Source organism: Anopheles marshallii, chromosome 3, assembly GCF_943734725.1.
Source record: "Anopheles marshallii chromosome 3, idAnoMarsDA_429_01, whole genome shotgun sequence".
NCBI classification, from domain to species: domain Eukaryota; kingdom Metazoa; phylum Arthropoda; class Insecta; order Diptera; family Culicidae; genus Anopheles; species Anopheles marshallii.
In genome coordinates, this window is record NC_071327.1 from 51469967 (window position 1) to 51530914 (window position 60948).

Consider the following 60948-nt stretch of genomic DNA (forward strand, 5'->3'; position numbering starts at 1 on the left):
TTTGGATGGATTTGGAAAATTGGGGAGAATACAAAAACAGAAACGACCGAATGTTCCAGGAGGCGAAGAATCGGTTCCATTCCTCCGGCAGAACATCTTACGTGTTCCACAACTAGTTACACTTCACGTCCGCTTTCATCAGCTGTGTGTACATGCTGCCCTTCGCTAGCGAACCGACCGGACCCTTGCAAAGCTCCGCATTTGGACCGTGCGCTTTGTACGTGCGCTCCGTACGTATCGTGCGGTCGGGGCCAGTTGCCTTCTTTTGACTGCCTTTGGCAAGATCCGGATTGGCACCGTTCCAGGTGACGTAGTCGGTACTGAAATGAACGATTTAGAGCACATTACAACAGGCCAGGTGGGACACAACAGATTGATAAGGGTTTATCTTACAGCAGCAAATCATCGTTCGGGCCCTTGAATAGCTTCATGTTCGGTCCCTTGGTGGGTATGCGAGACGCTAGCTGGGACGATTTGCTATCCATTTTGCCATCGGAACCCTTGCTTGCCATCTCGCTGGATTCGTCTTCCGAGGAGGATGTTCTAAAAATAGAATACCTAAACATTACACCGCATGGGACGAACACCAGAAAATGTAATGCCAAGGACAGTGGGAGTAAAGAGAGAACAGAGAACGTGATAATGATAGCGAGCGAAAGAGCACGAAGAAAGAACGAGACAGAGAGAAAGAGAGAGATCGCGCACGATTGCGCAAAAAGGACAAAAACCAAGAGCAAGGATAATGTGTGTGTGTGATGAGATACGAAATGGAACGTGAATGCAATTTGTCCACAGCAGGACAATACTTTTAGGAGCGGGGTTAAAACATTCTTACACTCCCTGGTGCTAAGTTCTGCATGCGTCTAACGGTAGTAACTACTACTTAAGGTATGTACACGAGGAGGTTACTATATCCTCAAAATAAACCCGCCAGTACTATGTCCCACGATGTTTTGGACCCGGAGGCGAATCCGAACTGTGCAAAGTATCTTAAACAACAACCATAGTTAGTGAAAAGTGGCAGAAACGATTTACACAGCAATTAGGGTAGATTATCTATGCCGTACTACGAATACTCACATACCAGCGTTTGCGTTTTCTTGGTGACGGGCGAAGATAACGTGCATAATGATAAGGGAATTTTGGGAATGATTGAATGATAAAAAAAAAAAACTGTTATGATGTTAGTGTGGACGTATTGATAGCTTCACACTCTTGTTACAAATCGATGAGTTCTTCATTCAGACACCTCAAAGGGTCTTGGACGGGTAGTTTTGGGTCTCATTAACGTAACTACTGCTAGTAAAATGAAATATTCAAATGGATTATTATGGACCGAAAAACATTAGTGTAATTAGTGATTTGAAACTGATGCTAAGTTGAGTAGTCCTAACTTGACCCTTCCGCCATCAGAATATATAAGCTCCAAAGCTCAATAAATTGTACAAACGAAGAACTTTTACACTCTAACTTTATATATTGGGTACTCAAGACAATAAGGTTATATGAAGCCTTTCCCAAGACAAAATGTGCTTACATAAAAGAATTCAACATATGAAAAAAAGCGTTACTTAGTCTGTTGTATAATCTGATATTTTAAATTAGGTAAGAATTGTGATCATACAATTTTTCTTTTTAACAAAGGTATATTAAAGTAATATATATCAACTACAATATTTATATCAACTTTCAAAGTCAAAGAAAGCCAGAAATGACTGGCCTAGATAAGCCTAGAAAAGTCATTCTTATGAATCTTCAGCAAGGAGTCATTCATATCAGGAGTAAACTCTCAAAAGATTCATGACTGCTCAGAAATAGAATAAAGATTCATATTCATTCATTCAGTTCAAAGATTCTTTCAGATTCAATCATTTAATTTTCATGAATCAGCTTTACCCCTTAATCTAATCTACACAAATCACTAACTTAATCTAAATATTGTTAGATCACAATTATTAGTTGCCTATTTTTGATTATATACAGTATTGGTCCAAAAGGCCTTCCATCGCAAACCTTCATCCTTCACCTGTTATCTTCATGTTATATGCTAATTAAACTCAATCAATAGTGCAATTTGGAATCAAAATTAAAGTGAAATCGAAAGCATACGCAATAACGCACCACACTAACGAACTAGCATGAGAAATGTAAACATCTGAGTGAGATTTGATAGTTGGAATTCTGTTTTAGTACATTTAGTAAATAACCGTTCGCGCGCTTCAGCGTGACCACAAACCGGGGGACACGAAACAATCAACAACAAAGTAATTATAAACCATAGAGCATATCTAAAAGAACACACACATAGATACACGTAAAATACACACACGGAAGATAGGAAAATATTATAACGAAGGTGATGGGTGAAACACACTAGTCGGAAGTAAAAGATCATACTTTGCGTGATCGGTTTTGGCTTTCGGGCGGTTCTGCTTGCCAACACCAACCGCACCGCTGCGTGCACCGCTTTCTCGCACCTTCGCGGACGGATAGTCGGGGGATGAGTCATCGCCGGGGGTATTATCGCTGCTGGATGACTCCTCCGTCGTACCGGGTGGGCTCGTTTCCGGATCGGAACATTTGGCCGTGGCAGTTGACCCCATTACTTCTTGCTTGTCTGTTGGCTTAATACCATCCACCGTGGTTGACCCTGGATCCTGGGAACTTCCTGCTGCTGCTACGGCCGATGGCGATGAAGCAAGCACACCTCCATCGTGGGCACGTTTGGCCAGCGGTGTGCGGGGTTGTGACGAAGCGGTGCTATTGCTTCGACTGCAACATATTTGGTGCACGACGGTAAGCAACAACCACACAAACATAGAGAGAGAGATAAAGAGAGAAGGAGAGTCCACACACAAACACGCGGGCGGTAAAGAACATGAGCGTGGTGATGCGGTGGTGTAATATCACACGTGATGCGTGCCACCAGAAACACACACACATAAAAAAACAGATTTGAATTTGAACGATTGTTGAACGATTTGTTCAAGGGTTAGAGGCAAAACATTGTTGTTAAGGACAAAGGCGTGGATCATTTTTGGCAATATTGCGTCAAGATTGTTGTTGATAGTTTCCAGTATTGAAGCATTTTTTAAATTTTGATTGCACACAAATTTCAATAATTTCGCGTAATATGTGTTGGGGCCGGACATGATTTCAATGTTGGATGAAAAGAAAGAAAAAACGAGAACGAGAATGAAGATAGAAGAGAAGAAGAGAGAGAGATAGAAATAATGTACAGGATATGCGTATTTCGTAGATAGATTCGCATTTAAATGTCTGTTATGGCAACCTAAAGCAGCTATCAGTGATGTGGGGCACTCTGTTACCGGCGATGCTTCTATACACGATCGCGCGATCATCGCTTAGATCAAGCTTTCTAATTCATTACGTTATGCGCGAGGGATGCGATTGTGTTGGTGCATCGTTTGTGAAAACGAATCTCCGCAGCGGACTTATGGACAGCAGCGTCACTAAAAGCGCATGAGACGCATGCAGATGGAAGAAACTAGGACACGATACGTTCGGGAAGGGCAACAGCTTCGCAAAAAAGGAAACGATACGAAATACATAAACGAAAGAATACACAGCACGGTGGTGCTTGGTGAAGCGGCTTTTTTTGCAAGGAAAATACTCTACTGACACTAATAACACACGCACACACGCTAGTGAATTTCCGGTTGATGAGCTATAAAATCCCTCTTAAACTATCGAAATGCTAACACTAAAGCTTTCTTCCCATTCTAATGAAAATCTTTTGATTCATCCGGCTCTGTTAACAGATCAAATTAAGGACTAGAGAGAGAGAAACAGGGCTTCGCAGCACATAATGCATTTAGTGTGCAATTGTTGCAGCTTTGCTGTTCGTCAGCTCACTTTAAAGCTTGCGTTTGTATTCAACCCCGCTGTACCTACCTTGGCCCAGCACTTCCTGAACCGCGCGCATTTTCCTTGTCCTCTTCGGATTTGTGCGGTGCCTCAATCTTGACACTTTTCTTCTTATCCTTATCCTCCTGGATAACAATGTTGAGTATCTTTTTGGCGCGCTCCTCCGAATAGTCCACACTTTCCAGCGCCATTAGAATGATTTTCTCCGGCGTATCCTTATACTTTGTCTGCAGGCGTGATTTAACTAAAATTACACAAAATGGAAGTGTAAACCAAAAACATGCTCCCCCAAAGTAGATACCCTTTACCGGTTACTTACTTTTCTTCTTTTCCTCCGGTGACTTTAGCTTCGGTGTTGGCGTTTTCTGTTCCTCCTTTTTGTCATCTTCGGTAGCTTGCGATGTGCCGGTACCTTTGCGCGATGCGGAATTACGCTGCGGAATCGGTTGTTCGCGCTTATCGTAACCCATCGATAGCAACTGCTGGGAAGCGGTCTGTACGTTATTGTCCGCGTTAGCCAGTACGTCGAGGATGAGCGTTTCTTCCGCCTTCGGAAAGATGCTTTTCATGTATCTAACAGGGGCAAGGAAAAACGAAATTGGTATGTTAGTTATAAACATTAACGTTGAGAATACTAATTTTGCTAAAATAAAAAAAGGGTTGTTTTATCTAGCAAAACATGAACAAAACACAAGAGAAAACTGAAATCATCTTCTGCCATATAACATCCAACACATATAAGAACATGCAAGGGGAAGAGAAAAGAAAAACGTTGAGGCTTAAAACATACGAAACAAATGAAGCCAAAATAAAACAAAAAAATAAATATATAAAAGTGTAACTTAACGCTTCATAAACGCTTGACCTAAACACTAGCAAAGAGTGAGGGAAAGCATAAAACAACAGAACACAACGACTAAACCCAGTCACTAGCATCCACAAGCAGGCAGTAAAAGTAGAACGCGTTTAGTTTAGAAACCTCAGCTTCATCTTCGGCGACGAGTGTGGTTTCGGTGAGCTGCGATAACCGTCCCCCGGTCCGTTCCGTGGCGATCCGTATCCACCACCGTACCCGCCAGCATAGCTACCGCTGGCACCGCTGGCCGGCCGCGGTACGGGGCTTCCCGTCCGTGAGCTGGACATTTCGCTGCGTCCTCCCAGTACCGGTGTCATCTGGAACGCGGACACAACGCCCATGGCCGTGTTGTGGAACGGGCGATGACCGAGCGGTGGCGTCGAGTAGGGGCCCGGCGTCGTTAGCGGATGTTTCTCCACCTGCAGTGCGCTTATTACGACCGCCTCTCGGTTGTAGTACCTGCCAGTACGTCGAACGTAGTTTGTTGTGTATGTGGGTGTGTGGGTCAGGAAGGAAGGAAGCGCAAGTTTTGCGACACGGTAGTACACGCACAAGTATTGCAAACACGTGAGCCAAGCGGGAGTATTTGTTTTTTGTTTGTTATTGTTAGATTAACACGGTTAACGAGAGCGCATTGAAGGATAGAGAATGATTACGGAAGAGTTAGCGTGCGAGTTAGATTTAGAACATAAATTGAAACAAATACGTGTATGTGTGTGTAAAGTGTTAGTAAAACATGGCCGAACAAAGCATTAGACTGCGTGAAATATTTCAAAACTTTGCTTCAACTAGTTTTAAGGGAAGCAATAGTAGCAGCTGTGTGTAAGCACATTGCAACAACCACAATCCTTCCAGCAATGGCCGTGATAGAAGTGAGACAGCAGGTGATACAGCAACTAAAAATAGTAACAGATCATACAACAACTCTCTCTTGTAGTGCTTGCGGCAAAAACCAAAGATCAAAGATATCAAGCTGCAAGCGCGCTCGTCGCATAAGAATCCACTGCCACAGTGCCACGGAAAGAAACAGGAAAAGCAAAAGCTTAGCTAATTAAGGCGACAGTGGCGCCAGAGCTTGTGTAACTGAGCGGTGCAAGACAGAATGAAAGAGAGATGCAAACAAGGATGTGCTTTGATGTAGACGGAAGGGTGGGCATAAAGCATCACACAGCATTACAAACACCGAGAACGGACGGTAAACCACAACACACGTGCCCGTGTTTGTTGTAACAGACAACGGAAGGCTTCGGTGGGGTGTTTGTGTGTCCTTACTAATAGGCTGTTGCTATTTTTATACGAGGAAGTACACTCCGCTCTTCAGTAGTTTTTTTTTTCTCTTGATGAAAACATTTTTTGAAGTGTCTAGCATTTTGCAAACTTTCCCCGTAGTCCATGTGACACTCCGTTTGAAATTTACTGGACCGAAAAGTGAAACAGTGTCAGTGGGACTTAAAAACTTCAAATAAGATTATCTCGAATCATATTTTCAATACTGACGGACATTGAAACTAGAAACCAGTTCGTTCGATTAAAACGTTCGATTTTAAGCTGAATACAGCCCAATATCTTCTGTCATCGTACGTGGTCGATGCTTTCATCTTAAGTTCTTTTTTTATATTTTTTTTTGTTCAATGGTTATAAGTTCTGTTCGTAAATGGAGTTGACTAGGAGTCCATTCTATATGGAATTTTTAATATTTCCCAGTGTCTAAGCGTCCGTTCTGGAACATATATGTTTAGTCTCTTTCACAAATTTGGCACCTGAGCTACCTGTCGTCGGTGATATAGTGGCTGTAAACCTAGTAGTGGGCAGCGGTCTAGCTACGGTCTAGATATGACTAGTACGACAAAACCACGAAACATTACGAAGAGCTAGCCTAGTAAACCTGCGCTGAATCGACCCTAGTCTGTTAGTCCAACATGCAGAAGAAAGCTTCCTAGTTACATCCAAGTTAGCTAATATTGAACGAACTATCGAGGCACAAACTTAGGCCTTAGGCACATCCGGTCATTAAAGTCTTTTGCGTTCCTGATTATGAAGTCTAGCATTCGATTTGTCTTATCTATCAGAGTACGCTACAAAGTACAGAAGTACTAATTTACAGTCAAAAATGGTTCCAACGTCACGAATTTCAAAGTCCTCACCCTTAATTACGTTGCCCTTAAGACATGTAATTTTGACATAAACAAATTCTTTGGTCTGAATTGCCCAACGTCCAACTTTCTTGCCAGCAATATGGCAGGATAAACATATGTATTCTATTTTTGTCACACATTTATGTAAAGCTTTTAGAATAAAAAATCCCAAAAATCCAATTTTAAGATCAAAAGAGTGTACTGCCCCTCTAAATGCATTATCTACTTAACGAGATTCGAAGTCTTCTTTAAACTACTATATTTTTTGTGTTATATAGTATTACAATTAGTATTGCAGTCATTTCAATGACACCAACTACTACAAAACTGAATCAACAGCACAAAGCCAACAACATTCTTTGATCCATTCAATTCAAATAAAGAAGCTTTCCATTTGATACTGTTTTAAAGTAACTTGAGGATTGTTCAATTTTAAACTCTTTTACCAAGTCCCTAATTGTTTAGTTGCCTGCTATTAACTAGTGTTTAAAGACGAGAGTGTTTTGCATATATGTCAGCCTTTGTATGCCTGTTGTGTGTACGTGTGTGCGTGTGTACGAAAGTGATGCTGGACACTTTCGATTGAAGCTTTCCGTTCACTTAGAACGCTCTCATACTCACTTCTTCAACAGCATCCGGATGTGGGTTTCCGGTACGGTAGGGAACATGGAGTTAATTTTAGCCACCGTTAGATCGGTTTCCGCTGCCGTCACGTTCGTCGTGAACGTGGTCTCCACCATGCCCTGCCGTCCGAGTCCCATGCGCGGGCTGGTACGTACCATCGGAGACATTTCCTGCGCAAAGAAGAAAAATTAATGCAATTACTAAACGGGTAAAAGGTTTGGTTTTGTCACTAAAAAAAACCTGTCCTATGTATTAGCATAAATAGAGAACGAAATGAAAAACCAAACACAAACAACAGGTATGGATGGATGGAGACGCATGGTGGGTTGTAGTACTTACGATGTGCTGCTGCTGTTGCTGCTGAAGCTGTTGCTGTTGCAGTCTTTGGGCAAGGTTTGGGCTAGCATTAAGGCTAGGCACACCGGAGGGTGGATTCTGGAAGGCGGCCTGGGCTGGATAGAACGAGTTACTCGAAGGGTACACATGATAGGGAGAACCATGCACTGGCTACGTTTTGCCGAATCGTGTTGGTACGGTCCAATTTTACGGAGTGGGTGAACATTAGCATTAGCGGCAGTACAGTTTCGGGGTTTGGCGGACGACGTATGACAATGCGGTTACAGAGTACACAATGTACACGGATTGATGACACGGGACACAGTCAGATATAGCGGGCAATACGAATACATAGGCGCCATAGAAAGAAAGATCGAGAGAAAGGCATAGAAATGAATTGAAGAGGAGCTTTTACATAGAAACAGCACATATACACTAATCGAAACAGAGTACACTAGGTATAGAAAAGAGTTGGTTCCAAGTTGCAACATGATACATCTACAAACATGTTCGTACGACACCACCCTTCCCTTCCTTCCATCTTCTTTCTTCTCATTAACTCATCCCGTCCCCTTCCGGAAAGAGTGCCAACGGGGCACTTGATGCACTCGCGACGAGTGCAGAAGGGTCCTCGCGAGTACACCCCCAAGCATTGGTTGGGCTTCCCAGGCTCAAGGATCGTTTGTCGAAACGCACGGAGCATGGTGACACACATTCGCCACCTACCTGCATGGAAATGCTGTCGTTAGAGATGTGAAGTGGTGCTCCAGTTTGCAGCTGGCGGATCCTGGCCCGCGGGTCCTCCCATTGCGTCGTTTTGGTGAACAGGTTCACATAGTAGCTGCACGAAATGACACAGATAACAAGCATATGAGTTATGCAACAACACAACCGCCCGACACAAACACACACACACACACAGCCACACATCCAGATAAGTTCCGCTCCAGGGAACGTCCTTATCGCCATGTTGGATTTTTTCACCCAAACACATTTTTCAACACATTTCACGCCCTTTGTGTACATGTGTGCTTATGGTTTTATCTGATTCACATAAACATTTACACCAACTGTCTGCCATACTTACTAGCGACCTGTTCTGGAATCGTATTTACAGTCCCAACCGGGCGGTAACCCTATTTGGTCCATTTGCTCGGACATGCTTTTCACTGCACGCTTCTGCTCAGATTGATGAAATTGTTATGCTTCGATGTTGTGTTTCACGGGTGTTGGATTGTGTGCGACTGCGCAGAATTCAATGCTTGCGTGTGGCAAGGCAAAGCAAACGCGGGCAGGCAAGCCGAACTGGTTGACACAAATTTGCAACAAAATAAGGCAATTTCTATCAAAACCACATGTTTCCGATCGATGACAAAGGTTCAAAGGTTGAATTAATGTATTGCACTATTGTAGTGGATTTCAAATATGCTTTACGCGCGGGAAAACATAACTGCCGAACCCAGTAAAATCGAAACACCAACTTTGTTTATAAATAACGGTGACGTCATTGCCGACCGTCGTCAAATGTCAAAAAGTTTCGTGCAGTTCGGCTTTATCTGAAATTCTAAGCATTTTAATTTTTGTGATAAAATGCAAGTTGTTTGAAAAAGGTCTTACATTTATAATTTGTTGCATAAGAAAAAAAGCTTCCTTTTCAAGATCCATACCATTTTCCATATTTAAAGTATTTTTTTATTCCAAAAAAAATTGACATTTATTGTCACTTCCATGCCCGCTATAATCATGCATGACCGCACACAGTGTTCATCGACAATAAAAAACAACTCACGAATTCCTGGCAAGTGAGAACAAAATCATCAAAAATGTGCCATTAAATCGAACAAAACTGCCCAAAACCATCGACAAATGTTTCTTTAGCACGTAAAGTTGTGTTTCACATAGTTATCCAGCACTTCCAAGCGGCAGAGAGGGGAGAAAAACGTTTCTCTAAAGCCAACACACCAAACCACCCAATCATACGTGTGGGAGTTCCGGAAAACACCCGTATAAAAAAACATCTGTTTCGGAAAAGAGAACAGTGAAATAACATTAGAAAATGGAAGATATTTTCCATTGGTGTCGTGAAGGAAACTCGATCCAGGTGCGTCTGTGGCTGGACGACACGGAACATGATATGAATTTGGGGTAAGTTTTCCCTGTTGCCAGAACCAGCTGTCATATGGGGTGTTGCGGGCGATACCCATAAACGGAAGAAAATTGCAACAGGTGCAAAACGTACAAAAACGAAGCATTTTGTGTAACTTTCACTTCAAGTAAGATATAACAATTGATGTTAAAGCGATTTCGGTAAAAGATATGCGCTGAAGAGATTCGCCTTCCGTTGCAACATATGACGTCATGTTGTGTTGACGAAGATTTCGAACGCGCAATGGGATTGTTCATTGTGAGGTATCGGGAGGCGTGTATGAATGAAATGAACCCACACACTGCTCATAGTAAACGCGTTTGTTTATGTTCATCCGGGGAAGGCGTGATTTTGGGCGCGTCATGAACGATTCGAATATTTTTAGCAAATGTGACTAATGCGGTTCGTTCGTTTTTTCTTTTCCTTTGTTTTTAGTGATGATCATGGGTTTAGCCCATTGCACTGGTGCGCCAAGGAAGGACATACCAAGCTGGTGGAGATGTTGCTGCACCGTGGCGCACGGGTTAATGCAACAAACATGGGCGACGATATACCTCTTCACCTGGCATCTGCCCATGGCCATTATGATATTGTGCAGCTGGTGCGGGAACATTGAAGCATAAATATGATAGAAAATGTGGAATAAGTATTTTTCGTGTCTGCTTTCCAGCTTATACGCCATCGATCGGATGTGAATGCGGCGAATGAGCACGGAAACACGCCACTGCATTATGCATGCTTCTGGGGCTATCAAGCCATTGCGGAGGAGTTGGTTAATAATGGTGCATTGATTTCGTTAGCCAACAAGGACGGTGACACACCGTTGGATAAGGCGAAAACGTTACTAGCTACACGGTGAGTAATAACTATCTCAAACCGCACAGCTTGTTCGATGAATGTGCTAATTTTGAGGTATAATCACACATTTTACTTTGCAGTTTACACAATCTGGCGGTTGAAAGTGGACAGGAGCTGAAGAAAATTAGCTTCAAGGATCAGGGCTGGTCGGGCATGAAGACGCGCTCCCGCGATGCCACACTGTCTCGTTTCAAGGGCATCAACATCCAGGAGCTGACACTTCACAACAAGGTCGCGATAACGCCCGGCGGTGAAACATGGCGTGGCCGCTGGCAGAACAACGAAATCATTGCAAAGATTCTGGCGATACGCGAGTGTACCGCGCGTGTGGCGCGCGATTTCAACGAAGAGTTTCCGAAGCTACGAATTTTCTCCCATCCCAACATTTTGCCCGTCCTCGGTGCGTGCAATGCACCGTCGAATCTGATCGTTATCAGCCAGTACATGCCACGCGGTTCACTGTACGATTTGCTACACGGTACGGCCGGAATCGTGGTCGACACGGCACAAGCTGTCCGATTTGCGCTCGATATTGCACGCGGTATGGCGTACCTGCACTCGCTCGAACGCATCATCCCGGAGTATCATCTGAACAGCTTCCACGTTATGGTGCGTATAGCAATTGTGCTTGCACTCAATTACAAGTGAAGTATTGTATTTATTTGATTGCTTTGTTACAGATCGACGATGATCTTACCGCGCGTATCAACATGGCAGACGCAAAGTTCTCGTTCCAGGAGCGAGGCCGCGTTTATCAGCCCGCCTGGATGAGCCCGGAAATGTTGCAGAAAAAGCGCAGCGAACGCAACTGGGAGGCGGCCGATATGTGGAGCTTTGCAATCTGCATCTGGGAGCTGGCAACGCGTGAAATCCCGTTCGCCGATCTGACCCCGATGGAGGCGGGTATGAGGATCGCTACGGAGGGTTTGCGGGTAACGATCCCGCCCGGTACTTCGCCCCATCTGGCGAAGCTAATCAAAATCTGCATGAATGAGGACCCGGGCAAGCGCCCAACGTTCGATATGATCATACCAATACTCGACAAAATGAAGCGTTAATTTCGTATTGGTTTGGAACGAAGAATGTGTCGGTGGTGTGCCTTTTTCACCAGTGCCTTTGTGCCTCTTTGCAACAAGTGGTCTTTTTTGAACGGTGTGCAACGAGAACTAACCTGAAGGATTATTTATTTTCTTCCATAATGAATCAATTACTCTTTCTCCTTCCATATGCCAACTTTAAACGGAACAACAAAATCTTTTATCGGCTCCGGTTTCTCATCAATTAAAAAAAACGAGTTTGTCGTTGTATCGTCCTTTTTATGTCGTTATTAATAACAGTGCCTTAACTATAACAAAAAAAATGATCAATTAGCAAACGAGCAGTGGAAAAGTATTACACAAACAAAACAAGCACAAAACACGGGTTCGGAAAGCAACATTTCAACTCACGATTAGTTCTGTTCGTTGTTTTTTTGCTCTTAAAATGTATGTTGTAATCGTTTGTTGACGCGAAGTAACTATCCAAACAACTAAACACTCTTAACTGTGCGTTGTAGTTATTTAGAATTAATCGATGTATTTTTGATACAGATAATAAAACAAACATTAACCAACGTCCTGTTTGTTTCTGGTATGGTTATCAAGATGTTCTCTTATAGTTATAGATTATATTAATCAATCAATTTCTTCTCCCATTTTTAACTATTTTCCATGCGAAATGCATCTCTCTGATAAGTTCTCAACTCCGACACGTTAAGAATATAAGTTGCGGTGCTCCCGATTTTCGGTACATGCTCTCGCGCTCACGGGCAAGCGATGGTGGGCACAATGTAAGGCAGTGTGTCCATGACCTGCAGTAACATTTCGCGGTGCACTTCCTGCTTTGTGGCTTTTTATAGCAATTGAACAAAGTTTACGCAGGTGGTGCACTCTCGCTCTCGCTCTCTTTCTCTCGCCTGTGTTTTCTACCTAGCACGACGAAGTCCCTTTTCGCTGGAACCCTTTACGTACGCCGGAGAGAAAGGAAAAGAGAAAGAGATCCCGATGTCGAGAGGATACCCAATGTCATGTCATGGGAAAAGGAAGAACCGTGCCGCAAAGGACGAACTCCGGGGGAATGAGGAATGAGGGTGAGAACAGAAAATTAACTCCGTACACAGTAACGGAAAACCGGGCGTAATGCGGTAGCCATCTCCTCAGTAGGCTGTGAAACGTTCAAAGAAGTAAGGGAAACGATGGGGCTAGACTAAAGCACCTGCCCGAAAGTTGCAGGCTCCAAGTGGAGAGCAAATGGTGCATTTTTTTGCACCTGTGAAGAAATCGTCCCGAGCATATGTGGGCCTGTGCTCACTCGGCAAGTACACAACAAGCCTGCCAGGCTCTCCCGGATCGGCAGTGGGGCGACTTCTTCGGAGGGCGGCTTTGCTTTGGTTCGACAGTCACAATGTGTTGGTGAGCAGTACCAGAAGAACCCACTCGAAATAACGCGGAAAAGGATGTCAAGTGTTTTGGCTGCACGGCAAATCGTCGTCCTGGTTCGCACACGCTCCCGAGCACGCACACGGCGCTCGCACACTCGCTGGTGGTGACATGTTCCTTAGTGCGTCGTGTGATTGCGATTCAACTTCCTGCGGTGTGTTGTGGTGTTGTTGCGCGTACCGAAAACAGTGAAGTGCAGCATGTGATTAGATAATACGACACGGTTGCTATAATCTTGCCACCATGTGTATAATATCTTACCCGATCCCAAAGGCCCAGGACGTTCATCAGTGATTGTACCGGAAGTACCGCAATGTGAAGTGTGTGCGTAGGGTTCTTTTACAGACTGCGAATATAAATATTACCCGGAAACCCGGGACGCGTAGCAGATGGAACATTCGCTGTTCTCCAACAACTCGAACAGCTCGGAAAGGTACGGACCATTTGCTTGCAGGGACTGCATATTTGCAACATCACCGACCAAGCGGTTTGCAAGCCATTCTCACCGGTGCTGACCCCATTTTCCCGGTGCTAAAAGTCATTTCCCGTTTGCACTGGTTTTGATCAGCTGAATATAGGTCAACGATTTCTTTGTTTCTGTGTGGCGAGTTTGGGACGGTTCGGTAGCGAAAGCACAAGCACCGGCGGACCAAACAAAGGAAGCACGGTCATTCGGGAAGGGGTCAGTGCGGGGTGAGAGGAAAAGAACCAGGATCAAGCGAACGAAAGAAGATGGTGTGACATTTCATGCTTTTCACCCCATCCGAGGTTTGATCCACGGGCTTTTTTTTAACGTAGGATACATTTTTCATCGGACCTTTTTTTTACAACATTTTAACTGCCCATCCATTGGCGCAAATTTCAATCTTCTGCTTTTGTTTCCCCTTGATGTCTGGTTAATTCTTACCCTGCAGCTCGGCAATCGCGTCCTCCACTACCACCGTTCTGTATAACACGGCCAGCCCAGTAGGACACGCGGTTCAGCTCGGGGGAAATAGTAGCTGCGTCAATGTCGGTGAAGTATCCTCAACGTGCAGCGTCGGTTCGGCCGATGAGACGGCTTCGTCGCCGGGCTATATCAACACGGCAACCGAGTCGTCAATTTCGAGTTTGGATGATCTTAAAAATGAAGGTAAGTGGAAAGCGGATACATTAATGTGGAGCCAGTAAATTATTTGCCTGTTACGAGTAATTCTGGTGTGAAATTTTACCAGATAATAATTCGTAATGAGTACTGGGCAAAGTATTCGCTGGTATAATTAGAACCTTATTTTATAAACATAATATCCTTTTGAGTTTTAAAGATGTTGATTACGTAAAATAGTTCGTCCTGCAGTGCAACTTAAATTTCAGAAACTTATTTCTAAGACAAGGATTTTGTCCAAAACTGAGGATCTTCTTTTGGTCACTTGCAAGTGGAATAATGATCAAACGTATAAATTAGTGAAGGGAACTCCGGAGTGGATTCATGACTCCACTCCGACTCCAAGGATAAAAAAAAATCCGCAGTCGACTCCGGTTTATTTCGGAATCAACTCAGGATTACTCCACAGTTTACATATTTGACGTCGGATTACTCAGGAGTTATTTTCAGCTTTAATTCGGGAATACTCGGGAGTTATCAACGGAGTCGACTTCAGTTTTTTTTTTCGGGTTGAATCCGATTTTTCGTAGTCACTGAGTTGATACCGCAACAAACGCTAAAGTGAACACCGGATCACCGGATATTTTCCTTGGACAGTGTTCCTCGGGTCTTCAAACAACTTTTCACTCTAAAACTAATTTTAAAATTGTTCCATAGGCATTTCTGCGCTGTTCGTTAGTGTTTTCCTTAGTTTTCTATAAGTTTTTGACAATCTACCACCACTAATCAAGATAAAAATTTGTATAGAAATTTTGAATCGTACACCGGATTACACTCGGCAGACGGTGGAATGGTCATGTCATTAGAAGGACACCGGACAACCCAACCCGTAAAGTACTTTCTGGTCGTGCACATGGACAGAGGAGGCGTGGTAGACCCAAATTGAGATGGAATGACTGCGTTAGTGCGTCCGCCAGAAAGGCCTAAATTATGGATTAGCTGATCAAGGTGACAGCGGTCCACCGTGAGCAGCTTAGCAGGCCAAGACCGCGAAGCGGTTGTAGTCCCTGACAAGTAAGTAGGTAGGTCTAAGGACGATCCTACGATCGTAGTTCCACCAACCTACTCTAAGTATGTTGCGCAACTGGTAGCCAAGTAAACTCTAACGGGTTCTTCATATCATGAAAATGACACCAGATCGCCAAGCGCAGTGATTGTAATGCTCGATATGCATTCAAGTTACCATATTACCTTTAGGTTTAGCCACCTTCGCTTTATAATTACTAGCAAAATTTATATATTACAGATAAAATACTAATAATAATGTTATTTCAACTTAATTGGGGTACTTTTTGATTATCGACTTGTTGATTGTTCTTTTTAAATTGTTTACACCTACGATACAAAACGTTTGCTACCATTTTCAACAAAACAGTTGTTTCATCGACTGCTAATTTCAATTTAAAAAAAATCATAGCTTTACGTTGAAACGTAGAGCAATAACTTCAACTACTTCCTGGAAGTAATCACAAAATAAGTCCCATTATGTAGCAGTCAATTAGCTAAATGTAGCAAACGAAATGAGCCCCATCGTATAATTGCGACACACCGCTATGGTAAAACGCAGCGTTTTGCCAAGCATTGGCCAGTGCCGATTTTTCATCATTCTCTTTTGTGGTTCACCTCTTCGCTGACACTTTTGCCGTCGTGCGTTGAAATGTGATCTAAAGCATAACTTCGCAAACATTTCGACGCGATGCGTACGACGGCCGATGGACCGGCACTGTTATTGTAAAGCAGTTTTTCAGCCAACTATATCTCTACTTTCTTCCATTTCATGCTGTGTCCATCTTCCACCAGTCGGGTTGCTACATTTCACATCCCTTAAACCATTGTCGATCGCCAAAGATCGATTCGTAACGGCCCATTCTTCCCTTATCAAGATGTCAAACAGCGCGTTGCGCTCTTTTCGTTCTTTAAATTTTAATTGTCCATCGGGCAGAGGGCGCACGGAAGGATAGGGAACGCAGGAATAGTAAAGCTAAGCGAAACAACGAAATACCAAAAGATACGAGACACCAACAACCACCCCAAGCAGAACTTTAAAATCTTTGCTCTGGCGTGTGGAGAAAGGTGCAAAGAAACGATTAAACGGTGAAGAGCCCAATAAAAGGAGAACAGAAGAAAAAAAAGGTGACTCCGAATGCGAAAGACCCAGCAGCCGGGGGAATCGGTCCAAAAATAATGAAAAAAAAGGCAGAATACGGAAGAGAGAAGCAGAAAGAAAGCACCAAAAGGCAAAAGGGCGATGACGGGCGACAGCAACGACGGCGACGAAGACGATGCCGGCGCGATGGGCCCGCCAAGTTCATTCACCTTTCCTCGCGCGCGTTAAGCCTCATTACGCACGGGCACACGATCGCAAACGGCACGATGGCACACGGTGATCGTTACTGCCACCTTCAACAGACCGCGCGAATCGATTCTACCGCCGTTCATGCTTCTCTCAGCCCTCGCCAGCTAACCTTACGCGTTCGCATGTACTTACGCATGAGCGTATTCTGATGGGTTTGGAGCGCGTTCTGCCCGCGGGTCAACGGCCCTAGGTCGATTTTCCCACGAGTTTTGCACGAATTTGATATGCGCATTCTTATCATCTCACTCCGAAAGAGGTAGGTTGGTGTACGTGACCATCACACGGTGCACCACAGTAATTGGGGTTGATTATCCGGCCAGAGTGTGGAGGTTTTGTGATTTATTGGTTCGAAACCCATCCACTGTTTAGGTCGAGGCACGATTAATCCATCAGTCTTCTAAGACGTCTTTTCTCAAATCTTGATACAGAATACCAGCGTGTGCAGCAGGTATTCAGGTTAAAGAGCGTATTAAATGGATTACGAGGCGTTCACATTTGTTGAACCGAGAGTCTACCACGCGGAACGTCCGATGAACGATGGCCGAGTCTTTATCGTTACGGGGCTCTGCAAATGAAGCATGAATTATCTAATAATGTAATGGATTCTTTTCCTTTTTGGTGTCTCTACTCCATTCTATTTTAACGATAGGGATTTACTTTTTTCTCGCTACATCTCTTCAACCAATTCCACTTGAACGATGATGACAAGCGAAACTGTCGTTTCTGGGTGGGTTATGACGTCTGTTTTGTTGGAGCTTTAGCCTCCACAATGGCTTCAATGTGATATGCAAAATGGGGCCAGATGACACCGTCGAACAGGCCGTGGATGGATCTTCACAAGTGCGTTCGTAAAAAAGCTTCTAGGACCCAATATCAGCTGGTCGGATTATCTTGTGCAATAAAATGGGTGCTTTCGCTTTAGCTTCGGTAGAGCGTTGTGCATGTACGTTTATGGCCGTTTTAAATCGTACACGGTGATTTACATTTATCACTTTTATGATCATTTGATTCAGCTGATGTCGGTCCTCCAACAACAGGTGCTAGCTGCATTTGTTAAGCTTTCCTTTTTGAGATTTGCAATTTCTGCAACCGATGCAAATTTTATTACAAGGATAGGGTATCTCATGGTAGATATGCGATTAGTTCTAAGTTCGTCGTTCAAATGTCCGGCTGGGGCACGTCCAGGCTGTCTGCTTAGTGTACGCGACAACAGTAACAAATCGATTAACTTGGAGAATCATTTACATCTCGACTTGCTATCAATCCGTAAAGCGACACTAAATAGACAAGATCTTCTACATCTCCTTCTTCTCCGCAATCTTTATCGCTATGCGACTTCCAAACTTTATGACGTCCATCAAGAGTCGGTAGAATGGGACTTGTTCTGCACTATGCTTAATGTCAGTATCGTGCTGCTCCTGTTCCTCATGCCGAGAACGTCGGATCGTTTCTGGCAGTCCCTTGTCCGGGAAGTTCGAATCGTTGACCAACTTGCAGAGCTGATCGTTGTAATGTTCGACCATCACCGATTCAACTGCAACCGTACACGACAGGGCGGCCTTTTTCACGGAGTAGTGCCGTTCCGGCACCGAGTCGGACACGTTCCAAAATGGTAATAGTGCCGTTGGCCGAACGCGGTACTTGTTGATCAACTGATCGAACGTTTCCTAGTGGACTTTCTCCTACTTCCACATGTGTTCAATAGTTTTACCCACCTTGGTGTGGCCTAATAGATAGAATAACAATGTTTAGATGATTATTTGTTACTTTCCGTACAAAGTTCGAAATGAGTATCTTCATCGTATTAGTACACACTAAGCAACTAAAAGATCCTTACCAAGAACGATTATCTGTGCTCGGTAGATTTGGTACGCTCCCAGCTCACCAGCATGATCCACTCTGATTACACTATCAACCAACTTTGAACAGCATTCGGTCAGTTTTTCGCGTCCTGTGTGAACTCCTCTTGTAAGCTTTAGCATCATTGGGCATAACTCATAACCCAATTTATCAATTGGGTATATTAAAAATCTGTTAAAATCCTCTATTTGTAATTTTGCCTGCAGAAACACGAAAAATTTAACAAACAACTTCTACAATTCCTTTTCTACGGATCATTGCATTGAGTGTCGTTTTTCTTTGCGATGGTGATTTTTCACAACAAGCAACTGTCAACACACCTGTCAAATGACAGTTGCCAGTTTTACGCAGAATTTGCTCGCCGCAAAAATGCTGGGGTTACTAAAACGAAGTTTATAGGTGAACAGAACTAAAGTTTATAATCACGTTATGTGTAATATACAGATAGGATTGCTAATGGGCGGATAAGAGTGGTAAGTTCCAATGTTTACTTCTGTCTAGAAGTGCGAGTGCAAGAATAAGGAAAAATCGAATCGCAACCCACAAAACAACCCCTGTGGAGGTCATTGACCGATCTTCCCGGTGCGTTTTTATCTCTTTCCCTCCCACTGTTGGCTCTTTCGCTCCTTTCAATCTTGAAGAAAAAGCAAAACATTCAGTGTGTTCTTGCTTCAGCCTCACTGCCTCACCGGCGCGGAATGGAATACGTTATGTATTTTTTTACGTTTGTTTGTGTACCCATTTATAAGCATCGCCCGTTTATGCTGTTTGTTTCCTCGTGTCGTCCCATTCCTAGTTTCGGACCCATCATCGCCCAATGCCGTAACCGTGCGTTTGTCGGTTTTGTCACCGCTTCCATCGCGTCTTGCACCGTCCTGCAGCCCGCCATCATCATCGCTAGCGCAGCTTCCAGCACGCGCACACGCGCCCCGCTTTATCAGCACGGTGTGCGAGTGTGCGAAGATTCGATCGCACTGTGTTCACGCAAAAACGGATGAAAATCGGCTGCGGCTGAGGCTCGGCGATTCGTTTTATGCTCACCTGAAGCGATACACATTCGCGTTGCTTAACGCTGCAACGATCTCTCACCCAATGCAGAAGGAACTCCCTCGATGCATTCAATTCTGGGAAGCGATTCCTTCCTGCTTATCCTGCACGAACCGCTTGTGTGCGGCGTTCGATGACCGCGGTTCTGTGTCGCGGGTGGGGCGGTTTGCCGGGCACCGGTTGCATTAAGCCTCGGTCATTCGCGTGCACCGAACGTGAGTGCGTTGTGCATTGCGCGGATTGCCCACCACTGTCATGGCTGCATCGTTCTTTGGCGATTTATGTGTGCCCGCCCATCGTGGGGAGGCCTTGATAGTCGGGTGTTAACTTTAAGCTGCGCTCGGTGCAGCATTGAACTTGAACGTTGAAGAAGATTCACTCGCGAGCACGAGAGGTCAGATGCAGTTGCTTGTGCAGATTCGGGAAGGAATGATCGTCAGTAGGTTGGGCAGGTGATCGACAGTGGCGTAACTGATTTATTTAGTACCGGTGCTGTGGAGAAGCGGTTTTGTGACACTCAAACAATATGTTTGTTGATTCAAGCCAAAGCTAAACTATCGGAATAATCCAATCTACGAAATAACTCCTTCTTCCTGACTTTGAACCTTTTTACGCATAGCATTTGTTAGTTATTGTGCGACATGATGTTATGTGTTAAATATTGATTTTTAGTTGTACGTCAAATCGAGATGTGTTTATTGTTATATTAATATTAATATGTTTTTACACATATAATTTATTCGTTAAAGAACTTGGCTTTTTTTTTAATTTTTTGACACTGAAATGTCGTAATATCGATAATGCTATTTTGTTGAATATGACAAATTTGACATGTTTGGCCAATTTTCGTTCCATTAAATCAAATCGAATTGAAACAGTATTCGTTAAGTTTAATAATATAATCATTTAGTATGTTTTTTTTGTTCAATTTAATCAAATTCTTCTCTATATTGTCAATAGCCAATAGATGCTTTACAATAAAACTATTCTTCTCAACACTTCATCTTTCCTGGAACAGTGCCTAAATTGATCGGAAAATATTCAGAGATTTATTCAGAACCTCCATCGTTCTGCTCGATTACTGCTAACAATAGTACGAATTTTGCATATGCACGTTGCAGTAGCGACCCTTTTGTGAATCTCTCCATCTATGGGACAACGCACTCATCCGAGAGAAAAACACATTTCACCCTTCTGGACCATCCAGCATTCACATGCTTTCTTTCTCTCTAAAGATCATATTTAAACACCGATAGCCGATACACAGACGGTCGTGGCGCATCTCTTCCATTCTGAAAGAGTTCCCGCAGGTTCCCGTATCCCCTGTACGTATGCCGTTGCCGTGGCCGCGTGAGCATTGCGAACGTACCACTCTCTCGCCGGGTTGGAGCGGTAGTCTTGTGGTCTGCAAATGGGGTTCAACCAACCGGGAACATGTTGACTGTTTACCTTTCTACCATCGCGGCCAGTATGCGTTAAGATTCTCGCCAGAATGGATACGCGCAGCGCTGACGATCGTGCCGCAGCGTAACGAGTTCTGGGCGAGCTTTTTTCGTTCGGTTGCTTTTGGATCGCTTTCGTCTTCCCCCCTTTGGGAAGGGGTTTGTTTGGTGCCGTTTTGATGTCGCGTGCGCATGGTTTGTGTGGTGGTGAATCGGTTTGTTCACCCATTAGGTGGATCGACGTGACACGGTTTAGCGTAGCGATGTGAGTTTTCAACGCGCGAGCGCACGAAAATTGTATCCCTTTCCTTGCGAAACCCAAGTGCCATGTTTCCCAGTGCCCCAAGTTTACTAGTTACAAGGTTAGTTAATTGTGCACCGTCTGTCACCGGACGGGCTGGTGCGCTAGTGATATTGTCCGTGCGTTTGTGAGTGGTCTGTTGTGCCTTTATGCCCTTTTAACCGGCGGAAGAAAGCATGGATATCTATTCGCTCGATCCATCCGGTACCGGGCTTAGCCCGAGTCTGGCCAAGATCGACGAAGACCTGGCGGATGTTAACTTTGATGCCGGGTCAGAGTTTAATTTGCACTTTTTCGACACACCCGAAGACTCGAACACGCAGAGCGGCTTCAGTGATCATGAGTCGAGCGAGTCGGCCGCCCGGGATACGCCACCGAGTCCGGTGTGCAATTCTACCCGTGCCGGACTGGGGATGTTACCAAGCTCGAGACAGCACACGAACGGAAGCAATTCCACCGGGAGTGCCCTAGTGTCTGCGATCGGGTCGGGTAACTGTGTGCTGATCAGCTCGACGGCACACACCGTTGCGGAAAGGACGAAAGTTTCCTCGTCGAGCTATGATGGTGCTATTCAGAGATCATGTGTAGGAGTACGAACAGGTAAGCGCAAGTAATTGAGCTAGATCGTGACATTGAAACAACAAATCCTAATGAAAAGAAGGCTGAGTTTAGTCCCCTTTATACGAGAGTTTTTTCCCCTATTTCTTTATGATTTCGATGTAGAAGTAGTAAACTGTATATTTCATCTAAGAAAATGATTCATAACGTATTATGGCTCTCTTCTATTCTCTCGGAAAATAAGGATTTGTATTTATTTTTTTTTACATGGATTTTATTTGAATTGGAGCGATATAATAATGTTAATCGGGGCATTCGATGTAGCACGCCATCGTCGTGTTCTGAACCAGCAATGAGAATAAAAACTCACAAAAAACTATTGCATTGAAGTGCGTGAAATACAATAAATATTTGACTCTTTAACCTACTCCATTAAGCAATTTACTCGCAGAGATTTAAATCACGGATCAGTTACATTGCGATTTAACTCCTTTTGGAAATTTTTATCTCCCCAATGTGAGCATAACACTCATGTGTGAGTTGTTACACTCATATTTCGGTTTAATGAGATATCAACTAGTGTTGTGCTTTATGAATCTCCCGAGAAGAGTCATTCGTATGAATCGGAAGTGTGGATTCATTTAAACCAGGAATCGACTCCCAAAAGTTTCATGACTTCTTGGAGCAGTGATGGATTAAGCCGCTTAAGCTTTTAAGTTATATAGAAGTTGGACCCTTTCTTAAGAATTCAGGATCGTGGGAAAACGTTAAAAGTCATGATGATTCATGAATCTTTAAGAATTCATGAAGTTTTGAAATAGATATTCAGATTCATGAATCTAAAACAGATTCACCCAACACTGATATCGACTCTTTGTGGAAATAAGAATTAATTCACTCATTTTTTTGTGATGTATGAGTTGTTGCACTCAGATGTGGGTTAAATAAGATCTGATTATAGACGCTTTGTGGAGATAATCATTAATTTAATTAATACGCACATCCCCCTTTTACACCCTGCACAACTAACTATCAAGTCATCGGCTTATATTTGGACCACATTCTTTCAATGTCTCAATGATTAGATAAAGATATCTCATGACTAATCTGTTCTACTTTAAATGGACCTAAAACGATCGGTCAAACTCGGACAGCAAAAGGACACGACGCAAACGATGAACTCTTGAACTTCAGGTTAACCATCACCTTCCTCCACACGAACGGTCGTTCTGATGCATGCATAAATGCTCTGTCAGGATTAAAAAATTGCCAGAACTCGACCGCAGTAGTGACAAATTTTTGGTCACTTCGCTACCGTGGTTTCGATCGTACGCACTTAAAATTCGCGTGCGTCAATTTATGTACATGGCTAATTTCACGGAAGGTACACACCTCCTTGGAAAACAACCGTGGGGACAGCATTCCCAGGAGAAGAATCGGCTGCATAAAATGACTATCAAGTGCGATCAGCTGAAAATTCGTCCAGTTTTGCAGCCGAAATTCTTAGGAGTGTAGACCCTGGGGGCGTGGTGAACGATAGGAAGTGGGTTGACATCCGTTACTCCAACACCACTCGGCGTAACCACTAGAGCACATCAATCAGAGTGCATAGTTTACGGTGAGTAAAATTGGATAAAGGAAGCAGTACGTGTACCCCACGTCCATGTACCAATGTCAGCCCTGAATGGAACGATGCTAATTCACGTGCAGCATCGAAGCTGCATACGAAATTTAGCGGTCAGCGGTCGCGAAAAACCGTTTTGCCTCCCACCGTTTATTTCCCACCCGGCCCCAGCAAGAAGCCGTCTTGGACGATTTACGTCCCAGTTCTACGCCCGGTTTGCGAATTTGTATTGCTGCTGTACATTTGATTGTTCTTCAGTGCTAAACGCTTGTACTCGTGATGCTCACCCGTTCGCCATTCGGACCCGATTGGGACTAATGAAACGCACGGAATTCGTAAGCCCCATTAGGTAATCTGGGTTGCTCAAATGGGCACTAATGTGGCATGCGCTTGGCGAGAAAGCTTTACGTCAGCGAAAGAGGCCGTTTTCGAACGTTAACAAGTGACAGGAAAGAAGCGCACATTCATCAGGGAAATAGGCAAAGAACAAAAAACAAAAACGCGTGTACGAATAATAACAACAGGTAGACGACGAACCCGATGCGTGGTGTTGCGATCTGATGGCCGAAAGGAAATGGGTGCCTCGGGCTGGCTGCTGTCAGAATTCGTACATGAGCATAGCTCATTAATTATGACTTGTGCTGATTGGATCACGATGATATCGCGCGAATAGGGAAACGAACACACACAGCACACAACCCGCTGATCGATTCGTTGTTAGATCGAATGCTTAACGGGACAGCAGCAGTGTGGGAATAAGGGAAGCCGGCCAAGGGGTTCCGGAGAGGTGTTCACCCTCCGTGGACCATCGGTCGATGGAACGGGTTCTTGGGGGCGGGGGTTTGATCGTGCCAATCGGTACAATGCCTCCACCATCCCCGAAATGTGTTTTTTTTGGGTCCAGATGCGAATGAGAGAGGAGTCGGCGAAGGTGGAATTTTGTATGTCGCTAGTTTTGACTATTGCCACCAGAGCGCCAAGATTTTCCTGCTGTGGCTCTGTTCATTTCGCGCACTATGTTTGGACGGTGCGTGCGTACGTCGCAATCAAATAAAATCATCGTAAAGGGAGTTCTGGTTATGGCAAAACCGGCGAAGAAATAGGAAATCACAAAAATAAAACCGATTTCGAGTTTTGGTTTTGCATTTTGTTTCCAACGACTTGCCTGTCACTAGTTTTTCAATGTACAGCGAAGATACAAAACCGCGTTCCAATAGTGAGTTCTAAATGGGCACACGAAAACAACCCCTGAAAGCTTTATGCTGTACTACTGAAGATTCTACTTCTATCGGTAGAAAGGGGCTGTGCGCGTACGATCTTGCCCCGGAGGGCATATAAAATAGATGCCACCACCAGAGCATTTGATGGGCCGTGGCCGCGTGTGTCGTAAGACTTGGTTGGCTTAGCAGTTTAACGAGAGGTTAAGCGATGCCTAGAAGCTAAACCAACGACGCTTTGTGATGGAGTGTGTTGTACATGTGTGTTTTCGTATTTTTATTCTCTTGTGCTGTCTCCATCTCTAACCTCATTCTCAATCACTTTTCTCTGACCGAAGAAGACGAAGCTCCACCTTGTTGTTGTTGTTGTTTCGTTTTGATGACGATTGTGGAGGAGGACGTGTGACTTGGAGCGTATACGCGCCGTGTACACACCGTGAAAGACGACCGGGCTGATGATGTTGATGAATATCTCTGGCACACCGTGTCCGTGGTGTTTCCGCAAACGGCCGAACGTTCAAACGCTGCGCAAATTTATTTTTTTTTCTCCACAAGATGCTTTCTTTTCTAGTTGTGCTGCCCATTCCCTTTGCTGCGTCTTTTGCGTATTGTTACATTTAGGAGAGCAGTGTACCGTTATACATTTATGAGTTTATTAATAAGTATAATTCCCTTCGTTCTCGTGATCGCGATCGAAACCCGGCTGTATGTTGCCGTAGGTCACCTAGAAAGCTTTTGCCCCATGATGGACGTGCGGTGGAAAATGGGAAACGAATGAATGAAGCAACGGTCAACTGGAAGGTGTTTGGCCGTTTTGAATCTCTTGCTGTAGCTAGCTCCAGTTTTCTTTTAATGGCACTCTTTAAAGTTTTATTTTAATTCTTATTTGTTCAACTTTTGAGGGAGTACCAGCAGTGGACTGTGGAAAAAAAATGTGAATAACTTCCCTCATTCTTCTTGTGACAGATTATGACAGATTTTGAAGTAGAATTTTAACTTAAGTTTTCGAAATTCATGATGCATTTAAAATGAATTACATCGCAGGTGCGTCAATTTGGTATATTTTTTCTGTACAATTTGTGATTATAGGGGAGAATCTTAAGAGTTTGTTTCCTTTATATACATATGTTAATGTGTGGCAGTATGACAATAATACTTTATAACTCGCCATGTATGTAAAAACCTAAAGTCTGTTTGTATTATGTAACGAATTTTTAAATTAATTAACAGATCGAACAAAACGATTTTCGAACGAAGAAATTCTAAATAGGATAGAAATAGAAATAGAATAGAAATAGATTTCTACATGGAACAATTTTAGAACTGGAGAAAATTATGTAATAAAAATATGCAAACATCATAACAATGTTTTGTAGAAAATTATAAAATTTCATGCAACATCATTTTTAATTATATCTTTAACATTTTCTTTTCTCCTAAATAAAATTAAAAAGAAACGATTGTATAGTTTGGTTTACGTCATGTAGCATCATAAAACGTTTTTAAAATATTTTTACGCTTTGATTTTCTAAGCATTATTTTTTACATGAGTTTCAAAAACCAACCATGGTTATTATCTCATATGTAATGGAATTGCTCTACGGGGACCTGCAACTACTACAAATTCAAAAGCATAGCAAAACACACGCCTTTGTTTATCAATGGTCGTGTCGAGATGAGATTCGAACCACGGATCGTCGGTGTGTTATATCTTAAGCCAACGCACAAGAGTATTGGTCCGCCGCAATGATTTTGAAAAAACCTCATATAACAACATTACTACTACGTACTATATATTGCTAATTTAAATGAATCAATCGATTTTATTTACTATTATTAACTTTACGTTACGTGAGCTGTGTGATTGGTCGATTTACGCTAATTTTAAAACAAATATTGTTTCATAATGAATTAATTCTTAATTAACTTAAAACGAATGGGGATAGAACAGTTTTCAAACAAAATTAAATATTTGTTCATACAAATCGTTATACGATAGTATAGAAGCTCTTTCATCACATGAATGTGTGCTCTTTACATATTGCATTACATTTCTAATTTTTCATTCGACAATCGTTTCGAATGCCATGGCAAAATAAATCGGCACAACCTACTATATGTCCTCGCCGTCTGCAAACCGTTCCTGCCAAAGTGTAGTACATGTATTACACAACCACCATGCTGTCGCCTCGCCGCCCGATTCCTTCACCCGCAACGACCCCTGCACGACGGTTGCGTATTCCCGCCGGAAAATCAATGCAGAAGAAACGCGAAAGATCATCAGGCCGTTCGGGGCAACGCAACTACCTCGCGTTGCGATGTCCTATGCTGCTGCTGCTTCCGAAGCTCTGCAGTTTCGGCCGTTACAGTTACACGAGCTTTTACTTTGGAGAACGATCGCACCCGCCGCTGGCCGTCCGGGTGCGGTGGGGTACCTATGCTGCAGCTTTGTCCGCGAACGAGATCACGCGTTTGTATACGGCACCAGCGTCTCTTTTCGCCGTGCTATGCTCAAAACAAGGCCCAACCAACTTGAGAACTTTAACGCGTGTGTGTGTTTTCTGTTTTTTTTTCCCCGATGCGAAAACCTTCATCCACTGCTCGCACATTTCTTCGCTCCACATAAAATGCCGACGAACCGGGGAGCAAAACAAAAACGGCACACCAAGTTCAACGAACTGTCGTGCGGCCACGACCGCCACCACCGCCCGGTGGTTTCGTTCCCATTCGGTGCGGGTAGCCGGTTATCGTGCGCCGTTTTGGGGCCCGTTTATGGTGCTCGAATTCGCCAAACGCGCAACGATGCAAGGAAGTAGTCGCGAAACCCGACCAGCCTCGGTGTCGGACGTGAACGTGTACGCCCAACATACCACGGCCGCCCCATCACCGTCACACACTGTATCGCGTTGATCAATGGTTTTTAAATTGAAATATTTGCAATTGTAATGCAATCGGTTTCGGGGGTGGAAAGGGGAGAATTGACGGGTAAAGAAATGGGCACATAAATAGGACATACATTAGGAATGGCCCCATAGCCAAGGGATGTGCTTATGTTCGCAAGGATTCTTCGTGAGAGACGCGAAGGATATTTATTGCAACATATGATATCCAGAAGGATGTTCTGTTTCCCCCTTTTTAGGCATTGTCTGTTTCAACAATCCAACAACTTTAGCTAACATTTAGACAACTGAAGGAGTTGCTCAATATCTCTGCCGTTGCGATGGGGAACTAAAGTTTGATAATTAGATAATCTGTTCGATACCTCTTGCTTCTATAAATATAGGAAAAGAAGCAATATTTAATGCTTTCGCGATAGAACATAAGAATTTATTGAGATGAAACGATTTTACTAATCAACCTTACAACGAAGTGTTCTTTATGTCAATTGAACCAAACATAGTACGATCGGAATATCCTTTATAGTTTTAGAATATAAATTCTATTCCTCTCTCTCTTTTCCAATCCACCATACGACAAACATGTTTAAAATACAATCAGGCAAACATTCGAGTGCGATTATACATGCGACCAATCGGGAATAAATCTCGCTACCCTTGGGGCGTCCCAAGGGTTTCATCTGCATCTGTGGAACCATTCGGAGTTGATGCCGCGATCGTGATCGGAGTGAGCAAAAGAGAGTGGAACAAAAACCGGAGGAAGCCTTCTGTTCTATGCTAATTGCGTTCGCGTAACATTGACCTATGTGGTGCAACAGAAGACGCAGCGCAAATGTATGCAACATTATCCCTAACCTATCCCTCTGGGGCGATGCTTTTCGCTAGCAGTTTTCCCCACAGCATGTGTTTGTGTACATTCGAGATCGTATTACGCACAACGGACGGGGAAAACAATATTCAAAGTCCTTTCTGTGTTCGTCGGTCAAGGGGCAAATAATCTTTCCAGCTGCAGAATGGACGTGCATGAAACTTTCATGCAGCCGACCGGCAAGTGGATGAATATGTATTTCTGAAGATGCATTCTAATCAAACATGTCCTCTAAGTAGGCGCTCCACAGAACGGGAGCAAGAATTAAATGGTCTTCGAAGGAATAGATGAACGCGTTCAATTGATCCAAGGGGTTGATTTGAACTGAACAATTCCGCCTTCTTAAACTTGAGAGTTCCGTGTTTCTAAATTCTCGTATTTTAATTGACATTTTATTTTATTTATTTTTCGTTTTTTTTTTCTCAGATCCACCCTGTGCCGGTTCGGACGCCAGCTCGACGACGACCGCGAAAACGTTCGTCGCCTGCCGGGTGTGCGGTGATAAAGCATCCGGCTATCATTATGGCGTTACCTCGTGCGAGGGCTGCAAGGGTTTCTTCCGGCGCAGCATACAGAAGCAGATCGAGTACCGATGTCTGCGGGATGGCAAGTGTCTAGTGATACGGCTCAACCGCAACCGGTGTCAGTACTGTCGCTTCAAGAAGTGTCTCTCGGTGGGCATGAGCCGTGATTGTAAGTATCCGCTGGGATTTTATTCGTGGAATTTCCGATGGTGCTAAGTTATTAATATGAATATTACAAACGTAACGAGTGTATTCTGTTAGTTCTTGAAAGCTAATTAACTATTAGACCGCAAGGAGGTCCTTAAGCAATGATATGACAAATATTTCATGCCATCAGTTGAATACTCTGCTTCTCAGAAGCAAAACTCTTCCGTTGACGATGATTAATTTTGGTACTGATTTTTTCAGTTCAGTTGTTGTATTCAATGACACGTAATGCATCAGAATATTTATGAGAACTTGTTGTATTACGAGAACTCGTAATTAAATGTATGGGAACTTGTTATATTGAGATAATTGAACTGATGTACTTTGATGATAATTTAGAACTGATGTACTTTGAGTGTCCAAGATATGTTGCTAGGTATCGGTAGGGATATTAGTTACTAACGATAAACGATCAGTTGTCTCCAACAAAATCTGCTTTGTCTTAAGAGCATTAAGAAACTTTTTTTTGGTTAGAACGGCCTGGCCGTATCGACTTATTTTACCACGTAGCCGGATAGTCAGTCCTTGCTACGGGGGATTGGTCCGGATGGGATTTTGGTCCGGTCCGTTCGTGTGAAGACCGGCGCCGCTACCATCATGCCACCGGACCGCCCCAGCATTAAGATACTTTGAACAATGAAATTCTAAGCCTTAATACTGCAGTACTGATCAAAACGGTGCATTTGTTTGTTGTAAATAATTACGTTGGTCAGATATCAAGCACACATTCCTTAAAAATAAATCTTTCCATTCGAACGACTCCCTCACACACCAGCAAACGTGTTTAGCACGAGAGTGAGAGTTGAGCGCACATGACGCAACCGGCTAGATCCGCAACCTTCTTGTCCCCATGAGTGGGAGGAAAAGCGGGAAAGCTTGAAACCCGAAAAACTTGAAATTCCACCTTTTTCTACTACCATGAGCCAACCCAATGCGTTGTTTGCGTTCGAACTTTCAATTTTTCCTAACTCACGTCGCATCCGGACATCGACATTTGGCTAAGAGTTTTCCTCCAAACGTTTCGAAAAACGGCATGTAAGTGGAATTGTACTGTATAAGTTTTGTTGTATTCCGGCGAATAATTTCTCCTTTCGCTTTTAGGTAATGGAAAAAAGGATGAGAAAGTTTGTTTGTTTTCGAGTGGTTTGCCTGTCCGTGTCACACGGCAGTTGAAGCTGAGTTGAAGCTGAGTAGCAGGCCAAATGTTGAAGGTGGCCCTACTGCCGCCAATCGCACGGGGACTGTGTTGTTGGTCGTTTCGGAAGCTTGGTGCTGCCATGCTCTGTTACCGACAAAGGCGAATGCACTCTTGGTACGATGAGCTGCCCGAGATAATCCAATGCTGCTGGACCGATGCTGTTGCAAGACCGCCCCACTGCCAAAGGTTAGGGCTGCAATTGCACACCGGTTTTTGTTCCGTGTGTTGTGTTTGCTCCTTTTCCGCCTATCCCTCGTGTTTTCGTTGCTGTTTTTTTCTCAGCATAATTTTCACCAGCTTTTCGGGCCAGTCAGTGCTACCAGCACCAGAAAGGGTAGCCACTTAGTCGGGAACGGGATGAGTGCTACCAGAGGGTTTTGCTTTTTATCTTTCTTTCGCTCCAAAAACCGAGACGAAAAGATCCCTGTCCACCCGGCAAAATGCTTCTGGACCGAAAACAAAACGTAGCTATTATTGATTTGCACGCAGGCACGATGTGAACCAGTTTGCATGGGAATGATTGTTGGACCGGCAGTGTTGTTGCTTCGCTTTCGGAAATCGGTTCCATTCGTCCAGCTGGTTCACCAGCGGTACGGTAGGGAAAAGTGGACAGCGGGCTTAATTTGAAACATGGTAATTGGGTGGAAAGAGCTCGGGATAGTACGGAGGATGTTCAGGATTGTGCCGGCTGCTGGGTATTTCCTTCTAACGGTATTAATGCACCGCTGTACCGTTACGGAAGGATTAAAATAGAATCGTGGATGGTTTAACCACAGGAAGAAGCTTTTTAGAGGGTTTGCGGAATATGAATACCCATTATTGGATTGTTTTCGTAATTGGATGCAGTCCATATTTGCTGGAAAGGTTGAAGCAATCTGTTACTGAATTTGTTTAAGCAACAATTGAACTTTTTTGGGAGCATTCAGAAAACATCCACTAGCGAAGAACATTGAGCGAGTCTCGCAATGCCTTATACAAAATATAATGCTTATTCGAAGAACCAGTGCCATTTTTGACATTTAGTAAAAATAGACAATTGACTTAATTTTTAAATATTAAAATATGTGGAAAAAAAATTGCACAACACAATTGTGCCTTCCACGATGTGTTTTTTTAAAAGCTGATCCAAATTTTAGACAGAAATTAATTATGTTGTTCATTTGTCTGTTTATTTCCAACAACATAATTAGTTATAATTTCATAACATGACATATTTCTTCTTAAATTCTACTATAATCCCAGTATTCACATTTGTTTACAATCAACGTTCTAAGGATATTATCACCTAATATCAACTTAAGTCGAAATGGCAAACTTTTAAAGTTACAAAAATGATTTGTGACTTTTAAGCTTTAAAGAATAAAGTATTTTATACCATATATTGATGTTCAGAAATGTGATAAATAATAAATATTCGATTTTTTCGAGCAATGTGATTGTAGATTGCCCATAAAGTCCTTGCCAATAATGCAAAAAAATGCTACTAAACAATGAGATTGAAAAAACATTTATGCATTTGTTTATGTTATTAACTCATTATATCCCAGGAGTTCGTAATGATAATCTAAATTTCACAAAACTTTCTAATACTTCTAGGATCTCCCAAAATATAGTGCTGGGACATTACTTTCAATTCATCCATATCTTCAAAAGTCGATGTATCTGAAAAATACCAATTATTGTTTTCATTCTGATGTTCTCTTTTCGTTATGTAATTTGAACCTTTTATACAAAAAAACATATGCTTTCGGTTGTCTATTATCAATTCATCATAAATTAAAACAATATCGAATTCTTTATACTGCTAATTTTTGACATATTAAATTGCTGGGCACTGAAGATACGCTAAGGACACTCTTAAATTATAATCGGATCACATCGGAAAAACAAGCTAAGCACTTTAGTTTAATAAATGAAGCTTTTTAAATCAGAGAATTTAGGCGCATGACATTTTAAACGATTGGATGCAATGGATTTAGCTAACTGTCTAACTAACTCCACTTGAAGTGAGGCGAACTCAAATAATAGTTTAAAAAACAGATACCTAAGGCTACATCTCCTTTCTTACATTGCCGATTAACAAAACGTTTTTCACCGACGACCGCCCTGCTTTAATGACAGTTACAGTGCGGTCTCCACACGACAGAATCGGTACAAAACCTCACCAAAATCTGTTAGTATGATTTAAAATCGACCATTGTAGGTAAAAATTCATTCTATTAACCCTGTTTGCTTCAGATTAGTTAACGACATGCATATTAAACATTCGCTCTATGCCTTTCGTCCACTCCATGGTTTATAGTAATTGAAAGCTTCCCTGCTTACCGAAGGTCAAGAGAATGGAGTGAATAGGAACGCATAAAGAAATCAACACCAAAACAAACGTCAAAAACAACCCATTACAACCCTCTAAACTGTGTAGCTTTTACACTTCCGCCAACCGCCAAAGAATGGAGGGTGGGAAGAAATGCAACACTTGCACAATGATGCAGTTTTTGGGGTTTGCTTTTTTACCGTGGGTGAAGAAGGGCCGACGCTTCGAGTGTTCCATTTCACTTCACGTATTTTCATTGCAGTTGCGGATAGGTTTGCAAAAGTGTATGCGAGAGAGAGAGAGAGAGCGAGAGAGAAAGAGAGAGAGAAAGAGACAGAACCAGGAAACACACACACAATAAGATTGCATTTCCTCGTTCACCAAAGGGCTCACGAATGTGACTTTTCTTTTGCCTTTCTTAGCCACATTCTCTTTTGTGGCTCCCCGATTTTGCTCCTTCTTTGTTTAACGGTTTAACGTCTCTTCTGGTGGGATGGGGTTTTGTGCCTCCACCCCATCCCCCCTCCTCCACATACACACACACAAACACAGAAAATAAGGTGTGCTAAAAGAGATTTAGCATTTCTGGTCCGTCGGTTACCCCAAACTGCCCTTCGACAGGCGAAGGGGAGGGCATTTCATTGCGGCACTGGGCGCACTTAAACTGCACTTTTCCTTGTGTTCCTTTCCGTTTACATGGTTCGAAAATTTGTTCCGTCAATTCGGTACGGTGGGATTTTCTTCTGCAACCACGGGTGCAACAAACAACCCCCATCCTCCCCCTCCCTCTTTCCTTCCTTCCTCCCTCACACCCAAATGCCCGAGCGTGCATGGCGCAAAAGCTGCTGCTGCTGCTGCTGCGTGCCGTTGGGAGGGGGTTCTGCATCTGAAGTGCATTTTCTGTCTGTCTGTTCCTTCTCCCATCCTCCCCGCGTCTCCCTCCCCCCGCTCCCCTGTTCCGCCATCCCTTTTCCACCGGTAAGTGTGAGAGAGCATTCGAGTATTTGGGCTTATGTGGTTCCGTAATCGGAGGGAGAGAAAGTTTTTGTTACCCCTATCTTCCCCTGCGGTTCGAGCGCTCCAAACCTTCGCAATCCCCAGCGAGTGCACGACATTGCATTGCCGCTCAATGTCGATGTACTCGCAACAGTTCCCATTTTGTCGCTTGAAGCACCAGGTTTAATTTGGCATTTTCGGAAGCGTACACTTGTCCCACTCGGAAGCCAACGAAGTTTTCCAACCGCAACACCTGGAACCAACATAGGGCAAGTACGCCGATGCTCAAAGGGCGATACAGTTCCGTTTGCGACCCGACAAACACCTAAACCGTGACCGGAAGCGAATCCCTTCCATCGTATCTACGCGTCTCTGGGTTTTGCAGCAAAAGTGCATACACACCCTTTATCCCCTCACCCCACTTTCAAGCGGTTCGTCCCAAAAGGCGGAAGGAAAGTGATAGTGCGCGGTGGTACATTGCGACTGGAAGGAGAAACGGCAACAAAACAAAGAAAAAACAAGCACACACACACAAGACACAAACGCCGGTTGCAGTTGCACGCTTTTCCGGATTGCATTTACCTTACCTTTCGCTTTTATTTTCCACCCGGGCAGTCGGCAGTTTTCTCTTATCGGGTGTTACAAGCGGTTGCACAGTGCTCCCTTCCTATAGAGAGAAAAAAAAACACGCCGCAAAACCGAATTCGGGCGTTTGGAGCTGCAGATGCAACCGATGCATGTGCAGTTTAGTACATTCGGGCCAGTGTCGCACGTACGGTAGGTTCGATCGGTACACGAAACTGTGATCAAAATTAAGCAATAATTGTCGTCGAAAAGTGTTTCGGCATCGTTATAACACACCATCGTTTTGTGTTGTGTTTTGTACAGTTTAAGTACAGTGATCAGTGTTCGAAAAGTGAAGGTGCCACCCAACAGGCTAAAAGCATCGAATTGAATTTAAAGCGCCAAGTGAAAGTGTTCTTGGACGTGTGAGCGAAATAAGTTGTTCAAATCTGTCAAATCAAAACAGCTTTATTATGCAAACAGCATGCAGTGCAATGTGCAACAAAGTCTAGCGAGTAAATATGTTTGTTTTTGTTTTATATCGTTGATGTTTTTCTTTTGTTTGTTGGTGATGTTTATGATGCGAAATATTATATTCGTGAATTTGTGTTTTAAAAATATTCAGTGTTTGTGGTGCTGGTCACAATAGTGCAAATTATTTGTAAAGTATTATGCACGGCGTATGCGTAGTTCCAAGGATTGGTGGTAGTGACGTTGATTTTCACACGACAAATCGTTGCACAAAAAATCGTGAAGAGATTTTTTTTCCATATGGTTAACTATGAAAATAACAAAAAAATCCGGTTTAAGTACATAATAATTTACAAATCAACCTGATTGATAGCACAAGGAATGAGTAGTACATTAAAATACAGGGTTTTCAGTACAACTTGCAAAACCATAGTCATTTCTAGATTATTTTTAAATTTAATTACAGTCGATACCCGAGATACACGTTTAATGCGTTCTAGAGAAATCCGCGTATCTCGAGTCTCCTCTAAAACTTCGTTTATATGTCGTATTTAGGGATCGAGTACATATTTCCAAGTTACATTCAAAATTGATATGTATACGTTTTTTTTTTTTACAAAAATTGCTATAACTCACGTATTTTTATTAATTTATTTATTCCATAATTTTTGCATTTGCATTTGCCGTATTATCATGTATCGTAATTTTGAGATTATTTGAAATTAGCAAATTAAAAAATAAATTCTGCATAAAAAACTGCTTGAAGTGTCAAATTTTTAAAATCCGCGTGTTGACTGTATATTGCTCCGAGATTGATGTGAAATACTTCGCACTTTCTGGATTTTGTTCTGTCAAAATTGATTTCTGTATTCCCGACTATTACCAACGTTGCATTCAGGAATGTGCGTGAAAAGTTTTATATATGAATATAAATCCATCAATTGGATGTCCTTTACTCGTTTGACATGAGCAATTTTTAAAAATTCTAAGTCAGCACCAAAGCACCGAGCCACCAAGGCACCTAAGGCAGAAATGTTTCAAGAACCCAATAATATTAAATTGGTGAAAAAAAACTTGTTAAACAACATCCAATGGTATGAGGCAGCTGATATCGGTTAATTTGTTACTATGTGCTAAAATTGATGCACATTTGTGGAAAAAGAAGAGAATATATAACAAGCATTCTTTATGTATTACTTAAACTATATATGAATGTACAAATTTTATTTTCCTTCAAATGTTCAATGTCAAATATTCGAGTTCAAATGGCAACATTTAGGACCCATCCATGATTCTGTTCAAGTTGAACAAGAATGTATCGAGAAAGATGTTGAATTCTTTCTAATTTTAAAATATTTTTCATCGTCTGTTATGCTGTTTTTTTTTTGTTGTTGTAATTATTTGGAAATGTTCCAAAACTCTGGAATCAAGCTTGACACATTCTTGCTCAACTTTAACAGAATTCACAATTCACCTCATAATTGCTTACAGCCTGAGAGCCCTGTAATAACAAAAATAATAAAACGCAAGATGTAGATTATTATGACGCTTTTCAATCTTTTGCTGGGTAAATCGATTCTGTGCAAAGTTATCCAAGCATGAAAGATGTGTCAGTGGAGACATTTTTGATCAAGATTCAGAAAGTGGATTGAATCTACATCGTTAGACATTTTATTTTCTGAAGATAAAAAAATCTAGAACTGATACCGACTTTACTATATGTACTCGAAACCCCTGTATGATGCGTTATCGTTGTTCTAACAGTAAAAGTTCCGTGTATAATTAGCTCCTACTGTAATCTTTCACTTTGTTGACCATTTCGTGATTACAATAAATGCTCAACAAAACCGATTGCCGTAATATTTCACACACTTACGCGAGGCAGTAGCCGTAACTAACTATTAGACCAGAAAGAGAATTACGATAGCATCACCCTTAAACGCTTTGCACCCTTTCTTTCACTCCTTTCACTAATGTTTGTCAAATTGATACGAGCGAACATGAGCGTGTGCAGGCGATCCACCCCTTTGTTGCATGCCGGTTAGTTCACAACGAGGGTGACCCAATGGAGTCGAAGATCTCAGGGAAATGAATTGTAACCTCAACAAGCCAAAGGGAACAAAAAAAACTATCCTTTCCATACCAGCTGCCGTGTTACTGCTATTGGCTACCTTGCGTGTCACTCGATTAAAAGGAAGGAACAACCTAGCTGAAGGAAAAGTGCAACCAGGAACTGCACGTGTGCAGTCAGTTTGTTGCGTTCGCCTCCCCCCATACACTCGTTACCGTTGTGAAATGTGACGTGAAAAAATGATCCTCCACCGGTTCCCCCCCTTAGTGGTCTGAATAGTTAAAGTAGGAACGGGTCGGATGGTCGCTTATCGTAGCATAATTTTCCACGCGCTTCACGATGCGCGCCTGTTATGCTTGCCTCCCACTACACACCCACGTAAGGGTAAGGTGTCGTGCTGTACCGGTGAAGTAATGGCACTACGAACAAAGCTGCCCGCGGTTGTACTTCCAGTAAATGGCGCACTACTGCGTTGTGCCTTGTGCAATTTCTTTTCGCAATTTATGATACCTCCGGCGGCCATTCCCAGCGTTTGCGGAAATTGTGGCGCTAGGGTTCTTTGAACTCTCCTGTCTGTGATATCGTGACACATTTCGTTCCCTTCTACTGCTGTTGCCCATTTTGCAACGCGGAAGTGTACTATGCATTCGAAATAATGGGGAAGGTGCTTTTCGAGTGGACGCTGATGATGGCAGGGAATGCTTGACGGTTCGGTTGGCAGTTGAACAACGCACGTGAAAGGAGAAATATTACTACTTGATGCTTTGACATAGGTTACAATTTAGAAACATTTATCATTTCGCGTGCCTTATCATCACCATTTGCATAAAAGGAATGAAATAATACATGGATTTCAAGGGGTCAAAGTTGGAGCCATTACTAGACGCTTTTCATTTTTAACTGGAATTGGTCGAGTTAGCTCAGAATTCTAACTTTGCTATCTGAACGTTAAGTAAAATGAGCTGGGTTTTGTACTAAGCTTTCTTGAGTGAGGCTCTGTCAAGCCTAAAAGCTTTGCAAGTTTAAGAGCAAGCATTGCTTAGAAATTCCGAAAATGCTTCAACTGTACTACGTGCATTCTAAAACTCTATAAATCTGATGAAATTAATAAAATAAAAATTAAAATAAAATTGGTGTAGACGATATCTTATACTAGAACATTGTAAACAGCATCAATTATATCAACATAGAAAAAAAAATTGTACTAATAGTGGTTTCGAGTTAAAGTGCTCAACCTAGAACCATTTCTAGATGACGTTTATGTCTGTCGAAAAACCTTAGTACAGAATCCTTTCAACCCATTCCATCCCAGCGTATGAAATTTTAACATACTTCTTTCCTGTATTTAATCTGTATTTATTTAGCTAAATGCCCCAATTTGTTTTTAATGGTATCTGATGATTTAACAGTGCCTTTAGTGCCAGGAAAACTTTGTAGTTTATTTTTGCTTGTTTAAGTAGCTTTTTTAGCGTAGAACGACGATTATCCATGTGTCTTATTAGAGATCTTTAAATGCATTAAAACAATAAATCACATAGCAAAAATACTTTGTACACTAAAACACCCTACACATCATACATTACACGCTAATATTTATCATAAAAAAAAGATGTGTCTACTGTTGGTGGACCAGGTGGTGTGTTGATAGTGGTACCGGTTTCCATACGACAGGACCGGTACAAAATCTCATGCGGACCAAACTACGCAGGGCTTGACTATTCCCGGTACGGTTTAATAAAGTCAAAGGAAGCTATAAATGGTAGCATCTTAAGGATGTTCTGTCGATGAAGAGAATTATCCTTGTTATTCAGTTTTCCGGCGACAACCTTCGAGTTACGCTGAGCAAGATGGGGGGATAATCAGGGCTCCACTACATTTAAAAATGAGACAAAATTTAGGCAAAAAAGTGAGCATCCCAAATTTCAAAAAATGCAGTTTAAGGTGATTTAAAATTAAATGATTATAGACTAGCGTAAGAATATATATTTGAACCAATTTCGAAGAAAATTAATGCAGTAAACATTTTGCTAAAAAGAATTGGATTTTTGTTCTTCATATTTCTCGATTTCTGAAGATGTCCAACCGTAAATAATACTCGTGCTCCCCATTTGGGGACATTTCTCGAAGGACTGTCAAGTTTTATTGCATTTGGATTGAGACTTCGTACCCCTGGTATGAGTACAGCTGGGTAATATGTTAATTTCAAACAAATTCCTTTGGACAGAATTCCACATCACCCACAACCGACTCCAATTTAGCCGGATTTCTAATGTAATGCAATTCGGAAATGGCGATAACTTCACGAATAAAGCGGCAATTTCCTGTTTTAAAAAGAATGATAGTTATACGTTTCCTTACGCCTTAATCACTTTGCTATCAATTTTATAATATTTAAAATATAATATTAGCTAGGCGATTATTTTGCCACATATGTATTCCCTTTCAAAAACTTCCGACATTAAAACATCATACCCATGTCGTACGAAATTGTACCAAAATTGCTTCATTTTACCACAATGACTCAATATCAAATTTATGACACACCTCGGGACGGCTAACAGGCAAAGGCAACATTAGTTCCAGCACACCATTAGACCGGTGCAGATTTCGCCAACATCTGTGCAAAGTGTGGTGCTGCATGCCAGTTACCAGTGCCCTTTGCGCCGTGAATCCATCACCGTTCATGCCGTTTTGAAAGTGTCCCCCCAACCTGCACCCCCACGCCTTTCGCTTTATTCGGGCCCTTTTTTCCACCCTCTGTAAAAGGAAAAGTTCAAATAACGTACCGCAAGTCCTGCGCCGGGTGCACCGAGAGGCGGAAGTAAAAATTTGCATCATAAGGTAACGCAGCACGGTCTATGGACGCCTCTCCATCCGGGGCACTTTTCTCTTGGCATTTGGTTTCGATTTATTTACAATTTTACTTCTCTCCACCGTTTGAAGTGGGTCCGAGAGGGAGCAAACCGACCCATTTACCGCACAAAAGAAGTGCACAAGGGCCTGGGGTGAAATGCATGCAGCTTTTGCCGTATCTGTACGGCGCTCCCGCTCCAAGATAGGGTTAGTTCTTTCGCAGCACATGGCAGGGGATGCATAATCGATTCGTCGTGTGGGCGCTATGCAATTATGGTTGCGCTTTCTGTTTGCGAATACACGGTACATGTACGGGCGTGTGCTGTATGCGTATAGAGGGTAAAATAGTTGCCACTATCACACACCACTTGAAGGGGGGGGGAGGATCACTCGACCTGACAGAAAAATTCAAATGCCGCTAGGAAATGGTATAGTTTGACCTCGTCTATTTCAACACTAACGTTATTGTTTCGCTACCCTTCCAGCCGTTCGGTATGGTCGCGTGCCGAAAAAGTCACGTGAAGCGGGTAGCTGTAGTGAGGAAAACATGAGCATATGTGTCAACTCGACGACTCCTTCGGTGACACAGTTGAACGGAGCGCTCGGAAACGGTCACACGAACAACGGGAACGGAATGCCCACCACGACGATCAGCAACAGCGGCAGCAACGGTAGCAGCAACACCGCCATCAACAACAGCACGCCAAACGCCATGTCCACCAACAGCTGCACCGAGATCAGCACGTCAACGACGATCCTGCCCGACTCGCTGACATTCACACCACCGGAACTGTCCGTGTACGATATCATCCAGTGCATTGCGCAGGCACACCGTGGCCACTGTACCTACACGAGCGAGCTGGTCAAAGAGCAGACCCGGATATCGCTGCTCAGCTGCAGCGAGAAACATAACGTAAGTGTTTTAAACTAGTGTTGGGTGAATCTGATTCAGCGCATTTTTTTATGGGTCCTTCACGAAAATCATTACTCCGCTGTCCCCTAGAAATTAATGGATTCGGTTTTCCGAAGTTCCTTTCTGTTCGTCACATTTAACTCTCATTAGGAAGGTTGGCGATCGTCGGGAAAAGGTCATCAAAGATTTTTTTTCCACAAAGCTCTTTTTATTTGTGGGGCATATCTGTGGCACCATATAAGAATCCACAGTCTTGGTTCGTGCGTTACTAATAAACTGTATTGGATTACGCCTCAAGAACTCTGAAGGTTTGACACCGGCTTATGCCAGCTTGTGCCATATATCCTTCCATTACAATCAGTTGCTCTTCCTGGGAGGAGATTACCTGGAGGAGCTAAAGAGATCATATGCGACTGTTTCGACTACATCCAGATACATCTTCACTATTTGCCCAAATGCCTCAATGTCCAGGAATAAAATCGACTATTTTGCAGCGATCTTCAGCTAAAGATTATGCTGCATTTGATGCTGACGTCTACTGGCAGTCGGATGTCCAGCAAAAGACTTCTGTTTGACACTCAGGCCTTTCGCCAGATATTTCTCCTTCTTTTCCGGCACAACAACACGAGGTCTGCCTACCTAGAGGCCTGTTGCTACTTGTGGCTTTCTTAGACTTTTAGACGTACCCTTTCTTAGACGGTGGATTGGTCCGGATGGGATTTTAGACCGGTCTTGTCTTGTGAAGAACAGCGCCGCTACTAATACATCAACGAGCCGCTCCAGATACTCTTCCTACCTGGCCCAATGTAAGATAGACTATATCCTGAGGACTCTAAGTGCCACAATATCTCAACAACCTCTTCGCTCCGGTGTGACTATTTCAGTTCCAACAACACATTGAAGTTGTATGAGTAATCACCACGACGATTGTTGTAAATTAACTGATGATGACATGGCAGCGAACTTGTATAAAAATCATCAATATATCCAATATGTCCAATAACAATTTTTAAATGCATGCCTTATTCTGCGGTGTAATACTGTTGACTAATAATTGTTCCGTTTCCTTCTACAGCCACTCGAATCACTCGAAGATCAACGGATTTGGTTGTGGCAGCAGTACGCAATGCGCATGACACCGGCCGTACAGCGAATTGTCGAGTTTGCCAAACGGGTACCGGGATTCGGTGAGTTTCTGCAGGACGATCAGCTGATCCTGATCAAGCTCGGTTTCTTCGAGGTGTGGTTGACACACGTTGCCCGCTCGACAAACGATTCTACGCTAACGTTTGACGATGGCGTGTACATCACGCGACAACAACTGGAAGCGATCTACGATGTAAGTGCTATAAATTAAGATCCAATTAAACACACAGCATTAATCGTTTCTTTTTTTTCATCCAGCCGGAGTACGCCAATGCACTGTTCAACTTTACCACCGGTCTCAACAGTTGCTGTCTGAGCGATACCGAGATTGGACTATATTCTGCGCTCATCCTGCTCTCGGACCGACCCGGCCTGGTCGAGACGAAGCTGATTCTCAAAACCCGCGAATGTATTGCGGAAGCGTTGCGAGTACAAATCACACGTTCGCGTGCGAACAATGGCATCAGTGCGCTGCAGATAATGCCCGCCCTGGAAGCGAGAGTGCACGAGTTGCGAATGCTGGGCGAAAAACATTCCGCGCACCTGGAATGGTTCCGGACGAACTGGAGCATCGTACGATTGCCGCCCCTGTTTGCGGAAATCTTCGATGTGCCCAAGTGCGAGGAAGATCTGCAGTGAGCGAGCTACTACCACTATACTGATCCCAGTTTGAATGAGTGAAACTTTGAGTGACACAAAACTAGCGCCACAAGAGGCAATGATGAATGCTGTAACATAACGTGATTGAACTAAGGTACCGAATATTCCGTAGGTAAACCCCATTTATCAGTGACATCATACACATCAGATTAGCAAAACGAAAGACGAAGCGTACAGGCGCCTAATAGGCATATACCATTACTATTTGACACATATCATGAATATTGATGTGAATTTTCAACCCATTACCACTTACTCGCAGCATCAACTAGATAAGACCATTCATTCGGTTAAAAGAACAATACAAAGGTCCAGGCAAGGTTGTGGTGTTAGTTGAAGCAAAAGCAATAATGGAAGGTCTGATTGGGGGTTCGTTCCCTACCAATCCCACACAATGACCGCTGAACATGTCTGATAAGCTATGTACCATGACACGATAATGGCAATAAGTAGCGAATGGTCCACCACGGCAGGCTAACCACAAAACTGATCGGCTTTTTTTGCGGTGATACAAACAAGCAAGATAGGAATTTAAGATAAAAAAAAGACTTACAGAGTTACATCTTACCAGCAGATAATAAGTAAGCAAGTAGTGGCCATTACATAGGCTATCGTTCGTGCTCTCCTTCACAAATATCTCGATGTGTGCGTGTATGTGCTGCCCATTTGGGTCAGATGTTGTTCTCTTCCTTCCTTCCAGAGTTGTGACAAATGCAGCTGTACTCGAGCAATATATCATAGCAGTAGTGAACTGAGGCCACAATTTCCCCCTCTTGTGTGGAATAGAAATTAGACGAACATAGTAGCATTAGCGTTTAAAATGTTTTACCGCAAGGAGAGCAGTAAGAAACAATCATCGACACCTTCGGCAGAAGGAAGAAGGAAGCGTAATAGGCAAATTGAGACTTTTTAAATTATAAGTAAACAAACTGGTGCTGTAATTTTTACGATACTAATTTTAAGCCATATAGGTCCCTTTTCTCTGTGGGCCGAAGGATGAAAGTACTCTACCTTCCGATAGGGTCCGATTTCGAATCCTTTCTCTCCTCGATGCGATCAACAAAAACTCGCTTTTAGCAAAAGAATACCGTTTTATTTTATATTTGTGCTTGACATCATGCTAAATAGTTTCACGGTCGTTAATCATTGTCCACACCCATCGAATACAATCGATTTTACCACTGGCCGGTGTTTGATGAAGAAAGAGAGAGAGAGAGAAAAAGAGAGAAGCGTAGATAAAACTATTTCAAACTTCGCTTTTACTTAGACGTAAAGTATGGGTTGTTGTTGCTACCCTTTCGGTGTTGTTAAACGATGTGTTAGTGAAAATATTTTCCCCTTTTTCCTTTTTATATATATACACAAACAGGAGAATCGTTTTACCTTCAAGCGAAAACGCCGTAAAAATGCGTAACATTCACTCTATTTATCTATTGTTATTTGCTATATCGTTGTGCGTTGTGTGCGCATGAGTGGACGATCACGGCTCGTACAGAATCGCACACTTGTACACGTATTGAAGAAACAAAACACAAGACTCCCTGTGGGACAGAAAGTGAGACTACGATTTAGCTATATTGAAATATTGAACGTATACATCTATACACGTATACATATTTTTGTTACGCATATTGTTGCCTTTTGATTAGCGTTAGTGTCCTTTTAGCCAATTTGATCCCCATCCTTCTAATGCCCACTACATGTGACGGCAAACTATTGCGCGCCATGGTGCTGTATGGAAATGATGTTAGGAAAAGACGCTTTACAAAAAAACTACAACCCCTGCTACTCTGTGCTATCCGTTTTCGAAGGATTTAAGTTGCGGATAGGTCCATGTGCGTCGTGTTGCGTTCCTTGCTTTTGTTAAGTTTTTTTTACCGTTCATTTTACTCACGCTTTTACGTTATGCAAAGCGTGCATATAACGATTTATTTTGAGGAGCAGCGCACTTCGGAACTGACTGGATGGGAGAGTGTGCATAAAAGGGAAGGCCATTTCGTTGTGTAAGCGTTGAGTAGGGAGATCACGGAATAAAGTTGGCATGACACGGTGCTACGGTAATACGATACGATGGAGACACGTGAATAAAAATGGAAATGTTTTAGAGTTAAACCGTTTCAATACACTCGACACACAGTAGATGGTCGGTTTAGAACAACATTTATTTACCGCTCTTGATACGGTTGGATAATATAGCGATATTAGCACGTTGTACTATTTTTGACAATAAGTACGGTAACAATTGGTATTTTTTTAGGGATGGAAGTACAAACGGATGATTCATTCTTCTAATCCCTCGGTTCAGGATAGAATTGCGTCAGTGCGAGCACCACCTTGTCGGCAAGTTCTTGCGTACTGGCACAGAGCACCCGGCGAGACATTAGGTCCAGTGGACCACCGGCAGGATCGAGACAAACGCCTCCCGCTTCCCGCACCAGCAAATCTCCCGCCGCAATGTCCCAGGCGTGAATGCCAAACTCGTAATTAAAGTCTGCCCCACCGAGTGCCACCATAGCCATATTGAGTGCCGCCGAACCAAGGCTTCGAAGGCTGTTGAAAGAAACAAAAAAAAACACATGATCAACCGCATCAAAAAGGTCGCGATGCATGAATTCTCTTACCCATGAATCTGTCGCACAAGCTTTCCAATGTTCTCTAGCACGACGCGTGTTTTTTCCTCTTCCCGGGATGTTCCAAATTCCGTTGTTGCTAGGGCCCGTTCGAACGCCGTTTCGCCGGACACACGGATTGGATTGCCGTTTAAAAACGCGCCCTTGCCACGACGGGCCGTAAACTTTTGGCCAACGATTGGATTGTAGATGATGGCAATTTCCGCCACCTTCTCCACCAGCAGTGCAATGGAAATGCACGAATGCGGAAAACTGTGCACAAAGTTCATCGTTCCGTCCACTGGATCGATAATCCAGGTAGGTGCATCGGTCAGTTCGGCCTTCTTCCCTTCGCTCGTTTCTTCCTCACCGATAAACCTACAAACGGGTGGAATTTCATTCGAACCAACATTTCGAATAGATTTTCCCTCCTGCGCTTACTTATGGTCCGGATAGTTTGCCGTGATTCCTTCCATCAGCATACGTTCCACTTGTTGGTCGGTTTCGGTCAGCAAATCGATATTGCTCGACTTTTCTACCACGCGTTTCCGCTGGGAGTTTCTGGCAGCGATCAGCTATAAGGAGCAATGCAAAACCAATCAATATAGCCCTGTATTCGATGAGAAGCGACGCGAGTGCGATGAAACTTACGCTTCCAGCAGTTTCCACCAATCCGAGAACAAGCTCGTAACATTCGTCCAAGTTAAGAGCCATTGGTGTATGGATCACAGCACCAGGTTCTAATTTCACACCCAAAGCTCAAATAAATGAGAAGGTAAGACTACTACCCCCTAGCCGTTGTTGTTGTTTACCGTTCGCGCGCTTCAAACGGACTGAACCGCACAATTATGCAAACCTCTAGCACTACCAGCCTCGTCGGATTGGTTCGGGTATCCCACTCGCTGCTTTTCTACGTTTTCTATGCTTCTGAATATGCGCCAGCATACACTGCTTCTAATCTTTTTATCACGAGTGGAACGGTTTTGTTGGTAAACAGCACGTCAAGGTGACAGCTATGATGACGGCCAGTGGTGTATAAACAGCATGCTGTTATACAAATCCCATATCATTAGTATTACTAAATATTAGGGAATTAAACACAGTATTTTCATTAGATTTGGAATCAATAATGTTTTTTTACGCAATATAAAGTGAGCTCTAGTGTACGCTCACAGTTTTTACACAACTACAATTATACTCGTGAAATAGTAGTTTGACACTCCTGCAATTGAGTGAACGCTTCGAACAAAATGCGGGAATGGACAACTGTCATACGAACGGTCCGTTGCGTAAATTTAAAATTGGTAATGCATTATCATTTTTCTGTAGCCGATTGAGCATACAAATATTTTATATTACCTTATTCCCCGTACATAGTCATTTAACTATGACTTTCACCATTAATAACGATAAGCATTCTTGATATGCTAAAGACAAAGTACCATTCTTGCACAACTAGATAGCCTATTGCGTGATATAAAGACACACCATGAAGTACGCTTAGTGCATAATTCAATATCTTTGAATTGCTGAACCATGCCCAGAACGATTGCATTTGTGGAGAGAATTAGGAAAAAGCAGCATTACTTTTCATTTTGCATAACATTGATATGTTCCGGTAGTATATTTATTCCAGTATCGTTTCATTCAGTACAGTTATTTGAGATGGTTTTATTGTTGTATTTAATTTGCCATATCTGGAATGAGCACTATACATCCTTCAAGTTGTATATAGACTCACGAGAACGAACAGCATGTAAGTACGGATGCCTGCGATGGGGCATGTAGGTATATTAAAATTAGTAAACGGACAACCATGCACACGCTGTTGCACTACTGCTGCATTATACTCCGTGCCCACTATCAAAAGTATTACAAATAGTCACCGCAAAAAAGGGGAACAGCTGTGGTACGGGCCACTGCATGGGAGCCTTCCTCTTTTCCTCCCCGGGTGTGGGGTGTTGGTGTAGGCACGCTACATGATATGTATCGTTGTTTGGGCGATAAGAATTGGGGGGGCTATGGACTGGTTTTCTAATCTCACCCCGCTTAGTTTAATGGCTCTGGAGAAAATGTGCGCAAGTCCAAAAGAAACCTTTTGCTTTCCATCGTTTCTATCTCTCTCTATCGGGCTAGAGAGAAATACCATTTTCCAATCCAGATAACAACACAGAGGACCATCGGTTTGTGGCCCTCACGAATAGATATATAACGCTACGAGTTTCAACAGTTGATAAACTTCTAATACAATGCTGCGGAGGCATAGATTTCATTAATTCTACAAATGGTTTTAGTTTTCCTTCACGCTGGGAAATTTCCAGCAGAGAGGAAAATGATATGTGTTGATTTAGTTTCTTTTCGTTTTTTCTTGGGCGACCATAGGGCGATCAGTTGGCATGCACCCCGCACCAGACACTTGCGGTAGCTCAATGGAATCGTCATCGAATCTGTGGCTGAGATGTGGTTAACACGTGGGAAGCATGGGTACAGTAATGGTATGGTGTATGGTTTTCGGTATCAAGTGTATAGGTACGTGCCATAGACAAGCGTTGTGAGTGTTTATTTGTGGTAAAACTTATAAGCGAAAACTAAAAGCGATGAAAATAATAAAATATGATTAACTGAATATCCATGATATTACTATTCCCGCATTGCGTACGTACAGTATGGCGGTAGTAACTACACACTGGGAAAGGAAGAAATGCTACCATCTTATGATAACATACGTGTTTGGGGGGGTAATGGTGAGGGGAAGGGAGATGTTCTTGTGTGACTGTGTGTGTTTTCGTTCACTGCCTCACTAACTCATAGTATGCTTCGCATTCTAATCCACACTGGCCTATTTTGTCTATCACACCCCCTAAAACATCGCTCTGCGACGTTCCTAACCCTTCTCTAAAAAGGTTTTCTGATAACACTTGCTACTCTCACTCTCACTTCGAAATCTTCCCTCTGTTCTCGTTGTCGAATAGCGTAAACACTTCTTGTGGGGTTGATTTAGTCGATGCAACAATTAATTTCAATTTGAAGCCACTTTGCTTTTCCACTTGTTTTGAGATTACCGGCAAACGAGAAGCGGCAGATAGTTCCACCCAGCACATAGGAGCACCCAGCGGGCTCTAGCAACATTTAATACTAAACAAATATAGCCTTAAATTTGTTAGAATGCAATAACAGCTACTTAAAGTATGTTTCATCCAATCAGATTAACAACAGGCCAATCCAACCTTCTTCCCACCTGGCATCACTTAAAGCTACAGCACAGAAATCTTTACGATCTTCCACCGGCGGGAACGATTTTTTCCAGCCTCGTTCGATCCGATACCTTTGCGTGGTAAATTCGAGCTACTTGCATATATGGTATGCACGGTTGTTTGTTTTCCTTCCAGCCAAAGTTGCACGAATTCTCGAATTCAGGATGCCTATCGCTAAGGCTCTGCGCTCGTCCTGCTTTTTCAACTGTGTTTTTCCCCGATTTGTTCCCCGATGTCCAGCATTAGTTTTCGATATGCGTATGTTGTATTAGCGTATTTGTGTCCCTCTCGGTCGGTAATGTGCGGGCAGGTTATGGTACAGAAACAAAGCCGACAGAAACTTATCCTTTCCAGTGAGATACCTGAAACAATCGGTGTGAGTTCCATCCCCATCGAAACTCGGCACCCTTTCGCTTAGAGCTACAGCACCATCGAGGATGATAACCTCGACGGTCTGCAACGAACGTGTGCCTCTGAAGACGTTTAGTTTGTAGGCCGATTTGCAAACAACTGTTCGATGATCGCCTCGTCGGCCAAGGTGGACGTATCACCCACATCACGATCATTGATTGCCACCTTGCGCAGTACTCGTCGCATGATCTTGCCGGAGCGTGTTTTCGGCAGTCCCGGCGCATGCTGAATGACGTCTGGCTGTGCAAACGGCCCAATACGTTCCCGCACCAGCACCTTCAGCTCGCTGATGAGCGTTTTATCGAACGCTTCGTTCTGGTTGGGTGTGATGAAACAGTACAAACATTCACCCTTGACTGGGTGGGGTCGAGAAACGACAGCCGCTTCCGATACACGTGGATGCTCGGTCAACACCGATTCCACCTCCGAGGTGGACATCAGATGTCCAGACACGTTCAGCATGTCGTCCACACGGCCCGTTACCCAGTAATATCCATCCGCGTCACGACGGGCACCTACAGGGACGGGCAGTACAATCAATAACTTCCTTTTACTACATCGTTCATCACGCCCATCACTTACCATCACCCGTACAATAATAACCATTGAACTTGGAAAAGTATGTCGACTCATAGCGAGGATGGTTGTTGAACAGGGTGCGCATCATTCCCGGCCAAGGTTGGGAGAATACGAGATAGCCTTCGCCTTCACCCTTGATTTCCGTGCCACTTTCGTCCAGCAGTGTTGGTTTTACGCCAAAGAACGGGAACGACTGTAACGTCCGGAAGATCATTGCAATTAGCTTCTACTGACATGCTTCAGACATCAAGAAAATACGTACGGCAGAGCCAGGCTTCATAGGAGTTGCTCCTGGAAGCGGCGTGATGACATGTCCACCCGTTTCCGTCTGCCAGAAGGTATCCACAATCGAGCAACGTTCCTTACCGATCACGCGATAGTACCAAAGCCACGCTTCCGGATTGATCGGTTCACCGACACTTCCAAGTACTCTGTAATCACGAAGGAACAGTCCATTTTGTTACGTCTCAACATCGCTTGATATCAATCATATTTGTCTTTACCTTAAGGTGGAAAGATCATGTTTCAATACCGGCTCGTCGCCAAACTTCATCAGCGAACGGATGGCGGTTGGTGCAGTGTAGAACTGTGTCACCTTATACTTGTCGATGATTTCCCAGTAACGATCGGTATCCGGGAAGAATGGTGTCCCTTCGAACATGACCGAGGTGGCACCGTTCGCCAGTGGACCGTACAGAACGTACGTGTGCCCGGTAATCCAACCAATGTCAGCTGTGCACCAGTAAATGTCGAGCGGTTTGTAGTCGAACACGATTTTGAACGTGGTCGCCGCGTACAGCAGATAGCCGGCCGTGGTGTGCAGTACACCCTTCGGTTTTCCCGTAGAACCGCTGGTGTACAACATAAACAGTGGATCCTCCGCTGACATCCACTCGGGATAGCATGCCGGTTCGGCATCTTCCATCTCCTGATGCCACCAGAAGTCACGTCCATCCCTCCAGGGAGTCTGCAATACAGAGGAGGTCAATATAGCTTGATCTTGGTTTGGTTTGATCTACACATCTCGGCTACCTACATCAAACGAACCGTCCCAATCTTCCTTGCCCGGCGTAACGCGGTTGATGTGTGACACTACGATGCAGGTCTGCACATGATGACCGAGCTCTTCCGCCTTGTCCATAGCAATATCACAGATTTCCTTCAGCTGAAGGATTTTCTCACCGCGCCAGGCTCCATCGGCGGTAATCAACACCTTGGCCTGGCAATCGTGCATTCGCTCCGCCAACGAATCAGACGAGAAGCCGGCAAACTGGAAGTAATGGCAAAATAGAAAGGAATCGTATCAGATAGTTGGGCAATTATTCATTTTATTTTTTGTGTGTTGCCGTCCCACGCTGTCTCGTGATCTTACCACAATCGAGTGAACGGCACCGATTCTCGCACACGCTAGCATGGCAACCGGGAGTTCCATGGTCATGGGCATGTAGATCGATACCCGGTCACCCTTCTGTACGCCGTGACTCTTCAGCACGTTCGCGAAACGGCACACCTCCTCCAGCAGCTTCCGGTAAGTCAGCCGGCTGTAGTCATCCGGGTGGTTTCCTTCCCTAGAGAAACGAGGTCACGGGGAAAGTCACGGTGAAAAGCACATCAGTACATCACGCACACACACGGGGTGCAACTATGATAAGAAGTTTCGCACCAGTTCAAACTGGTCGTTTTGAGGGGGCATTTAGAACTGCTCTAGAGGGCGGTCACTGGCTGAACTTGAATTGTGTAAAAGCTTGGAACCGCGTAACCGGAGATATTGGACGTCCCGCTGACCTTGCCTCAAATCTCCGGTTAATCAACAACATCAGGGATCAGCAAAAAAAACCGGCACGAGAGTGTGGACTAGGTATTGTTTGACATGCATTAGCAACGTCAATCGTTGCAGTGTGGTTTTCGTTACAAACCCCAAGGCAGGAGTTTTGTTTTGTTTCCCTTTTCAAAGTTAGCTTTTCGTTTATGCAAAAATTTGTACGATCTAACGGAGGGGTATTTGACGTCAGCGACACTGTTGTCCAGCCGCGATATACCGCCCATTGTCGAAGTATCCGCACATGCTTCGTACTCGTTTATCATATTTAGCTATGGAACTGTTGTAAGTCGTGGCAAGGCAAAGTATATTGACTGGGATATTTAGTGGAATACTCCCTGCTGATTAGTAGTCATTTCAGTCTGTAGTGGACATGCCTCAGACGAGATTTTATCACGAACCGCAATTCTTAAGTAGTGAGAAGAACAATTTAGTATATTGTTTATATTTCTGTTTAAACCATCATTTCACCTTTCTTCATTCTCAAAATATTATTCTACTGGGCGAGATTATACCTTTGTTCTCCTTTTCTATTCATGAAAAACGGCCAGGTCATATTGGTTAACTCTAGTGTTAGGTGAAACTGATTCAGATACCTCAATTCGAATGATTCTTTGAATCGAATGAAGGAATCTGAATCTTTATTATTGTTATTTATTTGAGAGTCGATTCCTGCTTTGAATGACTCCTCAATAAAGATTCATATGAAAGACTCTTCTCAAAGGATTCGTTAATCACAATAATAATTAACTCTACTCGATCTAAATCTCAAGTAAAATACGCATTAGTTTGGAGATATCTCCTCTTCTCCGAACAATGAGAATGCACCTTAACCTTACATACTGAGGTGTACTATGCCTTTGTTCTCTCCTATTGACAGTAGAAGTTCTGGATAGTCATTCTTTCTATTGGTCTTGCCAAGTAATCCTGTTACAGCGAAGAATTTTACATCGGATGGGATTCGGTACCGGTCGAGTGTCATGTGAAGATCGGCGCCAACACAACTTAACCACCATCGTACCACTCTAAAGTGCGTTTATTACGTGCCATAAAAGAAAGCCATAATCACACCACTCTTTGAAGTTCGCATCCATTGCGATTTGGCTGTAATCTACGTGGGTCAAGCTGATGGTCAGGCAAGGTTGAACAAGGCAATTGGTAACAGTCTCCTTTATACAGCACCAACAACAAAAAAACCCCCCGAACCGCTCACTGATTCCAGATGCCGTGTCGTATGATTTAACAATTAATAGATAATGGACAGATAACATGGTGTATGGATCGCGGATTGAAGGTAGCACCGCCACAAAAAAAGAAGATGACAAAAAATTGCACAAATTGACCATAATCACGTAATCACGTTCGTGGTGTGCATGCGAAGTAAAATAGCGGTTCCGTACGGTGGCAAAACTCCATCATACCGTGCCAAGGGAAAGGTATTGCTCGATTACACCAACTGGAATTATAAAAATAAACCCCTGCCTGCTTGGATAAGGTTCGAAAGGCGATGAATATTTCATTCTGAAATGTTTACACCTAAACAACATCGTAACGAAACGTGTGTGTGTGTGTACTTTTTATCGTAAGCTTTCGCATAAGTAAAGCTCTTAATTTCCTGTTAAGGAAGGGGGTTCCATTAATTAAAAAAGCAATTTTAAAAACACATCTTCCGTGTAAAGGTTTTAAAGTAAACAGACGCTGCATTTCGTGGAGTAGCCCAACCCCAACGTGCACTACATTAAGTCGAGTGACAGAGGAGGATGGTGGCACTTGGTTTTGAAATGCTGAGTGTGTACTTCTACCATTATCATTCTTCTAACATTCGCGGTCACGTGCTGGATTCGGTTTTGCGCGTTCTCCTCCGCGTTGAAGGAGCGAAGTGCTTGATATTTGCCGATGGCATTCAAGCGTTACCATACATGCATCTGTGTGGCGCATGACCTTGTTTGGTCTTAATGTTTTTTTTTTGTTTGCTCTTCTGTTCCCTATGCCACATTCCTATTCCTATAAGAGAATTTTTTTCCACGCAAGTTTGAATTTTATATACGTGTGATGAACGTGAGATGGTTGTTTGCAGGAAGCTTCATCACTAGACGTAATTCTCCGGTCAAGCAAGAATTCCGTAGCAAATTGACTTCACACGATCAACAAATAAACATCACACAGGTGACGCAAATAGTGGAGCACGGGCGGTAAAAAAAAATCCTCCACTTTTTATGCGAATTTTGAAGCTTTACGTAACTGCGAATAAACATTGAGCGTGGCTGATGGACGGCCAGCAGCAAACGAAGCAATAAACGTCAATGCCTCATAAAATCTTCACTCGGTACACTCAACGTCCACGACAGACGCTCATAATCGGCCTGTTAACAAATTTGTACCGCTGGTCTACTTTCCCACTGCCAAACCACACTCCAATGGATGGAATGCTATCGATCGTTGTTGTATTTCCGTTAACAATTCAGCTCAATCGGATGGGTTCCGTGTATTAGTGCGCATTTAGGCGACTAGGTACTGAACGATTCCCCGATAAGGGAAGTTCTCAAGCTTGTACGAGATAGAGTGGTATTGAAGAGGCAGATTAAAGGGGATAGAATTTTCGGGGCTCCGGTGGTACATTGATAGCGAAGCCGGTTTTCACACGATAGGACCGGTTCAAAATCCCATCCGGACCAAATCCCCCACTTACGTAGGCTTGGCTATCCATCCACGGGAAAACAAAATCAAAGAAAGCCATAAATAATAGCAGGTCTAAGACCCCTTGAGGTTGTTGTGCCCCCGATAAACAAGCAGTGGTAGAATTTATGCTGAATGTCGTTCCCCATTCACCTGTTGATTGTACAGATATCTCGTACAATAGTTAATAGTTCTGTCTTAATCGTGATCATGCGACGGCCACACAGTGTGTGACCCTCGAACAATACACGTGCCGTGTTTCTGTTGTCTTTTTTTTCATCCTCCACAGCCAAGAACGCATAACTTGCGCCGTGCACATAACGAGTTACACCTTGCCGTTGCTGCTATCTTGTTCTGGTTGGTTGGTACATTTTGAAGGATGCAATTTGCCATACTTGGCACAACCAAGGGGGGTATAGTGACCCTGCAAAGCTTGCCGACCTCAATGAACTGCTGCAACAGAACGAAGAAAAAGTGAACCTCCAAGTTAAAGATTCTGTGAATGTAAAACAGAAGTCTATTTTTAACCATTAGCCTTCAGTTTCCATGTTGTCTGGATAGGGTGTTTTTTTTTGTTATATATCTGGATACAACAAATCTGGAGCAGAATGGAGGTACTGCTTTGGTGATTGCTTCTAGAATGTCCGGAAGCTCTCGTTCCTCCAGTTACATGCGAGGAAACATGTACAGCACACGGTTCATATAGTCGGACCCCATATGACGGCAGTGATACAGTGGGTTGGTTCCCAAGTAATGGTCCTACGTAGATGTAACAACCGACCAGGCCAGTGTATGTCTTTGACTTGAACTTTCGCTTCCACGGTTTTTGTCCACTGCTGCAGCAGTTCAAACTAAAGCACCTCCACCTAGGTGGACCGCGTTGGTTGACGCGGTTCGGAGGTACGGTATCACGCTTAACCTCAACGTGCGGAGGAGAGCGAATTAAATCGACCTGAATTAACACCGCGTTCCTTCCATTATTCATTCAGCGTTCGGTTTGTAACCGAACGTGCGGTCAATCCGCCTCGAACACGGGCAGCCCATTCGGTTCGATAACTTCACCGTGTTCGCAAGTGGCAAGTCCTGCGGAAATCCGAACCTACGCAAATGGCAGCTCCGGTTGAGTGTGGTTCCAATTATCGAACATACCATCAGCCAAACAAACGAAATCCAACTGCTGTGTGCGTAATCCGCCAATAGTTATTTTTTCCTCTCTCACTATTCGCTCCCCCGAAAATTCCCAAACGAACTCGCGGGGCCCAGAAACACAACAAACGAGTGAAAAAAAATCGATGAATCAAATTGACGTAAGCCTGCAGGTGTTCCTTCGTCCCATGCAACGGGGCTGTGTTCTTCTTGCGGTTGCGGTCTAACCCCACGGGTCCGACCTTCGGATTTGCTTTCCCCTCTGTCTGCCTTCGTTGGTGCCGTTCGGGCGTTCCGAACCCCATACACCGTGTGGCGCATCCTTCGCGTACTTCCCGAAAGGACTCGAAACAAAGCATCTCCACGCGTCCTTCTCGCTCTATCTGCTTCACGCTTCAGACGCACCAAAATGAGACAGAGACATCTCGCTTCGCCTACTACAAACTGCATGTAAACTCTGTTATGCACGGATTACAACCCAAGTTGGCTGCGAGTTACATAATCTTGCAAGGACGAACGGTTCGAAACCTTGCCCCGCATATATGACTCATTCGCGGTACCATTTGCTTACCAGTAGTACGCAACGGTGTCACCGAGACCATTCTTTACATTTCGATCCAGCAAATTGTAGCAAATGTTCGTCGACGCACCCTCCATCCACTTGACGAAGATGGGTCCTTTCGAGATGTCGAAGTTGTAGGAGAAGAAGTTCTTCGGATCGTACGGCGTTTCCCAGTGAAATTGCTTGGCCACGTTCGCCCAGAACTGGGCCGGATTTTCCAACGACTGCTGGTAGAACTCCTGGTACTGCTGCATGCTGTTGATGTACGCCTTGCTGGCGACATCCGCATGTGGATTGAACACCTTTTCCGGTTCCGATGGCATGGTTACTGGTCGCAGGGTCACTGGTTCAACTTCGAGTCAAGAACAAACACACACACACACGCTCGATGTGTTCAACACTATTCTAGCGACGAGTAGGGTTGGTAGGTTGCTAAAACACTGGTTGTTGTCCGAGGTATCTTGGAGGTGTCCTCACCTAAGGGAACGGTACGGACTGACTGCGATACCTTGACGGTTTCGGGTTTCGTTTCACACAGACGACTGACCGCGTTGTTGCAAAAATTCGAACCGTACGCAGAGAGAATTTTCCACTTTTCCACTCACACACATCGAAGTAGCACCGTTTGTTATGCACACAAACTCACACACGATAGATACAGCAGGAGTGAGGAAAGGTGAAAGGTACGGTGCACACACAATACGCGAGCCACACTACGTTGTTTTCGTTCGATACAGCGCGCATATGATTTCTGTCACTGTTGAGAGGTTAGTAGCTTTCTGTTGTTGTCGTTATTGCTCTACTCCATACTCTCGCTCTCACGAAAATGGTGCGTAATTTTCACCCAAAAAGTAAAAAAAAAACACAGCAGACAAAGCGACCGAGTGCTATTACTTCACAAAGCCTACTACGGGGGGCCTCTTCTCGCGCTGGTATCACTTCTTTTCCTCCCTTCGCACACGATTGTTTGGAAGGACCAAAACACCACACGCGCACACAATTTTTCGTACCGGCAGCTGGCACGAAGCGAACGGTTTGAGCTGCTTACAATGAATGAGCGTTACCATGCGGCGCACTGAGAGCGTTATACGGAAATCGCAACAGACCGCGGTAACGCATACACGTGCAGCGTCCATATCGCATGTTTGATTGCGTGCGTTCTAGCGAGAAGTGTATTGTCGCGCTCTTTCGCATGCGCTTTATCTAAACGCGCGCTCTCTGATGGGGTCTGCCATCCCTTTCGCCCGAATGGGGCAAAGAGCGTGGTTTGTTTATCGTTGGCACGCGCTGTCTTGTCCCTTGCGTAGCTCCCGTCGGTTTATTCGTACAAAACGAGATGTTTTCGACAGAAGAACAGGAAGCTGTAGTCAATCGGATAAGCCGTAGATTTCACGCGCAGGAAATCTTTTTCAAACGATGCAACAGGTCCCACTTTTTGGGAAGATAAAAGTGCATGCACAGTGCGTAATTGAGCGTTATAATTGCGTCGCCGATAGACCCATACCAGATCCACCTGTGTCAGCGTTCTCGCGCAATAGCATAATCGTAGTTCGATTATTTGTCCTCGTGCGCCGAAAGCAATCGCTCCAGAGATAACACATTGCGTTGTTTTGTTTTTCCTTCCTTCCTGTCTTTGGTTGTCATTGTTTCCATTCGAATGTCGCCATACCGTATCTGACTTTACGTGGCTTTCCCTTCGCAACATTACTCACCGGCTTGCCGCGTGTGTGTGTGTGTGTGCGTTTCGTAGGCGCGACCTCCGAGGGCAACGGCCAACGTAGTACTTCGTCAGCGGGCTGGATTTCATCAAAATTCGGTCAAGTTGCATAGTGCCCTCGGTGTTACTGGCTTAAACCGTCTGAGGGCAGCACAATTTCGCCAGCATGGAGTACAAGCGTGCGGATAATGGGTACGAAGAATTAATCATGAAATATCATTTGGCAATGTAAAATTGTGGCACATAGTATAGCTCTGATCAAGGGTCGTCTAATTGCACACATCTCCTTTGTCCGGTGCATGGCGCGCACACACACACACACGCATACACGGTGTCCTAATTTTAGGTGACTTTCGAAAAGAAAAGTGGACCGATCTGGTTGGTCACACTGATAAGCATTCGTATATTTAGCGGTGATGCATCATTTCGTCATTTTTACAGGAAACCTTTTCTACTGACCTTTGGAACGTCGGTTGACTAAGATGGGTACGTTTTGGAGGTGAAAGAGCAACTGCACGTACACACGTTGCATTCGAAGATGTGGTATACCTTCTTGATAATTTCTTCACGTTTTTATTCACGTTGAAGATGATATTCGTAACAAGAAACCAGAAATATACTACACAAGGTAAGATTTTTTTTTCCCATTTTTGGCACAATAATTTTTTATTTTTAGAAAAATAAATCAAATATAATTAAAAGCTAAGAATATTTTGACACACTTCTATATAACTGGGGTTGGAGATTTACGAGGCAAAACCCAAATGGATGGTGACCCTTCTAAAGTATTTGCCTACAAATCCTAACTTATGGAGTGATTAATTACAGATTGCTCATCGCACCTTTGAAGTCGTCCAAAATTACACCTATCTTGGTTCAAAGGTTGGTTCAAGCACCGACAACAGCATTGAAGTAGAGATACGGGCAGGGATATTGACTGTCCCGCGAAACACCTGTTGGGTCGAACGAACGAAACTGGGACTATACAAAGCTTATGCCGCTGAGCCATGGACTTTGTTTAAAACTGACGAAAGCCTCGCAGCCGCGAGAGGAAGATGCACAGAAGGATGTTTGGGTCCGTATGTGTGGTAGGACTCCCGTTGGTGTATTTGGCAGCGGTGCCAGTTCCACACGTCGGATTCGGTAAAAAATCACATTCCGGCTGTTATCCCCTTTCAAGGACTGACTATCCGGCTGCGTGGTAAAATAAGTCTCGTAAACCAGAAATGGAAATTGCAATTACGAGAAAAATTGTTTTGGATCGTCCAAATGAACAGAGAAGGCTTTTTAGGCCTAATTTGAGAAGCAGGTATGGCGTTGATGGGTCGGATAAGCAGAAGTAATACATTGCCCAGTTAATGCAATTTGAGTGGTGCCGCCCGGTGGTGTATTGCTAGCGGCGTCAGTCCCATACGACGGGACCGAAATAAAATCCCATCCGAACCGTGTTTCCCCATAGCCAAGTACTAACTATCGAGCTACGTAGCTTCAAATAAGTCTAACAAGCCAGAAATGGCATACACACATGACCCAGTAGTAAGATCGTTACGCCAAGAAGAATAAGAATCAATTTTAAATAAAAGCGTGCCTTGCGATAAGTGTTACTAAAATGTATGAAAAATGTCTGATGGTAAAGCCAATCTCGGTTAACGATTTGCAAAACGTGGTAGCGAGTTTGATCTTAGGAAATATTATACTTTTTTGTATACTCTACGATATATTTATGCGAAATGTTTGAAAACTTCGGACACTTAAAACTTCAAGGCAAAACTATAGTTTTTTTTTTCTCGAATATACATTACTTCCCCAGGCTACTTTCAACCAACAGTAAGAAAAATTGAATGCATTTTGTAAGAGCAAAGCCAATCATCATAATCAGTGCATTAGGTCACAACATACGATCAGCTTCTTCCCCGTGATCATGCTCGTAACATACCGCACACCAGACAGTCTCGAATCTCGCACTCACACAAAAAAAAGCGAAATTTGCCAACAAAAAACGATCATCCGTTTGCGGCCGTCTGATGATTGTGAAGTGTCGCCCTTCCGTTTGCTTCTGCATTGCCGGCGAGTGTGCGCTGCGTGACAGCATCGTCCGATTGCGTTCCCAACCAATGGCAGTGCAGGGCGCGTCTGGTTCGGTTCGGGAATTTTACCGCACCAGACGGAAAGGGCAGTTAAATCACGCAACAACGACGATGACGTTCTGGTGACGTCACGGGCAAGCAGTCCCCGCTGCTGCATCTCCGTGCCCGTTCGCAACGCACGACTGGCTGCAATGATCGCATGCCCCAACCATGCGCTATCAGTGAGCATGCTGTGCTGCCGGTGGTGGATGACAAGCCAACCTTTTTACCGCTAATCTTTTGGAGGTCAACACGGTGATTCTGGAATGCCGATTGTAGCGTATAGTCGTGATGGGGAGAAGGGATTCCAGAAGCGAAGTGCAATGCAAGAGGCAGATCGGTGGCCGGCTGATCTGTGAGAGGTGTGTCCTTTGCATGCACTGCATCGCTGACCTGTACCAGAGCCATATGCTGCCTTGGACTGTGTCAGGGTGTCATGTTGCCGACTGGACTCGTGGCTACACATAACCGCGCACACGGAACAAACACGGCGAACGTGTGCCGTCATAGACAGTGGAGGAATAAATAATAAAAAAAGGCAGAATGGTTCAATCGAATATTGATTCCATTCATTTTGCTTAACCTTCCTATGCGGTCTGTTCTACGATTGACCTTACATTTTCGTGTGGGATTTGATTTAATGATTTTGCAAGGCAAGAACCACATATTGTTGCTATGAGCGATTGTACATGACAATGGACGGCAAGCCATTTTTTGTAATTAGTGTGTGTGTGTGTTTTTTATTCAAACGATCATTCCGTCCGTGGTTGAATGCTGTATTCTTGGAATTTATTATCCAAGATTCTGCAGGTTTATTCAATCAGTAGAAGTGATAGCAGCTACTACATTATCTAAAATTATCGTAAAATTACGAAAAAAGTTACGTATTTTTAACTTTATTAGAAGTTCTTGTTGTGTGAACTAGCAAGGAGAGAGAAAGAAAGGGAGAAAAATTGAGAGAGAGATGCTACATTGTTATGCGGATTGCATACAGATTTAAACGTGTCATATGTTTTGCGGTTTGCATACTTTTACATTTTGCAGTGGTGTGTTTGTGTGTGTTTAATCACTGGAGAAAAGTCATCCATCACTAGAAGCGAAACCGTGAACTCCGATGTGTACACGTTTTTAACGACCGCGGAAATGTTGGCTAGTTTACTTGCAATTTATTTGTCTTAATCTTTTATTAACATCTTCTTGGCTGGTTGAGTTTTTAATCCATTCAATAGTTAAGTTTAAGTTATTAGTTAATTATTCTTCTTTTTTATAGGCACAACAGCCTCAAGAGGTCTAGGATTGTCATTTCTGGCCTTATTTACCCGTAGCTAGATAGTCAGTCCTGCATACGGGGGAATGGTACGGATGGGATTTTGGTGCAGTCCGTTTGTCTGACGACCGGCGCCGCTACCGTCATGCCACCGGGCCGTTCAGCTATTAGTTAGTCACTTATTTATTAGTTAGTTATTAGTTTAAATAAATATGCATTGCAGGTAAAACA

At 43.5% G+C, this 60948-nt stretch overlaps 5 protein-coding genes across 5 annotated transcripts; 2 read left to right on the plus strand and 3 right to left on the minus strand.

Annotated features, from left to right (window-relative positions):
• Positions 1-112: 112 nt before the first annotated feature.
• On the minus strand, positions 113-9000 carry LOC128711653 (muscle M-line assembly protein unc-89). Its single transcript, XM_053806536.1, has 10 exons — positions 8927-9000; positions 8566-8680; positions 7843-8010; positions 7501-7673; positions 4868-5203; positions 4208-4461; positions 3916-4132; positions 2398-2772; positions 394-558; positions 113-320 (listed from the first exon to the last, which is right to left on the minus strand). The coding sequence occupies exons 1-10, from the start codon at positions 8998-9000 to the stop codon at positions 113-115; spliced, it is 2085 nt and encodes a 694-aa protein (XP_053662511.1).
• Positions 9001-9895: 895 nt separating this feature from the next.
• LOC128716293 (integrin-linked protein kinase) lies at positions 9896-11901 on the plus strand. The gene is made up of 5 exons (XM_053811214.1): positions 9896-9984; positions 10421-10586; positions 10656-10840; positions 10924-11452; positions 11524-11901. Exons 1-5 carry the CDS (start codon positions 9896-9898, stop codon positions 11899-11901), a joined length of 1347 nt encoding a protein of 448 aa, XP_053667189.1.
• A 1808-nt stretch (positions 11902-13709) lies between these two features.
• LOC128714925 (ecdysone-induced protein 78C) lies at positions 13710-42530 on the plus strand. The gene is made up of 6 exons (XM_053809807.1): positions 13710-13753; positions 14235-14452; positions 29061-29327; positions 40318-40745; positions 41821-42084; positions 42150-42530. The coding sequence occupies exons 1-6, from the start codon at positions 13710-13712 to the stop codon at positions 42528-42530; spliced, it is 1602 nt and encodes a 533-aa protein (XP_053665782.1).
• Positions 42531-44839: 2309 nt separating this feature from the next.
• Positions 44840-45874, minus strand: LOC128710865 (inositol monophosphatase 1-like). The gene is made up of 4 exons (XM_053805719.1): positions 45812-45874; positions 45602-45735; positions 45173-45538; positions 44840-45101 (listed from the first exon to the last, which is right to left on the minus strand). Exons 1-4 carry the CDS (start codon positions 45872-45874, stop codon positions 44840-44842), a joined length of 825 nt encoding a protein of 274 aa, XP_053661694.1.
• A 3023-nt stretch (positions 45875-48897) lies between these two features.
• LOC128711232 (acetyl-coenzyme A synthetase) lies at positions 48898-55930 on the minus strand. Its single transcript, XM_053806098.1, has 7 exons — positions 55617-55930; positions 50777-50972; positions 50441-50674; positions 49908-50371; positions 49667-49835; positions 49408-49597; positions 48898-49340 (listed from the first exon to the last, which is right to left on the minus strand). Exons 1-7 carry the CDS (start codon positions 55928-55930, stop codon positions 48898-48900), a joined length of 2010 nt encoding a protein of 669 aa, XP_053662073.1.
• Between the last annotated feature and the right edge of the window lie 5018 nt (positions 55931-60948).

Bases quoted from the DNA above. Each gene is read 5' to 3' on its own strand.
- LOC128711653 (XM_053806536.1), bottom strand. From the start codon at position 9,000: ATGTCCGAGCAAATGGACCAAATAGGGTTACCGCCCGGTTGGGACTGT. The intron at 8,011-8,565 runs GTAGGTGGCGAA...GGCAAAACGTAG, and splicing joins ACGACAGCATTTCCATGCAG to CCAGTGCATGGTTCTCCCTA. The intron at 5,204-7,500 runs GTGAGTATGAGA...ACGTACTGGCAG, and splicing joins ATCCGGATGCTGTTGAAGAA to GTACTACAACCGAGAGGCGG.
- LOC128716293 (XM_053811214.1), top strand. From the start codon at position 9,896: ATGGAAGATATTTTCCATTGGTGTCGTGAAGGAAACTCGATCCAGGTG. The intron at 9,985-10,420 runs GTAAGTTTTCCC...CTTTGTTTTTAG, and splicing joins GAACATGATATGAATTTGGG to TGATGATCATGGGTTTAGCC. The intron at 10,841-10,923 runs GTGAGTAATAAC...TTTACTTTGCAG, and splicing joins AAAACGTTACTAGCTACACG to TTTACACAATCTGGCGGTTG.
- LOC128714925 (XM_053809807.1), top strand. From the start codon at position 13,710: ATGGAACATTCGCTGTTCTCCAACAACTCGAACAGCTCGGAAAG. The intron at 14,453-29,060 runs GTAAGTGGAAAG...TTTTTTTCTCAG, and splicing joins GGATGATCTTAAAAATGAAG to ATCCACCCTGTGCCGGTTCG. The intron at 29,328-40,317 runs GTAAGTATCCGC...CTACCCTTCCAG, and splicing joins GGTGGGCATGAGCCGTGATT to CCGTTCGGTATGGTCGCGTG.
- LOC128710865 (XM_053805719.1), bottom strand. From the start codon at position 45,874: ATGGCTCTTAACTTGGACGAATGTTACGAGCTTGTTCTCGGATTGGTG. The intron at 45,736-45,811 runs GTAAGTTTCATC...TGCTCCTTATAG, and splicing joins TGGTGGAAACTGCTGGAAGC to CTGATCGCTGCCAGAAACTC. The intron at 45,539-45,601 runs GTAAGCGCAGGA...ACCCGTTTGTAG, and splicing joins GCAAACTATCCGGACCATAA to GTTTATCGGTGAGGAAGAAA.
- LOC128711232 (XM_053806098.1), bottom strand. From the start codon at position 55,930: ATGCCATCGGAACCGGAAAAGGTGTTCAATCCACATGCGGATGTCGCC. The intron at 49,836-49,907 runs GTAAAGACAAAT...TCGTGATTACAG, and splicing joins CATGATCTTTCCACCTTAAG to AGTACTTGGAAGTGTCGGTG. The intron at 49,598-49,666 runs GTACGTATTTTC...CGGACGTTACAG, and splicing joins CTATGAAGCCTGGCTCTGCC to TCGTTCCCGTTCTTTGGCGT.